At 48.3% G+C, this 70,991-nt stretch overlaps 2 protein-coding genes across 6 annotated transcripts; one reads left to right on the top strand and one right to left on the bottom strand.

The window, feature by feature from the left end:
• The first annotated feature begins 15,964 nt into the window (after positions 1-15,964).
• On the top strand, positions 15,965-43,226 carry PKNOX2 (PBX/knotted 1 homeobox 2). Of its 5 annotated transcripts, XM_086626968.1 has the most exons (11): positions 15,983-16,048; positions 21,946-22,085; positions 26,340-26,511; positions 29,722-29,910; positions 35,505-35,506; positions 36,762-36,880; positions 36,974-37,071; positions 39,623-39,742; positions 41,553-41,629; positions 41,981-42,159; positions 42,979-43,226. In XM_086626968.1, exons 1-11 carry the CDS (start codon positions 15,998-16,000, stop codon positions 43,224-43,226), a joined length of 1,395 nt encoding a protein of 464 aa, XP_086483094.1. In that variant the 5' UTR covers positions 15,983-15,997. The 5 variants fall into 5 exon arrangements, with proteins under 5 accessions (XP_086483093.1, XP_009981132.2, XP_086483094.1 ...); XM_086626967.1 differs by lacking the exon at positions 35,505-35,506 and having other exon boundaries at positions 15,965-16,054; positions 36,748-36,880; XM_009982830.2 differs by lacking the exon at positions 35,505-35,506 and having other exon boundaries at positions 15,965-16,048; positions 36,748-36,880.
• Positions 43,227-47,514: 4,288 nt separating this feature from the next.
• Positions 47,515-59,450, bottom strand: FEZ1 (fasciculation and elongation protein zeta 1). Its single transcript, XM_086626800.1, is given in 10 exon segments — positions 47,515-47,525; positions 47,569-47,634; positions 48,072-48,147; positions 48,581-48,661; positions 48,975-49,246; positions 51,927-52,094; positions 52,097-52,139; positions 53,282-53,377; positions 54,498-54,594; positions 59,176-59,450. Coding segments are annotated over 10 exon segments (1,185 nt in total).
• Between the last annotated feature and the right edge of the window lie 11,541 nt (positions 59,451-70,991).

A 70,991-nucleotide genomic window follows, 5' to 3' on the forward strand; every position in this document is an offset into this window, starting at 1 on the left:
ACCCCCCTGCAAGGAACAGGGCTATCTCCAACTAGTTCAGGTTGCTCAGGGCCTCATCCAACCTGGCCTTGAACGTCTCTAGGGATGGAGCATCCACCACCTCTCTGGGCAACCTGTTCCAGTGTTCTACAACTCTCATGGTAAAAAATTTTTTCCTAATATCCAACCTGAATCTACCTCCCTCTATTTTAAAACCATTACCCCTTGTCCTATCACAACTGGCCCTCCTGAACAGCCTCTCCCCATCTTTCTTGTAGGCCCCGAACAAAAGCTTAAATCTGGAAATAAACCCCCAGCAGTGGGTATTTAATGTTCTTAAAATATTTCTGGGCCACAGAGCCAAGAGGTGAGCTCCTTGCTTTTGCACCAGGATGTAAAGCACTCCATTAGACTTTTATGGGATGTGGTGTATAATACTGCAACAGTGGAAGATGTTGCATTTTTGCAGCCCAGTGGTGGCTTTCAGGATGGCCCATCCTTCCTTCTGTTGCTGCGTCCGTGCATCCCTGCATCTGTTCATGCTTGCATCCCTTCATCCCTCATCCATCGTTTTTGATCATGTACCTCTGACTGTAATCCCACACAAATTTTATTAGCAGAACCCGAGAATTTGTTTGTCGCGTGAAAAAAAAACACACCCAAATCCAAATTTTTTCCCTCAAGCCTTGATAGGAATCAGCATGGCACAACACACAGCAGTTTTTTGCATCCTCCCTCAGCTGATGGAAAAATGGGCTTTTCTGCCCCAAAACTGGCACTAGGATTTCGGTTTTGGGGATCCCTGCAGCACAAGCCCCTCTCTGAAACCTGCAAAAGCCAAGCAGGTTGTCTTTAAGAGCTTTTTCTGCAAACCCTTTCCCGTTATTCCTCCATCCGAGGATGGATGGAGGCAGCATCAGCAAATCTGAATAACTAATCAGAGTCCTCATTAACCCCCCGCCGAGATGCTCAAACATTCACTTTGCTGTTTGTGGAGCAGGAAAAAAAAAAAAAAAAAAAGGAAAAGGGGAAAAAAAACTCCACCCAACCCCACAACCCACCCTGCATCAAAATGGATGTGTTATTAATCCCACCGTTCCACATCTCGTGGGTACCCAATTCTGGCTGCTCTTGCAGCCCAGAAGGCCAACCGCGTCCTGGGCTGCATCAAGAGGAGCGTGGCCAGCAGGTCGAGGGAGGTGATTCTCCCCCTCTACTCTGCCCTTGTGAGACCTCACTTGGAGTACTGCGTCCAGTTCTGGAGTCCCCAACATAAGAAGGACATGGACCAGTTGGAGAGGGTCCAGAGGAGGGCCACGAAGATGATCAGAGGGCTGGAGCACCTTTCCTATGAGGACAGGCTGAAAGAGTTGGGGCTGTTCAGCCTGGAGAAGAGGAGGCTCCGGGGTGACCTTATAGCGGTCTTCCAGTACCTCAAGGGGGCCTACAAGAAAGATGGGGAGAGGCTGTTCAGGAGGGCCAGTTGTGATAGGACAAGGGGTAATGGTTTTAAAATAGAGGGAGGTAGATTCAGGTTGGATATTACGAAAAAATTTTTTACCTTAAGAGTTGTAGAACACTGGAACAGGTTGCCCAGAGAGGTGGTGGATGCTCCATCCCTGGAAACGTTCAAGGCCAGGTTGGATGAGGCCCTGAGCAACCTGATCTAGTTGGAGATATCCCTGTTCCTTGCAGAGGGGTTGGACTAGATGACCTTTGAAGGTCCCTTCCAGCCCTAACGATTCTATGATTCTATGATTCCTCCGTCGTGCCCGAGGCCGAGCAGTGTGGTGCTGCTTCTGCCGGGGCACTTTGACGCTCCATTATTTATCGGCGCGGTGCAGCGCGGCCGCTTTTGTTCCCTGGGTCCAGGGGTGTGCACATGTGCGCGTCCGCGGGCGAGGGTGTCCCATATTCCCATACGTGCCCCTTTTGGATAATGCAAATCGCCTATAGTGGGGTCCCACTGATGGACTCGTCTCTCCTGGACTGTGTTTTGTGGCAAAACGGCTTCGCTTTTGCAGAAATGTAGAAATATTGCGTGTGTATGGGCACGTCTTACCTATTTTTGCTCTCTTTGAGCAAGGATGGGGTTAGTGGAAGGATGAAAATATCCATATTGCTCTTTGCACCTTTGAGCGTCCCCACCTTGCAGCCCCAGCCCTTGCTCAGAGGCTAGAGGTGCTCCAGAAATTGCACCGTGGGACAAAAAACCCCGACAAATCATAGAACCATGGAATGGTTTGGGTTGGAAGGGGCCTTCAAGATCATCCAGTTCCAACCTCCCTGCCATGGGCCGGGACACCTTCCACTAGATCAGGTTGCCTAAAGCCTCATCCTTGAACACTGCCAGGGATGGGGCAGCCACAGCTTCTCTGGGCAACCTGTGCCAGTGCCTCAGCACCCTCAGAGGGAAGCATTTCTTCCTTAGATCCCATGGAAATCTCCTCTATTTCAGTTCAAAGCCATTGCCCCGTGTCCTGTCACTCCACACCCGTGTCCAAAGCCCTTCTCCAGATTTCCTGTAGCCCCTTTAGGTACTGGAACGTGCTGGAAGGTCTCCCCAGAGCCTTCTCTTCTCCAGGCTCAACAGCCCCAACTCTCCCAACCTGTCTCCATAGCAGAGGTGCTCCAGCCCTCACATCATCTCTGTGGCCTCCTCTGGCCCCGCTCCAACAGCTCCATGTCCTTCTGATGTTGGGGACCCCAGAGCTGAAGGCAGCACTGCGGGGGGGTCTCAGGAGAGCCGAGCAGAGGGGCAGAACCCCCTCCCTCGCCCTGCTGCCCACACTTCCAAATGAAAGGGCTTTTTGCAGCGATCCTCCTTGCAGATGGCAGTAGGTATTGCCAACGCAGCTGGAGAGTTGTGATTGCACCTTGCAGCTCCTTAAAGAGTTAATCTGAATTTTGAGCTTTGATTTCTGCATTTATACTATTTTTCACGCGTACAGGGTCTCTTTGGTTGTCCCTGTGGGTGTAGAGTTTGAGTCCAGTACTGCTTGCTCCTGGGCGTAGTGTGGGGTGGAAAAATAATTTGCCAAAACCCAGCAATGTTTTTTGGGATTTCACCATTCATTTTCCACGGAAGTCGGAGGAGCTGGCGTTCAACTTATTAAAATACCGTAGTCACAATTAACAGCATTGATGGGATGAGGTTGGCAGCGTCACGGTCTGCTCACGTCGGAAACAAGATGACGTGCTGGGAAAAAGCCTTCTTGCTTTAAAACCCTAGACTTCTTGCAAAAATCCTGGATTTTCTTTTGCTAAATGTCAGCTTTATTAGCATTCCCTTACACTTAATTAAATCTTTATTAACAGCGATGCCCTTGGCTTTTTGCAGCCGGGGCAAAGGCTGAGGTCCCAGGGTGCTGAGTTCCCGTCTCTGCCGTTGGATGTTATTAAGGTCAAGTAGATCAGGATTTAGGGCAGTTTTGGGGATTGATTAGGGCATTTGGGGGGATTGATGGCTTGTCATTAATAGTATCTCATTTTATGACCCTCCAGCAGCTCCTCCATGCAACCTTGAGTGCCTGGGACACCATGTATCTTGCTAACTTGCGTCGCCCGCGGTGGAACATCTTGAAGGAGGCATCTCCTCCGTTCCTCTTTGCAATGGGAGGACTTCAAAGGCCTCCACTAGACTTCAAAGGATGCCTTTTGAAGTTGCTAAAAGTGTGTGCTGGCTGAAAAACACTTATCTCCTCTGCAAGGGTGTTCAGGGAGATGTCCCTGGTGGGCCTGGCTCTTGGTGCTCTTTGTGACGGGGACAAAAATGGCATCTTTTGTGCAGAAGCTGCACAAACCTGTATTTTTGTCCTACACGCATCCAAGACCTTAGCCCTGATCACCTCAGAGGATGAAAATCAGTCTACCAGAGCTCTTTTAGCACTGACAGAGCCTCATTTATCTGCTCCTTTTCCAACAGTCCTCGTGTTTTGTTCACATGGCGAGCCTGGATGACAAAAGTCTCTCCCACAGGATGGAAAAAAGTCTTTACAGGGACAAAGGATTGCTGCAAATCGTGACCTTTTTCATCACGTTGTCAGGACAAATCTAATGCAAACCAAGTCCCGGGTCCTCAGTGTGTGTTTGGCGTCAGCCCATGTGTGCTCCTCCAAGGCATGAGCCTGTACGTTCTTCTTCATTCTTGATCATCAATATCCTTGATATTTCAGCTGCTGTGGTGGTGGAAGAGTTCTGGACTCAAGCTCTTTCTGAGCATTTAGCGTAACCCAGATTAGGTCTCTCAGCCTCTTGGCTGGACCTGCGCTTGCCTGAGAAGTCAAAAGGCATCTTGACCTTTCACTCCTTTCACCAAGTTTTCCATGTTTCTTCCCTGAAATCACCCACTTGCTTCCATATCTCTCCTTGGCCGATGGCCTTGGTGGCGTCCAGGTGTCCAGAAATGGCACTTCGTATGCCAACTTCCCCGTATACCTCTGGCTTTTGGACCCGTACGCTTGGCTGCGATGATGGATGCAGTCTCTGAGGGCACAGAAACGGGAGCGTTGTTATTGCAAGGGGGTTGGGATGGAACTAAACCCAGGGGATATGGTTCTCCTGGGTCTCCCGTATGGCCTCACCACTCGAGGCATAGCTTTCTGCGGGTGATGTAGAGCAGAGATGCGTCCCTCAGGTGTGCCTTGGAGATCTGAGGAGCTCTCTGGAGGTGGTGCACATCCCGGTGGATATCTCAGATGTATATTTGAGATCTGAGGAGCTCTTAGGGGTGATGTGTTCCCAGGTGCATGTATCAGATATACATTGGAAGCCGAGCAGCTCTGCAGATCAAGGTATATTATATATATGTACCTGACATATATCAGCAACTTGAGGAGCTCCTTACCAGGTTGTATATATCCAGGTAGATATATTGAATGTATATTGAAGATCTGAGGAGCTCTCTAGAGGTGATGTATATCATGATGTCAGGTGTATAAGGGAAATTTGGGGAGCTCCAGTCAGGTCACATATATCAGAGGTGTGTATGTCAGATGTATATTGGTGAGGAGCTGTCTAGAGGGGATTTATATCAAGGCAGGTAGGTCAGATGTATATTGAAGATCTGAGGAGCTCGAGAGAGATTATGTGTATCGAGGGACATATATCAGACACATCCTGGAGATCTGAGGAGCTCTCTACCAGGTGATATATACCAAGGTAGATATATCAGACATACATCGGAGATCTTGGGTGATGTTTATCACCTAACATAGAGCTAATATCTGCAGGTGATGGACATCGAGTGACATTTATCAGGTGTCTATTGGAGATCTGAGGGGCTTGCTAGAGGTGATGTATATTGGGAGATCTGGGGAATTTTATCTCTTTTATTCCTTTTTTTGCAGTCAAACACAAAACACCTCCATGGCTGTGCTGAACCTTGCTCAGCCCGTCTCCAGTTTTCCAATGGATCTCCTTAGATGGGTCTAAAATCCCAACCTTGGCCTCCGTAAAGGCCGGATCCTTGGTAGATGCAGCAGATGTGTGGACTTTTCCTTATTAAACAACGGCTGGGACCTCCCCTGTTTTTCAGTTAGTGGCTCTTCCCTCGTTGGTGCCGTCTGAGCCCGAGTGTAAGCGCACGTTTACGCTCAAACGAAGATTATAATTAACCAGGGGGATGGCGACAGCCGGCGAGCAATGGGGGCACGGCCAACAGCCATGCCACTGCTTCAGTGCTTGTTCCCTTTTCTCTCCTTTTCAGACCCGGATTGTATCAGTAACCCTCAGTGAGATCCCGTGCCGGGGATTTGCCACTCCCCAGGAGCCACAAAGGAGGGGACGGGACCACGTCGCCCTTCATCCTTCGCGGATAGACCAACAACGAGGACGCCTTCATTTTCTGGACACATCTCGGTTCGACCTTTAAAAATCTGATTTATTTTTTGTCCTTTCTTGGAGATATTGCCTAGAGAAGCTGTGGCTGCCCCATCCCTGGCAGTGTTCAAGGCCAGGTTGGATGAAGCTTTGGGCAACCTGGTGCAGTGGAGGGTGTCCCTGCCCGTGGCAGGGGGGTTGGAACTGGATGGTCTTTGTGGTCCCTTCCAACCCAAACCATTCCATGGTTCTATGTTAAGACCTTCCTGGACAAAACCCTGGGGGTCTGATCTAGCTCAGCCATCAGCCCTGCTTTGACCCCGAAGGGGATATTCCCACCTAAGTTTGCCTTGATTCCTCCAATTTTCCCCACTCTCCTGAAAAAAAAAGTGCATTAAGAGCAGACTTGCCCATCGTGGCTTTGCCAAACGCCACCGAAAGACCTTTCCCAGCTCAGAAAGCTTCATCCTCTGCTTAATATTTCTCGTTCTCGTTTCGTTGTTCTCTTTCAATATTCAAATAGTTCATCCTTTGCTTTCCCAGGTCGTGATCCCTACCCAGAAAATCCTGTTTTCGGGGCGGCGGGAGGACGCTCGCAGGGCAGCGGCTCCCGGAGCACCCCCAAAACGGTAAGTTTGATATTGCTTGATATCAATCAGGCAATTAGATATATTCAGTGGGCAATTCCAGTTATTAGTCGAGCAGGACGTGGTGAGTCATGACCTTGGTGGGGCTTTATTTGGGGGAATTTCTGCTTTTTCCCCCTACACCCAAATTATATCACCCCTTCCCTGATCGCAGCGAGCATTTAGGGGGAAATTACAGGTTTTTTACTGTGTTTTCCTTTGGTTTTTAGAAATCAGACTGTGCAGGGAATCTTGCTTTAGAGCTCAAGTATTGAAAACATGTTGTTATGAGCCCTACAAGCCATGGCCAGCTTGGAGGAAAACACAGATAATATTTTTATAAAAATACCCTGAAATATGGGCTGCTATCGCTGCAGAATTTTGGCGTAGCATGAGGATGCGGAGAAATGGTCACCAGCTAAAAATAGCTGGAACGTGGAGCTGGAAATAAAATGTACATGAAACCAAGGGTCTCGCAGTCCTTTAGTCAACCCTGATGGCTAAAATTAGGGCGTGACAAGAGTGACAAATGTGCTTGATCTGTGCCAAAACTGTAGGCACCGGCAGGTGACAGAGAAAATAAAACCCCGTTGGCTGCAACTTTCCTCCTAAAGGAGCAAAGAGAAATCTTTGGTCGCTGAAAATGGAAGTGCTGCCTTCGGTTTGTGCAAATATCCTGAAGAAGTGCCTGATTCCTTTCTGAACCCAGGATGTTTAGGGTGGAGATGTCTCAGGGGAAAACCCAAAAGCTTCATTTGGTCCACAGCTCAGCAGAGCAGCTTTTCTTTGAGTCTTGCCTCCTCTGAAAGTCTTTTTTAATAAACAGCAGCCAATAACAACAGGATTACTTCCCCCAGGCTGCCCTTTCAGCCCTGATTCTTGCTGGTGACCTTCCCTCGACCAAAAAAACGCCGGGATTAAGGATGTGATGAAGCGGCTGAATTTCTCATTAGTTTGGTTTTGCCCTGTTTCTGATGAAGGTGCAGGTTGGGCTCACCTTGAAATCACTTCTCTGGTGGGTTTGTGGGAACTTAAGGTCACCATGAGGACCTTTTTTGGGGGAGATCCTCCCTGCCATGATGCCCTGTTTCCAATCAGTATTTTGATGTTTGAGATACTTGATGATGTTTTGATATTTGAGAGGTGAAGTTCAACCAGGCCAAGTGCAAGATCGTGCACGTGGGTCGGGGCAATCCCAAGCACAAGTACAGGCTGGGCGGAGAATGGATTGAGAGCAGCATGGAGGAAAAGAACTTGGGGGTGTTGGGTGATGAGAAGCTCAACATGAGCCGGCACTGTGCGCTGGCAGCCCAGAAAGCCAACCGTGTCCTGGGCTGCATCCAGAGCAGCGTGGGCAGCAGGGCGAGGGAGGGGATTCTGCCCCTCTGCTCTGCTCTCCTGAGACTCCCCCGCAGTGCTGCGTCCAGCTCTGGAGTCCCCAACATCAGAAGGACATGGAGCTGCTGGAGCGGGGCCAGAGGAGGCCACAAAGATGATGTGAGGGCTGGAGCACCTCTGCTCTGGAGACAGGCTGAGAGAGTTGGGGCTGTTCAGCCTGGAGAAGAGAAGGCTCCACGGAGACCTTCCAGCACCTTCCAGTACCTAAAGGGGCTACAGGAAAGCTGGAGAGGGGCTTTGAACATGGGCATGTAGTGACAGGACACGGGGCAATGGCTTTAAACTGAAAGAGGGGAGATTTCGATGAGATCTAAGGAAGAAATTCTTCCCTCTAGGGGTGGTGAAACACTGGAAGAAGTTGCCCAGATGTGACTGCCCCATCCCTGGAGGTGTTCAAGGCCAGGTTGGATGAGGCTTTGAGCAACCTGGTGTAGTGGAAGGTGTCCCTGTCCATGGCAGGGGGGTTGGAACTGGATGATCTTGAAGGTCCCTTCCAACCCAAACCATTCCATGAATCTATGACTCTTTGTGAGTTGCCCGACACTAGCATGGAGTGGCTCGTTGCCCTGCAACGTACTTTGGGCATGTTGTGTTGTCCCCCTTGAAGGAAACTGAGCCCATGGAGGTCACAAGCACTTATCTGTGGAGGACACAGGGCAACCTGGCCTGGGAAGCATCTCCAGCGAGAAGACCAAACCCAAGCCATTCAGCAGACTATGCTAATGTGTCCCACTAAAGGCACGGGAAGACGTGATGGACGTTCACCAAATTACCTTCTGGAACAGAAGGCTGGCATTGCTCTAAGCGAGTAATGATAGAAATTACTTATCCTGAAGATGTCTTCTGAGAAATCACTTGGTTCCCCTTGGCGTTTTCCACCTTGTACCTGAGTCCCCCTATTTTCCAGGCACAGAACCATTTCAGCCTCCCACCTCCTGAAGCCTGTACGTCCACAGAGATGCACCTCCGAGCCCAGGTCATACCTCTTGTCACTGTGCAAAAAAACTTGCAAAAACCATTTGGCACATCTGTCTCACACCATAAACACTTCCCAAACCCTTTTTGTCCCCAGTTTCCTTGTGGGGTTGAGTTCAGACCAGGCTGAACATATCTTAGGGTCTACCATGGAGAAGACAGGGTAATTATCGTTAAAGGAGTTCAAAACTCATTGTAACTCCCTAGCTGGCTGGAGCTTGTATAAATCACTGCATCACATCTCAAGTGTGATGTCATTGAGGCTGGAAATATGACAAAAAAATTGCTTTCAAATGGTCAAATGAAAGATGTTGAAATTGGGGCGATTAATCCAACGGCTCACGTCGCGATCTTTGGTGTCTTCACTCGGGGCTCGGATGGGGACAACTCTGCTGATACCGGGAAGCCTGGCGTGCCTTGAGGAAAATGTTGGGTTTGTCTTCTGGTTCGTAGAGTCATTTCTCATTGGGAATTTTACTTTTTAAAAAGGGAATTCAGAAGGGAGGGAAGACCGGGAGGAGCCACAGAGCTGCGAGAGCGATGCGAAGCAGAACCTCATCGAGTCGGGAGCTCTGATTTATCGGCCATATGGGAAAGAGGCAAACAGCCGGCTCCAGAGGGATTTCTTTCCTTCTCCCAAAGGGAAAATTTGCCAGCCCGTTAGCAGGATCTGGCGAGAAACGAGGCAGATTTAAGGGAGGAGAGGGTTTTATTAGGTGCGCTGCGGCATTACTCTGTTTTCGGGGCTTGCCGTGGGTGGAGAAGTCTTCGCACACCCCCATGCACGTCTCGCCCGTGTTTCTGCAGCTGGGTTAGGTCTACTGGTTTCAGTCTGGTTTCTGCAAGGCCGCCAGAAAGCAGGTTTCTATTTGTGCTTTTACCCGGCGTGATTACTCGTGCAGGCGTCGGGAGATCTGCATGGAGCTTCAATTCGCGAAGTCAACGCCCCAAGAAGGTGTTATCAAAAACTGCCGTGGTGCTCCTGGGGTGTTCGTGGGCTGCAGTGACAGTTGCAGAAAGTCGTTGCATAGTTTGCGGTGGGATCTTTCCTGCAATTGTTGGCACGCATCTATGTCGAGGTTATGGATGGGTTTTGCACTTGGGAATTCTTGGTGCTGGCTGAGAAATTGGTGAAGGAACTGCAGTTGTCAGTTTGGGATGGGAAGATGTGGCCGATGGTTCAGTTTTTACTGAGTAAGACTTTTTGAGCGTGTTCCTTCTCAGCTGCCCATCCTTGAAGCAACAGCCTGATGTCACGTTTGCTGGTGGCACAGAAGATGTGCAAAACCCACAAATCTCCCATTTTCCCAGCACCTCGTTCATCTTGGATCCATATTTAAGCCTCTTCTTCCAGCCCGTCTCTCCAAAACTCATCGCGTTTAATCGTCATCATCTTCTTCGTGCTCCAAGAAGCTCTTCTGAACCTGGCTGGGGCCTCAAGGATGGGACCTTCCTGTGGTGGGACTGGCATGGGATTGAGATTTGGTGTTTGCGGGATGGAAATGTGGATGTGCAGTGATTCCTCTCGCGTGGGATCAGCAAGTTGCGATGGAAAACGAAGAGCACAAGGCAAAGTCTGAAAGTGTCGGGCAAGGTTTGGATCATAAATTATTCACAGTTAATTGCTCGCAGCGGAGAACTGTTGGAAGATTAATCCGCTCCCTGTTTTTTGTAAGCACTCTGAAGGCAATTGGAAACTTTTCCTGGATAATTCGTGGCCGGCAAGGGGAAGTTTGTGCATTTTTGGGGATCCTTAGCTACATTTCACATCAAAGCTTTTTCATTTGCCCTCCGAAAAAATTCACAATTTGCTCTTTTGGGAACTTTCGTTGGGCCGGGGGCTCCGTTGCCCAAAACACAAGGATTTTCAGGTTACTTTGAAGAAGCTTCTTTGATGTTTTCCTTCGCCGGTTTGTTTTGGAAGGTGCTTTAATGGTCTCCTTCTATAAAAATAACAGTTTTAAAATGTATGTAGGTATCTCAGCCCTCCACTTAAAAAAAAAGAACAAAGTTGTTTAATGCTGCCGTTCAAGGTACATTAACCTAAAGCTCCGACTGGCTCTCGCAGGTTTTATTCTCGTGTTTATGTTGCAGAGATATCCCTGGAGCCTTTTAGGGATGGGTATCTTCGGGAAGGAGAGAAATATTTAGCAGTAATTGTTGTTCTCCTCGGAAATTCGCTGTGGCAGCTCCCCCCTTTCTCTGGAGCTGGCGTTGGGAGGAAGATTTGCCAATATTCAATCAATAAATGCAAATGTTAATTAAGTAAATGCTGGCTTCCCCCGCACCCAGGGGAGATGTCCCATCCGATGATGAACCAAACCGTGCTTGGCAAGAGCTTTTTGGCATCATCTGATGTGGTGTTTCCTTCTCCCTTTTACCCCAGTGCTTATGCATCGGCCAAGAGCTTTTTTAGGAGAAAAAAATAGAGAAGGGGTTTGCTCTGGTCCAGAGTTTATCCTGCAGAAATATCAAATCTCCATCTGCTTTAGCCCCTGGTTTTAGAAGAAGCACAGACTTGATTTGTCCTTTTTTATTGGGAAGTAACTGGATGCTGGGAAGGGTATGAAGGTCAGCATTTAGGGAACCAGCATCTTGACGGAGAGCAAAGGATGCTCTCAGTGCAAAAACTCTCCCGGATTTGGTTAGAGGATATTTAGCTACCAAATACTCCTAAAAAAATTAAAAATATTTGGTGGCCCAGTGGTATTTCTTCCACAAACGCTCCTGATACCCTCAGATGAGGCATCACTCAAGCCCTCTTGGAAGCAACTTTGAATGTGAGGAATGACCAAGAATGGATGAAGTGTTGAAAAATGGGATTATTCCCCATCTTTGACCATTTAAAAGCATTTGGTTTCTTTTTAAGGAGCTCAGGATGCTACAAGGGGTTTCCTTTAACAGCTTGTGCAAACCTGGTGTTCATCTTTGGGGGCATTTTGGTCAAAACAAGCGAAGAGGATGAAGGTTGATGGATAGAAATGAGACATTCAAGAGTGAGAGGGTCGCTCTCGATTTGCTTTATGGCCAAGGAAGAGTTGGCGTCACCCGCCGAGGGTGAACTTGTCCTCGCTGGCGGTTCGGAGCGAGATGGATCGTCCTCTGGAGGTGCCTCTCCCTTCCCCCTCAGCTATATTTCTTCATTTTAACCTAGATATATGCATATAATGAATGCATATATCATAAACTCCAGCATGCACAAGCCCTCCGTGAAGACAGTGGCATAAAAAACTTGCAGCCTGCTGCGGAGGGAGCGTGACTAACACGGCGTCATTGCAAATCCCAAAGCATCCCCTCTTGGAAAAGGAAAAAAATACCCTTTAGAGAAAGCAATCTTCCCTTCATACAGAAAAATACCTTCCCGTGGCCGGAAAAACATCCTCAGGTATCTCTAATAATTTTGAAACTTTGGGTAGAGAAGAGGAAATGCCTGAAAAGCTGATTTTTTGATTTCTCACGTTGAATCCTCCGTTATCAATTGCCTGTTTTGCTGCAGGGGAGAAGCTGTGGAGTGAGCTAGAAAAAACAATCCCCATTTTCCCATTGATTTGGAAGCAAGAGTTGCACCTGGCAAAGCTAATATTAACATTACCCGCTGAAAATGCTAACGTGGAGTCCAACAGTGTCATTTTTTTTTTTTTTTTTATTCAGCTCTACTTCTAATATGGTTTTACGGCTGTTTTATTAAACGAGGAGGTCATATTCACCTGAGGGGTGGTAGACGACTGTCTGCAATACTTGGATTTTTTAAAATGTTTTAAGGCATCAGTGACCACGCTGACAAAAAAACCCACAACTTCTCAACTTAGTCTTTAATTATTTTTATTTGAGAGAGGAGGTAATATATTGCTGGCAAAAAAAAGCAGCCTATAAATCCGCGCCTCTTTGAGGGGGACGCAGGCTCTTTGGGAAATACATTTCCAACTTAATGGCAATATCGCAGCGATAGCTGAAATAATTTTATTTCATAAGGAAATTTAGGGTACTTTGATCTCAGGTCGCTGCCAAAACCTAAAGTGCTGCCGCTTCCGGAAATGAAAGAGCCTTGATGGGTTTTATTGCTCACCATTTCTCTCCTCCGTGCAAACGCCCCGGGAGCCGGCCGCGATTCCTGCCCTGCTCGACCCCAAGCCCCTCAAAATTCACTCTTCGCCCAAAATTTCGTCATTGCCTTGAGCTGATCTGCAAGGGGTTGGCAGGGCTTTGGCGACGCTCTGCGCCTTCCGAAATCTGGATGCCTACGGACAAGAGCTCACGCGGCTAAATTGATTTAAGAGGTGGGGAAAAGAAAAATACGAGAGGATTAACGCATAAAATCCAAAAATATAAAAAAGAAGAAAGGATTAATGCATAAAACAGCAGCTTTCGACCCTTCCCTGCGTTTGGCTGCCGATAAATCCGCCGGGCTGACAGCTTTGCACCGTTATCCCAAGATTCATGGCCGGGGGCTCCGGCGTGAAACACCCATCCGGCTTTTCCCGTGGGCGCCAGGCGCTTCCCCGGATATTTACAGCGCCCGAGTGCATTTGTTTCCCCCAAGATAAATATTCCGCTATCGGCAACAGCTGTCTCTCATTTTTATCCCTTTTTTTTTTTTTTTTTTTAAACATTTGGCTGTATGTCCTCTTCTCCAAACAAACCGAGGCCCATTTTAGCAGGTTAGATGGCATTTGGCAATTAAATCGGGCTCCGGACTGCCACCTTCTGGGAATTTATTTGGCCAAAAAGCCGGCACCCCTCAATAAATCACCGCGCGCTAGAGGTAGGTTCGCTCCTGGCATGAACAATAGATGCCAAGCAGGGTTTTTTTTTTCCCAAAATAGCAATCTCTGATTTTTTTTTTTTAGCTTCCCACCGAGATGTCTAGACCGTGACGGTGCTGAATTCTGCTTTTCTCCAGCTGCAGCTATTTCTGGTAGGGAGATTTCCCCGTGGTGTTACCCCTCGGGGACGTGCCTGCAGCTGCGAGCTGAGTTTGGACGTCGGACACCGAGGATTTTAAGCCGCGATTTCACTCGGGAGCAGATAATTTTGCCTCCTGCTATTTTGCTGCTGGGGAAAAAAAGATGAAAAGCATCGCTTTTAATCCCATAAATGCAACGTCCTTGTGGCTGCAAGAGGTCTGTGTCATGCAAAGACCCTTGTCTGCCTTCCCAATGCGCAAAATTTGGAGTGTGCTCTCTTAATATTCGACTCACGGGGCATCCATACTAATGCAAAGTGTGAGAAAAGCAATTATGCATTGGGGTTTTTTTTAATTTATTCATGGAAAATAATGAGTGGCTGACGCTCATCCCATGCAGACAACACTCACTTTCCACGTGGGCACAGGCCGTTTGTGCACTTGGTGCCTGGTGGTTCCTGTAAAGCCTGGAGCTTCATGGAGAAGACCAGAATATTGCACATCTTCCCCCAAACAACTGTGGACCTCATGGAGAAGATGAGAATATTACGAATCTTCCCCAAAAAACTGTGCAGACTGATCTGAAGACCCCAAATGTGCATCAGTTTTTACTGAGCTCGTCAGTGTCCCCGTTCCTTTCCCTGTGTGAGAGTGTTTCTTCCTGCATGTCATCGTTTCAGGGCAAAACTGATGCTGACACTATTTTTTGGTAGATCCCCTGGCAATATCAGAAGACTTTACATAAATTTTTGCATTTCTTCATGGGATGATGCTGTGGCTCTTCTCCAGATGAGAAGCCAGGGGGTAACCCAGTGCAACAATGGGCATTGCAATAGGGTGAACCCTTTGGGAGATGTCATCTTTTACAAAAATGAGTCATTGCAGAGAGGAATGCATTTTTGGAGGCTCTGGGGAAATTTGGCCAGGTGGCTTTGTGAGCTGGCTCGATACAGAGCTTGGAGCAACAGAGAGGACTCAAGACAGGGTTTTTTTTTGAGGATTTAAACAAGATTATTGGCTTTTCTTCTGAAGCAACCACACAGCTGCAGTGAAATAATAGGAGAGGAGGCATTTTGGGGCCAAGAGTTACTTTTTGGTTACATCTGCCACCAGGTCTATCCTTGGGGACAGCATCTAGCCAAGAACGCCTTTACATATTTGTCCATTCCTGGTGCCCCTCTTTTCTCCTCGTCTCCTTGGGACCTCAAGATACCAATAAAAAGAGTCTGTTTTCCCCTGAAATAACTACACAGTTACAGAAAGCAGAGCAGCTTCAAGAGCGCTTGAGGGCAACGTGTCTCAGACTGCCTCCTGGGTTCAGGGATGTCCATATGGGATGTGCAAAATCAGGGTTTGCTCCTCAGTTCAAATAAGGCAAGAGTTTGAACCCTCTTCCCTCATTTCTGTGCATTTGATTGCCGTGGAGTCAGTCAACTCAACGTAGGAGTCAACTGGGTTGGTCAACTCAAAGTAGGAGTCAACTATGTCGATCGACTCAATATTAGATATTCAATGTCCCTCCTTCTGGATTGAGCATGGAGTGCTTGAGGATGTTACTCCATGGTCACAAAGAGGCAAAGAGACACATCGTTTGGGTGGGTTTTTTTAGTGTATAGTTTCAGAAAATTGAAAATTTCGCATTTATGACTTGTCTTCCTGCTTCCAAAAAGGAGGACTAACTGGAAAGGGGATGGAAATCCCCATTTAGGCAGTGCAGTTATAGGCATAAGAGGTGGAAAGAAAATGCCCTGGGTGCACCAGGTTTCACATGGGGATAAATATAATGAGGTTCACAAATGGCAGCCATCATCTCCAAGAGCTCCGCCTTTGCCTGGCTGCTCTCCAGGAAAGATCTCCTTGCCAATGACCCTCTTCATTTTGCTCCTGATGCATTCCATATAGAATCATAGAATGGTTTGGGTTGGAAGGGACCTCAAAGATCATCTAGTTCCAACCCCCCTGCCATGGGCAGGGAAACCCTCCACTACACCAGGTTGCCCAAAGCCTCATCCAACCTGGCCTTATCCAAAATCACAAATCTCAAATAATCATCAAATTATGAGAAGAGTCATGAAATCATCTTGGATTTCTTCCAGGGGCTGGGTGGTGGAGCGCTGTGCCTGGGTGCTCATGCAAGGAACATCACCTCTCCTTTCTGTCCCTTTTTTTTTTCCCTTTCCCTAGGATTTTTTGGGAGGGAGATCTCCCTTAATTCAGCGACATTTCTCCCGCCCACAGGTTCTCGATGTGACTCCCACTCAGGATGCACCATGTCTCCCCGGCACCGGCTCTGACGATGATGGCCACCCAGACAGTGCCCCCTCCTCCCTACCAAGACACCCCACAGGTGAGTGTCTCCCAGCACCCCTGGGCTCCTCCCAATTCCTCGTGACCCCCAACTCCTGCGTTAATTACCCTCCCTTGCTGAATAACAACAAAGCATTTCACCCAAATTCAGTAATTTCAGAGACTGACAAAAATGAAAACCCTTCTTGACGCAATCTCTAGGTTTTGGGACAAACCCTTTTTGGCTTTTTCCCCTTTCTGGCTTATTTTGGGGTCATGGGGTCTTCTTGGAAAGCCAACGCGATGGTGTGTTTGCAGCGAGCGGGTTAACGAGCTGGAGAGACGCAACATCTGGGTACACTGGGATGGGTTTAGCCAGAGGAAGACTGGAATGGCATTTTAATTTATTTTACGGTGGTTTTTGGCAACTAGTCGTGCTGGGGGGAGAAAAAAGACTTCATCTATGGTGTTAATCTAAGAGGTCGGATAACTTTCCCGAATATTGTTACGACGTTGTTGTAAGAGGAAGAGTTTGTCCAAGAGAAACTCTACTGGAGCACCCCAGTGAGCTGGACGGTGGGGTTTGAGGCTGGATTTCGGAGACAGTCCTGTGCCTTGCAGCCCATCCTGAGATATTTTTTGGGGGCGGGGGGCGGGCAATCCACATCACATTTCCACTTTCCCAGCTGCAGTGACGACCCGGATCGAGCACTGAACCTGCTCCGTGTTCAAAGCAGCATTTTTTTGGGGGGTTCATATGGGAAATCATGAGGTTTTCCCCCATTTGCTGCAAATCTTGGCTGCAAAACCAGAAAAATCTCCCCTCCCAGGAAAAAAAAAAAAAAAAAGAAATCAAGCCTGGTATCTGCAAGCTAAAATAAATAAATGGACTTTTACGCCGCCCCCCCACACCGTGAAGCCACCCGGGTCTCCTTTCCGCTCATCTCCTTTGGTGGGAAAAGGTCACTTCTTGCAAACGACACCTCGGTGGGGTTTTTATGGCTCCTCCAACTTCTGCGGCATCATTTACTCGCTTCGCTGCTCTGCTCCGAGAGGATTTTTTTTCCCAATTTTTTCTTTTTTTTTTTCTCCCCCCGCCTCGAAACGCGCCGCCTTTCTCGCTTACGCAGCAGGGAGCCGCGACGCCGTTTTAGTCCTAATGGGCAATTTAAGGGACTTTTAAAATAGCTGAGATTTGCCGCAGCATCCTACGGAGATGTCCCCCCTTACCTTCCCCATCTCTGTCCCTTATCTGCCCCCTGGCTTAGTACATTGAATTTTAGGGACCTTGGGGAGCATCGTTGCCCAAAATCCTCCTCTTTTTCCCCTATCGAGGGAGTTGCTCAAGCGTTTTTCCTTCAGTTTAGTGGGTTTGGAGGAAAAGCCACAGCCAAGAGTTGCTTTTTTTGACGCGACGCTGGGACCGTTCTGAGCTTTTCACCTGAAAATTTGGGATTTCTAAGGTTTGGAAAAGCAAATTGCACAAATTTGATGGGGCTGAGATGGGGAGAGTCAGCCCTAAATTAAAAAAAAAAATCAATTAGGAGAGATCCAACCAGCTCTTCATCATCAAGGGCACCTGTTTTGGGGAGAAAAGTGCTAAAAAAGGGCTTTGGGGGAGCTTTGCATTTGTGTTTTACTGCAGAGGCTGTGCAAGCGCTCGCCGTCACTGTCAAAAAGTGGGCAAAAATTGAGCGGAAATGTTGGGAAAAGCTGCTTTTTGGAGGGAAAAAAAAAAGGTTTTAATACTCACTTGGTTCTGCTAAAGGAGTTTAATACGGAGCATCGTTTATACTGAGCGCGCTCGCTGAGCAGCTCTACCTGTTGGAAATTCAGGAGTCTGCCTAAAAATCCACGTATTTGCATGAGAAATTAAAAGCAAAAGCCAAGGGAAAGTCTTCTGCCGTTTCGTTGGCAGAGTCAGCAGAAAGGTTGGTGGAAAAACAGGCATTTGGAGCACCAAAAGTGATGAGAGCAGCTTCGTCTCCTCAAAAAAGTACTTTTTAGGTGGTGCTATCAGGGGCAAAAGTGGCAAATTAAAAAAACACGTAAAATTTTCCGTATTTATTTACTTATTAGATAAATATATATTTTAAAAAATTGTTAAAAATCAGGTGGAGATGGTGATTTCGCAGCATTTTCAGCACAGAAAGTGATGAAAGCAGCTTTGCCCCCACCAAAAGTGCTTTTTAGGGACAAAAATGGAAAATGATAAAAATATATTTTTTCAAAAAATGATATTTTTTGGGGTTCTTTTAAAGTCGCAGATTAAAAATGGGATGGAGAGTCTGGTTTTTCAGTAGGATCAATGAAACCCCCCAACTCCTGGTGTCCTCAGCACATTTTTGGGATGAGAACCCGGGTTTTCAGCACTGTGTTTCAGCACAGTGAGAAATTTCACGGTGAAACGCAAAATAGGGTCAATTTTGTTGATTTAGGACATTTTTCCTTGCCCTGAAGACTTTTGGTGGGGTCGCTCCGTAGAGTTGACGCGTTGGCCATGGTCTTCGGAAAACCACCAAAGCAAGAGGGATAAACCCGCGGGAAGCCCCCGCCGTCGCCCGCTGAGCGACCACTGACTCCAGCAAAGGATTTTTTTCATAAAGAAGTGAAAAAAAAGGGAATATAATATAAAAAAGAATATAACTGGGAGATGATGCACATTGTTGAGCGTCGCCAAGCAAGCGGCGCCGCAAAAATCTTGGCTGTAACAAGGAGTCTTACAAAAAACCCAGGATTTTTTACATAATTTTTAAAACGTTTTTTAAAAGCATTTTATTTTAACCTTTATTTTACAAATTTTTGTGCTTTTTTACAGTTCTAACGTATTTTTAACCATATTTTTAACATAATCTTAAACTTTTTTGCATTTGTACAAATTGTTGATGCATTTTTACGTATTAATTTAACATAATATAAACATATTTGCATATCAATAATTTTATATATTTGTAAAATTTTTTGACTTTTAAACAGTTTTTTACTTTTTTTAACATAATTATTTTACATATATTTAACCTTTTTGGACTTTTAAAACATTTTTTTTGCTTTTTGTTTTACATAAGTTTTTGTACACTTTTTTACATAATGATTTTACATATTTTTAACCGTTTTTGACTTTTTTTTTAGAATGTATTTTTTTACGTTTTGTTTTAAATAATTTTTTGTACCTTTTTTTAAAACTTCTTTTTAAACTCTTTTTTCTCCACTTTTCCCCACTTTTTCCCCACTTCTTTTTCCTCCCTTTTCCCCACTTTTTTCCTTTTGTTACATAATTATTTTACATGTTTTTAACCTTTTCTGACTTTTTTAAACATACTTTTTAACTTTTTGTTTTACATATTTTTTTTTGTATATTTAAAAAAAAAATCTGTTTTTAACTTTTTCTTTCCCCACTTCATTTTTTTTTTCCCTTCCTGCAACTATTTTGGACCATTTTCTGAAAAAAAAAAAAAAAAAAATCAATTCCTGCCTACTTTTTTGTCAACACCTGCAACTTTCATACCCAAACCCAGCCCCTTTTCCCTCATATTTCTCCGTTTTCCCACTGCTGATCCGCTCCCGCTCCCGAGCCAGAAACCTGCTGCCTTTTTTCCTCCTTTCCCATCCCCACCTGCTCCCCATAAACTCATTTTTGGCTCAATTTTTTGCCTTCCTCCCTGCCCAGCATCCCTGTTGGGCTGCAAATACTCACATCCAACCATCCTCTCGCCTCTTTTTCCACCGACTTGAGATTATTTTTATTTATTTTTTATTATTTTCTTTAGTCCAAGGTGAGGTAATGGCTTCGAAACAGCCACAGAAGAGGCTTTTTTGGGGGTAAAATAGCCCAATTAGTTGCAGACTTGGCTGGAAAGAGGCGACTTGGCAGGATTTTGGGGCTCCAGTTGCTGGAGAGGATAAGAAAAAGGCATAAATGTATGTGAGGAGGGGAAAAAAAAAAAAGAAAAAAGGGGGAAAAGGGGAAAAAAAGCACCGTTTTCCCCAAAAAAAAGGAATTTTCAATGGAGAAAAAAGAAAGAAAAGAGTAGGAGGATGGGGAGATATTTAATGGTAGGCCTGGAGCATCCCAAAATCCACTTGAATTTTGGTTTTAGATAGAAAATGGGGGGGGGAAAAGAGAAATTCCCGTTGTCACTAATTGATTTAGCAGCGGGGAAGGGAAGAGGGCTGGAAATCACCCCCAGTTCTAGGGTGGGAGAGGTGGGAATTCCAGTAGCGCCGGGTGAATTTCCAGGTGCCGGAGCCAAACTTCGGCGTTACAAACAATAAAGGAGATTAAAAAAAAAAAAAACCCAGCGCATAAAAACGTGCTGTACCGGCAGCAAAAGGTCAGGCGACAGATATTAAAGTCAAATATTTTAAAAGCCAAAGGGGCCACAGTTTTGGCCCGGCTTGGCTTTACGCAGCATTTAAAAGAGGGGAAAAATCTGCTTTTTTTTCCATGCTGAGAATCCTGAGCATGAGGATGAGTCTGGCTGGAGAAGGCTGTGGGCATATCCGTGTATACACATGTGTATTTTTATATATATTTATATATCTGTGTGTATATAGATATATAAACCAATTTTATTTAGATATGAATAATCACAGAAATAATTCTAGGCATATACCAGACAAATAAATAAATAATGCATATTGAAATATTATATTTCTATGTAAAGAAACACAGGAATATATGAGGATATTAGACAAGTAAATGAATAATATAGAGAGATATTTTATTTAGCTACAACTAAACAGAGAAAAGAATATATATCGGACAAATAAATAAATTTTACCATTTAGCAAGAGGCAGAGGCCTCGTTTTGCTGCTCAGCTCAAGGGGGGGATTGAAGATTTACCAAGGAAAACTGGCAAATGCTGATTTTTTTTTACATTTCCACACCAGAGCAGGTGAAGCATCCACTTCCCGTTGATTTTTCCACGGAAACTTGGAGCTGAAACCACAGGATTTGGGGGGGACGTTGCTGATGCGTTTGAACCCAAACTGATAGAAATTCTCCCTGATTTTGTATTTATATTTTATATATTATGTATTTATGCTTTTATTTTTATTTTTATTTGTTTACCGCCTTGCACAGTACGCCGGACCCATCTGCAAGCCGGCAGCAAATAATTCACATTTCTGTAAAGGAAATTGTTAATTTTCGGTGGGAATTGCCCAAAAATAGGTGCAATCCTGTACGCGTGGGGGTGGAAATTTTGGGGGTGATGCTGGAAAGGAGCGCAGTGATTTGCACCCACACCTCTCGCATCCTACACGCTTATATGTAACGAAAAGAATTGCAATTTTTTTTTAAAAAAAGCAAAATGTTAGTTAGCAGAAGGATTTATTACGTAGCAAAAGTAATTTTTGCCTGGAGATTTCCAGCCCTGGCACGTTGTGATTCCCGTCACGTTTGGGGCAGCGTCGGGGCTAAAGGTGGGTGAACTGGGCAAAAAGAAAAAAAAAAATTGATTTTTCTTTTTTTTAATTTTATTTTTTGGCTGGCTCCTCGAAGCGACTCGTTCCTGGGCTCGGTGAGTTGGAAGAGGCTCCCACAATTTTGGAAGCGAGTCGAAAATGCCTGTATGTCTAGACAATATTACCTGCAGCTGATTTAATCTGGGACTTGGGCAAAACCAGCCCATAATAAATGACCTCCCCCCGCCATCGCGTTGCTGGCAGCGCGAAAAGGACGTCGGGATTTTCTTCCTGAATTTTCCCGAAGGAAAAAGTGGGAAAAGTGGGGGAAAAGCAGAGAGAACCTAATCTGGCTGTTTCAAATGTAAATATCTTTTCACCCAGCCTGCCCAGACCCCCATCGCGGGGCTGCCTCCTCCGAAATTTTTAAATATTTTGAAACTGTTGAAATTTCCAAAATTTTAAAATTGCAGAAATTTTAAAAATTCGGGGCCATTTCTAAAAATTCATTTTTCCTTTTTCCCTTCTCTTTTATATTTTCCACCCCCCAGATGACGGCCACAGCCCAGCAGCCCACCAAGGCGCAGCCCGTGCATCTCGCCACGCCGGCGGCGACCGCCAACGCCCCGGTACCCGCCGCGGCCGGCGACCCCCAGGCGCAACTGGAGGCCGACAAGCGAGCTGTCTACAGGTGATGCAAGCTAATACCAGCGTGCCTTGATTAATTAATTAATTAGTGCGCTCATTAAGGCATTGTTTCGTGACCACACCCCTTCTTCTAGTGCGTTATTAATGCGCCGACTCAGCGATGCATCGATTAATGCATCGAGTCGTTGGTGCATTAATGGATTAATTATTATAATGCATTATTAATCTGCTGTTATTCTAATGCATTAATTAATACGCAGGAAGTGGGGGGGGGGGGTAGTAATTAGCTCCTTTGTAACAATAATAGCGACTGCTAATAATTACGGCTGGTGGTGGAGCTCGTTTGCGGACCTGGTTTTGCACAATGTCCCCTCCCTGCAATATATTCATCCTCCAAGAAAACTAATTAGTTTTTTGGGGTTTTTTTTTGCAAAACCAGGCAGTTTTTTTGCAAAAAGCACCCAGGAGAAGTAAAAAGTCATGTATTAACCTGAAATATGTGGTTCACGCATCCCAACGGGATACGAGCAGCAACGGGAGCGGGATGGATGAGCCCCTCCGGTCCCCTTTTTTTGGGTCACTGTGGAGATAATAATATATAATATTGTAATATATGCAGTAATATTATTGCCTAATTGTAACAATATTATAATTATGTAAATAGTATGATTATAGAAGTAATATGTAATTATATAAGTGATATATAATTATATGTGATATATAATTATTTACAGTGTGAGAATGCATACAGTAATGATGTAACAGTGATGTATAATATTATGAAATAATTAGGATTAAGGTTTAATTTTAAGGATTAACCCCCCCCCATTAATGGCCAAGGCCACAGGAGCTGGTGAACCAAAAAACCGCAGCTCGGAAGTGAAGGAATTCAAATATTTTGACTCCAAATATTCAAATATTACGAGGCCAATAGGCCTGGAAAGGAGGAGGAGGGCATGGAATAAACCCCCCGCTTTCCCAGGAAAACACAAAGGATTATTTGAAACGGATCTCAGGATGGGCAACGGGATTTTTTCTCGAGGTGAAAAAAAGAGGTGGTTCGAGGAAAAAAAAACCACAACAAAAGCACCTCTGCACTGCTCCTGCACGGATTTTTTGCAGCGTTCGTGGGATAAGGAAAACCCCAAACCCCTTTTGGAGTTTTAACGGCCTTAAAGTAGATAAATAAAATAAAATCTACCAGAAATACCATTTTTTTTGAGGTATTTCCCACCCAGAAAAGCAGGGAAAAAATTGTTAATGGGACTTGATTGCCCTAAACCTGGCTGTTTATTTTTGGGTACCAGTCAGAACTAGCCCCAAAATATATTTTTATCCATAAAAACGCACTTGATGAGCTTTTTTTTTGCTGGATGCAAAATCCAAATATTTACCTATACAGTGTTTCATATGGATTGTGCATATGTCATTAGCTATCGATTGCACGTAGGGGATTTTTTTAGCCCTCTAAGGGCTGTACTTTCCACCCAAAACGATGGATTTTTGTTAATTTTTGATAATTGCACCAAGGCTGCAAGCGTCGGTCGATCGACCTGGAGGGAAATCGCCGGGAAAATGTGATGGGAAATAGGAAAAAAAAAAAAAAAAGCGCTCAACAAATCGCTCCGCTGGGTTTTGTGCTCTAACGGGAGGTTCAGCACCCATGAAAAAAAGAGGAAAAAAAGGAAAAAAAATTAATCCTCCTTCTCCCTGCTTGAGGTGAGAGCTGCTCCAGCAATTTTTTCCCAGTTAAAATATTTTGTTCACTTCCCACAAGAGCTAGGCTGGGATTTTCCCACCGGGTTTTAGACCAGGAAAGATGATGCTCCCTGAGGATCCACCCCGGCACCCGCAAACTGGATTTTTCCAAGTGGATTTTTTCACGTTAAGTGTATTTTTTGGATTTTTTTTTTGAGAGAGGGAAGGTTTCTATTGGAGCTGGGTGGAAAAAAAAGCAGATTTTGATGTGCCCACGGCCGAGCCCTGCCGAAGGGACGGCACGAGGCCATTAGAGGAATTCATTGCATTTTATTAGCCCGTGTCGAATCCTTTTTATTAGCGGCTGCGAACGACCTCTCTCCCGCAGGAAAATGTCAGGGCCAGTTCAACCCTTTCATTTGGAGGATTCCTTGGAAAAGAAAAAAAAAAAAAGAAAGAAAAAAAGTGGTTTTTATGTTTTGGGGTGGTTTTTTTTCCAAATTGTTTTCAGCAAAAGCAGATTTTTCCCACCCCAAAACTCTTCCTTGTGCCCTGGGAGTGATTTTTCCGCCTCCATGACACTCGTGGATGGGGAAAATCCTCCTGCTTCCCCGGGCGTCCTCCTCCCTCCCAAATTTCGTAGCGAGGAGGGGATCTGGCTCTCAATTCCCATGCCATGGCCTGTGCCTCCAAACCGGTCCCTTCCCCTGCCCGTCGTGGCCACAGGAAGGCTGGGGAAAAAAAAAAAAAAGTGTATTTTTTTTTTTGCATGGAAAAGGGAGAAAAAAATTGCAAAATTTGGCATGGAGCGTGTGGCAGAACCCCAAATTTCGCCGCCCCGCGACACCGCACACGGCTGCAGGTCTCGGGGCTCTCCCTTAACCCCTCCCTGGGGCTGCTGCACCTCCCCTTTTTGTTTTTATTTTATTTCTTTTATTTTAATTATTTTGTTTTATGTTGCCTGATTTTATTTGATGTTGCTTTATTTTGAGTTGGTTTGGGTGGGGTTTTAATTCTTTTAATTTTAATGTATTTTTCGTTTTGATCTTAGTTTCTTTTTTTATTTATTCATTCTATTTGATGTGATTGGATTTTATTTAATTTTATTTTACGTTATTTTGTTATTTGATGTTATTTTATGTTATGTTATTTGATGTTATTTGATGTTATGTTATTTGATGTTATTTTATGTTGTTATTTTACTTTGACATTATTTGATGTTATTTTCTTTTATTTTGGTTTATTTTGATTTATTTTGATTTATTTTGGTTTGTTTTGATTTAATTTGATTTATTTTGGTTTATTTTGATTGATTTCAGTTTATTTTGATTTTTTTTTGTTTATTTTTCTTTATTTTTCTTTATTTTTCTTTATTTCCAACCGAAAAGCAAACCATCCTCCCCTCAGCCACCTTCCTTCCCCCTGCCAGCACTCCAAGACATTCCCAGGGGGGTCAACAGCAGCACCATCCCAGTTAGTAATGCGGAAGACCGTGGGACGATGCCAGCAAGGATGTTAATTCCCTCTTGGTCGACGCAACCCCTCAAAGCAAAGGGGCTACAAATTACGTGGGGGCTGCAATCCGTGTGTCCCCCCCAAAAAAACCCCAAACCCCACCCCATCCTTGGGGGAATTCCGTGCCTTTGCTCCTGATCGATGGAGCGGCGCCGGGAACGGCAGCGGGCAGCGCCTGCCGCTGAGCCGCCGGTTCCCAAGTCCCAATAATTCCGGCCGCCGCTTGGAATTTGCCTTTCATATCCCTCGCCTAAGCCCCGGCGGGGCCGCTGAAATTATGAAATTATTTCCTCCTCCCCCAACTCCGTTCTCGGCTCCAGCCTGGGCGCATCTCGCATTAAAGCGGGATCAGGGCAGATTAAACTCTAATATGGTGCGGCGTTAGCGGCGGCGGATGAAGACTTAGCTGAGGGGTTTAACCCCTTCGCCTGACTCCGGCTCGGAAAAGACCATCAGGGAAGGGATTCGGAGTCATCTTGGATTCGCAAGAAGAATTGCAAATCTTTGTTTTCTGAGAGTCACCTCCTGGTAAGAAAGAAGTGGGCTTTGGCTCGTCTTCATGGATGGACATGCAGGTGCCTGACAGAGGCCTCTTCATGGAGGAGCAACCCATAGCAAGGTGGGTCCGTAGGATGCAGCGGGCACGTGGAAGTACCACCTCATCCCATCTGAGGTCTCCAACTGTGAGACGTCTTCAGCTGAAATATTAGCATCGATGAGTGGGAGCTGATGGCGATCCCCAAAATGCAAAGACACCAGGATAGCAGATGGCTCCAAGACAACCACCTCAAAGTCAAGCTTTTTTGCCCATGACAAAACATTTGGGAAACGCTGGCTGTGGTGCAATGATGGAAAGCACCAAGACGTTGGCAAGAGTCATTGCCTGGTGGAGAAAGTGGTGAATTTTGCAATTTTTAAGCTTTTTTTCCTCGTTTTGTAGGTCTAGAGGGAGCGCTTCCAGCATTGGTTTGGGAGTGAAGTTTGCACCACCAGGCTCTTGGAAGCTGGGAGGGAATGGATGGATAATGTGGGGTAAAAATGGACAGGGAACCTAAACCAGGTCGTTCTTCTTTGTCCTCTGCAGGCACCCGCTGTTCCCGCTGCTGACTCTCCTCTTTGAGAAGTGCGAGCAGGCGACGCAGGGCTCTGAGTGCATCACCTCGGCCAGCTTCGACGTCGACATCGAGAACTTCGTTCACCAGCAGGAGCAGGAGCACAAGCCCTTCTTCAGCGATGACCCTGAGCTGGACAATCTGGTAGAGGCAGCTGGGGCTTGGCAGATGGTTTTCGGGGAGTGGGGAGAAGGCAGGGGGTGAGGAACAAATTATGGATATCTACCACCTTGGGCAACGTCATGGGACTCTGTTTGTAGGGTTAGCTGTCTTGGTAATGTTCTCCATAGACCTTGTGAGACCTTCTCCAGGACCTTCTCTGAGACCTTTTCCATAAGATCCCCTGTGAGAACAAACCCTTGCCCAATTTTTGGCTAGTTTTCCCATATGAACACCATGGGGTCAATACAGTTGACCTGGAAACAGTCAAGATCAATGGCTGATTTGTGCCCCAAAACTTGCAATCTCTGCAGGAAATACTGCTCTTCAGTGCCACATACAATACTGTCTGCCTTCTTGTCTGGCACCATCTCGTTTCAAGTGTGATGCCTGGAAACAAGACAAAAGAAGAGCTTTTTCCAAAAAGGGGTGATGCATATCAGTAGTTCTGGACATTTTGGACCGTTTTTGGTGGCTTTCTAGTCATAGCAACCCAAATTTCCTACTGTACCCATTGTTGCTGGAAGGCACCTCACAAGACTGCTTGGGATGGAGCTTTCCTCTTGCAGGGACCTCAGGAAACATGCCCAAATCCCACTATTTTGTCTAGGAAGCCTCTACATGTGGTTTTCATGGCAAGTGTGTGGGTGGATGAGTCCATGGCACCATCCTGGTGCATCCTCCCAGCACTCCACAAGCAGATTTTTAAGGTCAAAAGAGGCAATTTCACCCACTTGTGATGATGTGAAGAGCAAAAGAGCACCCAAGGGATGGTGTGCCCCATAGCATGTGTTGCAGAGGGATTTCCATCCCAGAAAAGGCGCAAAATTGGGCAATTCACCAGCGGCTTTATCCAAATACTGGAAATACCAAGCAGGGGAGGTTGTCCAACAACCTGTCATGAAGGGAAGAAGAACGAGCAATGCTCATCCAGTTGCAAATCTACCGCGTTCCTAAAGCCGCAAGAAACAGCTTCAAGATGGATTAAAATCCCACGTCTTTTGTGCCCGGTTTCAGCTCGTGGAGGAGAGTTTTGCGACATCCCTGAGACAAGGAGTCTGTGGAAAGCCTTCCAAAAAATTACGGGCTGTGCAAAGCCCCGTTTGCAGATTTCTGAGCCCATTTCTCAATCTCTTATAGCCAAGAAGAGAAGTTACTTTGGGATGAGTGACCAAAAAAAGCAACATTTTGGATTATTTCTGTTTTGGGACTGAATGCACATTGAGTGTTGGTTGAAGTGCACTGAAAAAAACCCCATCAGATAAAAATGGGTGCAATGACTTACCAAGAGGAGAGAGATGAAGCCAGCTGAAACAAAAAAAAGATCTAAAATTTTGGGGGAGGAAAATCCGTTCCTACATGTACCAAGGTGAAACATCTCCAGCAAATGGTTAGTGTGGGAGATGTGTCCGCAGAGGCGACTTTTACTGGTTTTTGATGGCTTCTTCAAAAAACCCAGACCAGTCATGTTTTTTTGGGCATATTGTAGAGCAACTCTTGATGCTGAGGAGAAATTTGAGTAGGGGAAGTTGCATTGATCCCATGTATGACCTTGTAGCACTGGATATATTCTCATTCATATATATATATATATACATATATGGATTTTTGCCCTATTTCTAGGACTGTTCTGTACGTATATATTCTATCCAATGCCCAGAACTTCTCCAAAAGCCACCCAAATTGCTCAGTGTGGTTGACCTGCATCAAGACAGAGGTGACGGTTAATGCGATGCTGAAGAAGGACCGTTCCTGTTGGTGGGAAGTGCCAACAGGAAGGAATTTTGGATAAAAAAGTCCCGCAGTGCTCAAAACTCAACATTTCAACCTGTTCCTAAGCTGACACTTCTTCCCTATTTGCATTGTCCTTTTTTTTTTTTTTATTTTTTTGGTTATTTCTTTTTTGAACGCCGCCGATTCCTCGGAAATCGGTGATGGCAAAGCAGGGATGAAAAGGCCAGCGGCATTAGCTATCATTAGAATAAGAGTCATGTATTCCTCACCGCTGAGATGCACATAATTAGAAATTAGAAAAAGGTCAGATCTCACCATTATCAACTCAATCAGCTGCCGAGTGCCACACAGTCAATTAATTCAGCATCTGTATTTTTTACAACCCCGCGCACGTACGCCGTCGGACTGTAACTCTTTATCCGGACAGATATACGGCGCAGCGGAGCAGGGACATAAAATGAGACCCTAAGCAAATGAGCTGAGATAATTGAGAGATTTATTTTTTATACATATATGTGTCAGGTCTTCTTGCCTTTGCCCTTGAATATTGACTTTCATGGCCGTTGAGCCCTGGGAAGATGCGGAGAGCCGGGGCGCGATGCCTCTACCTTGCGCTTTTGCCTACGCCAACTGCGGAGGAGGGAAAAAAAAAAGCCAAAAAAAGGCAAAAAAAGAGAGAAAAAAAAAGAATTTTTCCAGCTACAACCCATCATCCTTGTTGTTCACCAACTGAAAATTCACTTTCTCCGTCAAGGAGCCTCCACCTGAGTTTGGCCTGGGATTTTTGGGGATGTTGCCCAACCGTGGCGACTCGCAGTTTGTAAAGATGGCCACTAAAATTTGCAAGTTCCAAACACCCTTTGAAACGCAAAGACGCTTTGTTACATAAAACCAGATTTATTGCCCCGGAGTGAATAGCTGAAATTTTATATATTACGCAAGATTTCAAACAGCGGCTGTAAAACTGACGGTTTCGGCGCGGCGAGAGGAATGTTTTATGTGTAAATTTTGTAACGTTTATGGGATCCGTTTTAACGAGGCCCAGGCTTTGCACCGGCACCGGCTTACGGCGGAGCTGCAGCCCCGTAATCTCGTTAGAAGAAGTGGCCTCCAGAGAATAACCAAACGCTTTTCGACGGCCAGAGCTTGGCCTTGGACTTTTTTGGGGCACGGGGAGCGATTGCTGGGAAGGCAGCGGTAATTTCGGGGAATTGTGGCTTCTTGGGATTTCAGAGATATGATTGATGGGGAGGGAAAAGAAACGTGGAGGGGCAGAGGGATGAGCTCTGGGATGGGTTTTGAGATTGATTTTTTTGGCCTTTTTTGGGGTGTTGAGAAATTCGACTGTAGGGATCAGTTCCAGTTTAGATTTGGGGGGAGAATATTGATTTTTTGGGGGTATTTTTTCCAATGCATTGAGGAAAAGAATGATTTCAACTCTGCCATTGTGTCCCCATGTAGATGGTGAAGGCAATCCAGGTGCTGCGCATCCACCTCCTGGAGCTGGAGAAGGTCAATGAGTTGTGCAAAGACTTTTGCAACCGCTACATCACCTGCCTCAAAACCAAGATGCACAGCGATAATCTACTCAGGAACGACCTGGGGGGGCCCTACTCCCCCAACCCCTCCTCCATCAGCCTCCACCCGCAGGTAACACCTTAAAATCACCTGTAGTCACCATCATTGCCCAGTGGCCAACGGGTGAGTTGGGCCAACGAGGTTTGAGGCTTGCTCTACAACTCTTGGGGCCTCCTGGAAATTCATCGAAACCCACCTCCAGTTGGGGAAAAGAATTAAAAATAACCCATGTCTTGCTCGCGTGGTGCAATATATGATGCTGCAGTGATTTTTTTGAAACGCAGGGGGAAGGAGTTGCTGAATCCGTGCAAGCACATGGGAAAATGGACAAGAAATTTGCTTTTTTTTTCATGAAAAAATACTATTTGTTGGCAGCAGGGACAGAAACACCATGATTTTCTCCACCACTTCCTCTCCCCCTGGTCTTGTCTTTGTTTCAAGGCAGCTTAACAGATTTTTGAGCCTCATATAACCCTTTCTGGCTTCACTGCTCCTTTGTTGCCCCAGCACATCTTGCAGTTCTCCCCCAGCATGATCATCATTCCCAACTTGACTTTTTTGGTTTTGCGTAATTTGGGTTTTAGCTGGGAAAAGGAAACATTTGGTGCCTCCAGCACGGGGAGAATGTACAAGGAGATGCCCAAGAATTGCAGAAAGATCAACTGAACTGGCCAAACCAAGCTGCACCTTGGTGGCTTTTGGGGCAAAATAAAGGATTTTACCATAGTATTTGGAAAAAAAGTTGTCCATGGGTTGGGGTTTTCATGTACAGGGAATAAACGTTGGCTGGTTGCATCCCAGAAAACTTCCTCAATGCAACTTTTCGTGTCCCTTATGGATTTCTCTCTCAGATACTGGATTTTTTTTGGGGAAAGTGAAATTTGGGGTGGCACGATCCCACCAGAAATAATTGCAGCCAACTCAAAATAAGCCAGGGTGTCCCCAGGCAGCTCTTGGAGCTATTGCCCAAAAGGAGGTGGGTGGTGGGGACTTCTTTAGGGCTTTTCAGAGCATTTGTAAGGTGGTGGAAAGGAAAAAAAAGTGATTTTAGCAGCTCAGCTCTAGGTGCTGCAGAGTTCAAAGCCCCCAACATGACACTTGTGGCCACTTTCTTCCCCCCAGCACGGGGAGGGAAAAGCCCCTCAAAAAGTTTTAGTTCTTATTTGGGTTTCCTGAAAGCACCAAACCACTAAATCATTGATCTAAAAAATCCCAGCCCCTCTCTATTTTCTAATAATCCCTAGAAATGGACTTCTTATCCCTTCGCTGCTTTATGGGAGCATTCCTTATGATCAAAATTAGCAAGACACTTGCATAAAAGAGAACAATAATTGCTCAACGAGCATCTCGTTTGTAATTTATTAGTTTCTATTATTGTGCGTTGCCACGGCAACCGCTCGCATCCTGGGTGATGAGAGAGATGTTAGATATGAGCCGACGAAGCTCCCGGTCCCAGCAAATGGAGATGCACGTTTTTTATCAGTAATTTTCATGAAAATAATAAGTGAGGGAGTTAATGAGATGGAAAGCCGTCCTGTGGCTATTGTGATTTTTTTTTTCCCTCTTTTTTTTTTTTTTTTTTTTTAAAGTGTTGATCTAATTAGAATGCATCGGTCAGGAAAAGTAATGAGGATTTAGTGCTTCACAAAGAGGTGGGGATCGTATCAGAAAATTAGCACAAGTCTTTGGAAAATAATCAGGCCCATGGAGAGGTACCAAGCGCCTCTGATTCCTGCAAACCCGGAGCTGCCGGTTTCCCTTCCAGGCAAGACTCGAAAGTTGAGAAATTCAAGGGAGGATTTGGAAACAGTTGCTAAATAAATGAGAACACATCTAGGAAAGACCCAACTGGAGGGGAAACGCTGGCTCAGTGACAAAGGGATTTTCAGCAGGCAACGGGAGCCAAAATATTCATAGTGATAGACCAGAAGGAGCCACCATCTCATCTGGTCGTTGGATGAGGATGACGATACAACGGCAAATTTTTTCTAGTTATCCAACTAAGCAATGTCAAGTGCCTGAGTGCTTCGACTCATTGAGTGTACTGGAGTTTGCATGGATAAGGCTTAAAAAAAAAAAAAAAAAGGTGGAAAAACTCTCTATCCATCAGTTGAGTTTGAAGGGCTGGGAATGCTCCAGAGAAATGAAGAATCACGGGATCCGTGTTTAAAACATGGCAACTGGTACGATTTCGCTAATTCTCGTCTAATTCTCATGCTGAGGGCAGGTAAAATGGTTAAGGGGCCCCTAATTCAGAACTTTTTTTTGTAAAAACAAATAAATAACGGAAATGTGATTAATATCAATGAACGATGTTTTTCAGAAAATAGATTTTCTCAGAGTATTGGAGGGGCATCAGTCATTTTGTGCAGAGATACACCAGGTTGGTCATGAAAGCGAAATATTTCTCATTTTGGGGAAGTTTTTTACTGTGGGACAGCCTGTTTAAAAAATTATGGAGCTGGAATAACAAGAATGACAACTGAAACTGAGGAAACAATGGCCAGAGCTGTCAAAATGTCATCACGAGAGAATCGTGGGTGGATTTCCCTAGTGTATCCAAAAAGGATGGCCCTTGGCTTGGTGTTAGTTGCACTAAGATGAAAACCACAAGAATTTCTGGAAATGCAAGAATGCCTGGAGGTGCTGGAAAGATGAGAGAGCCCCAAACAGGTGTTTCAACTGTTGCTGAAATCTTCTCCTGTCGCCAAGTCTGGAGATGACTCCTGGCATTGGCCAAGTTTGGGTTTTTTCCTACGTGGTGAGCCTTCTGTGAACCTTCATTACCTTATAGATGTTTTTCTACTGTGTTTTCTCCATCGCTTTCTTGTTTCGTGCTCCACTTTCTTTTGCAGAAGAGTTTTAGCCTCTTTGGCCTGCAAACCCACCAAGAAATTCTCCTTCTTCTATTTTTCTTGGTTGTTTTTCACTTGGCTTCATTCCTCTCCCTTGAGTCCTCATCGGACCCTTTTTAACTCCCTCCCTTCATTTAATGGATATTTTTGGAGTTTTTCAGGCGGACATGGGAGAGTGGATGTGCTTCTTGCATGGGGGAAGAAAAAAGCAATTGAACCCAAAGCTTAAAGTACATCAGTTCAACATTCCTTCGACATTAAAGTGGTCCTCAGTGCTCTCCAGTTGACTTCACTTGCAAGAAAAAAACCCACCACAAAGCCAATCACATTGGGAACCACAGCACTGCCAGGGACGTTTACATTGGATTAAACCTTGCATTTTTCAACTCTTGTTTTGAGTGGGAATTGCAGTAGGTTGACAGGGTTTAAATGGGCATTTTCAGGATGGCATTTCTTCTTCTGAATGTCCTTCTCTGTCTTGCTGGTGATTGGAGGCTAGCGGTTGAGTTGACCGCTATGGTTTGGGTTGGAAGGGACCTTCCAGATCACCCAGTTCCAACCCGCTGCCATGGGCAGGGACACCTTCCACTACACCAGGTTGCCCAAAGCCCCATCCAACCTGGCCTTGAACACTGCCAGGGATGGGGCAGCCACAGCTTCTCTGGGCAGCCTGTGCCAGTGCCTCACCACTCTCAATGTAAAAACTTTCTTCCTTAGATCCCATCAAAATCTCCCCTCTTTCAGTTTAAAACCATCACCCCGTGTCCTATCACTCCACACCCTTGTCCAAAGCCCCTCTCCAGCTTTCCCATAGCCCCTTTAGGCACTGGAAGGTGCTGGAAGGTCACCCCGGAGCCTTCTCTTCTCCAGGCTGAACAGCCCCAACTCTCTCAGCCTGTCTTCATAGCAGAGGTGCTCCAGCCCTCGCATCATCTTTGTGGCCTCCTCTGGACACGTTCCAGCAGCTCCATGTCCTTCTGATGTTGGGGACCCCAGAGCTGAACGCAGTATTCCAGGAGGGTCTTAGGAGAGCAGAGCAGAGGGGCAGAATCCCCTCCCTCGCCCTGCTGCCCACGCTGCTCTGGGTGCAGCCCAGGACACGGTTGGCTTTCTGGGCTGCCAGCGCACGGTACTGGCTCATGGTGAGCTTCTCCTCAGCCAACACCCCCAAGTCCTTCTCCTCAGGGCTGCTCTTGATCCATTCTCCACCCACCATGTACTTGTGCTTGGGATACTGTTCTGTTCTGTACAGACCTTAATTCATCCAAGTTTGCCCTGTGGACAAGCCTGAATTTCTCTGCTATTTAAAGCCACCTTTTCATCTCCATCCCTCCACCCATCCACCTGCAAAAGGAGCCCTACGAATCTTACATGAGTTTGACCAACTCTTTCTCAGCAAACCCGTAGGTTTTCTTTTTTTTTCTCCAGCCAACCCAACTTTTCCCCAGCTTTACTTGAGCACAATTAAATTCTGCAAAGTTAGGATGAGACAGAAATTTTTACGCATGTGAGCCACCCAAAAAGAAATTGCTGTAGCATAAAGCACAAGGGGAAGGACATCGGCTCGAGTAGCGCTGAATTTCAGCACTTGGGCACTTGGTCTTTGCCACTTGCCTTAAGAAAAGATATTTTGTGTGCAAAGCAGTATGTACCAGGTCTTTTTCTTCATTAAAGGGACTTTTAATTGGGAGAAACTGCCGAAGGCCAGTGCTGAGATGTGGATCTGCAGAGACACCTACTGATACATTTTTTTTTTACACTCAAGTTTCCAAATTGCCAGAAACATTTCAACAACTTCCAGTCTTAAAATATCAAACATTTTCCATTGCAACAAAATCGCGAGCATAATATGATTTGGCTGGCATTTGGGATCCAAGGCAATTAGTATGCAAAATATATTTTTTAAATCCTCTTAGAGATATCTGTATTTATTTTAAGGCAGAGCCTCCACTTCCAGTGGGTACCCTTGGTTTCACCGTGCCGTTGCAGAAACACCATGAATTTCTTTCATTTCCTTTTCTAATAATTATTAATATTCTGCCTGAGCTGGTGTTTTGGGACAGTTTTCCTCTACACCAGCAAAAAAATGGCAGTTTTGGTCATCATAAAATGCTGTTGAAAATGGCTTTGACCGCTATATCTGGAAACTACAGTTTCTTCTTCCCATTTGCTGATATCCCAAATTATTTCTTCCAAAAACTGTCATCTTGATACTTTTCTCTGGAGGAGTCATGGAAAAAACAAGGCAGCAGAGGAAAACTGGAGGTCTTCAGGCTGGCCCAAATCTCTGGTTGCTCCTGGCCATATCTGACTGCTTTTTGAGGTTCTCCAAGGACCATGTTGGGTTTTATATGGATATTTCCACCATGTTTGTTACCTGGATGCTTGGCAAAAGCCAAGACCAAAGGCATGCAAACCTGATGGATTTTTGCTTTTGGTTTGCTAAGAAATCCACGTTTTTCAAACCAAAAACCATTTCCACCAAAAGGCTGGAGATGGAGAAGGGATATTAAACAAAAATACAAGTATTTTATGGACATATTTGCATTTTTCAAATTAATTGAGCTACAGAAAGGAGTTTCTGGGAGGTGAAGCAAAAATTTGCACCAATTGCAGCAAAATTTCCAGCTAAATAATGTTCAGGTCATCATTGGAGAGGACAAAAATAATCCGTGGCAGAGGCAGCAGTTTTGGGCTCAGCATCATGGGAGGGGAAAATGCAGCATGGGATTTTAATAGGACAAGCAGGAAGGGATATCAGAGTTTGTTCAGCACCACTGCGCAGGCAAATCGTGGGGAAAAAGCTGGTAGAAGTGTGAATGTAATGACAAAAAGCCCCAAAAATGGACTAAAAATGACGTTTTTTCCCCAGCAATGGAATTAGGTACCCTAATTCCCCACTGAACGACGCCCCTGCATCATCTCGTGATGTAAAATTTGTTGATTTGTGTGTTCAAATGACCATCTTTATCGTTTTCTGAAGTCAAGAAATGCATCAAAATTAAGGGAAATTAATGGAGTGGGGGAAGGTGTCCCTGCCCATGGCAGGGGGGTTGGAACTGGATGATCCTTGAGGTCCCTTCCAACCCAAACCACTCTGTGATTCCATGATTCTATGAAATTGAATAAAAAGGTGAAAAAAATCCCCTTTGTTGGCATTTTGTTCAGCAGTCGAGGAGCAGCCAGACGCCAAGTGAAGCAGAATGGGAAAATGGGTAGAAAAGAGGGAAAAAATTATGTTTATGGCAAGAAATGACTGTGGTTTTGTTTCCATTACAGCTGGGCGAATTGGAGATAAATAGTTATCTTGGGCTTATTTTGAAATGAGAATTTTCTGAGTATTATCAGCATAAAGCACAAAAATCCTGCCCATCATGGCACCCTTCCCTTCCCAAAATTGTTGCATTGAGCACACAAATCCTCATTCCATTTGCACTCTTTCCAATCACTGCTCGCATGCAAAAGCTACTCCAGATCTGGAGCTGATTCTAAAAATTCAGCTTCTGGCTAAAAAAAAAAAATGTCTATTTTTGCAAGAAGTTAGTTTAAAACTGCAAGGAATGATATAAAATGGGGGTTTATTAGGATTATTGTCATTATTTTATGATTACTCCGGCAAGGGGAAAGCATTTAGCAAATGCCGCATCGTCCGGTTCCAAAGCACCGAAAAACTAGAAATTTCTAGGAATGAGAAGATTGAAGAAATTCCTACTTTTTAATGCTGGGGTTTTTTTTCTTCCTTTTTCCTTATGGGAAATAATGGCTGCACAAAGAGGCTGAGTTTGGGGAAGACACTGAGTGAGAGTTTTGCAAAGCGTAAATTCTTATTTTTCCACTTTTTTTTGCCAGTTGCAGCAAACTGAAAAATCCCTTTTTTCTGCCAGTTTGCCTGTTGAACCACCTAGAAAAAAAAAAAAAACACAAAACAACAAACAAACCAAAAAGGCAACGGGACGAATTTATTGGAGGAGGAAAATGAAAACCTCGCGTGCTCCTGCCATGTGTTAAAATGAATAGTTTTAATATTTTATTTTATTTTATTTTTTCCCCCCAGGAGATGCTACAAAGCTCACCAGCAGCGTTGCCGCCCACCTCCAACCCACCGCCGGGCATCGTGGTGCCAGCGGCTGCGCTACCGCCGGGCAACTTGACCATGAGTGCCGGCAGCGGCTCACCCACCGTGCCGGGTAGGGACCACGAGGGAGCTTGATGGATCGAGGGGTGGAAATTTGGGGGTTCAATACCCCCGTGAGCCTTTTTTTTTTTTTGGTTCTCCATAGGTGGAGCCTTGTACCAGCCCGTGACGATGGTGACGTCGCAGGGCCAGGTCCTCGCCCAAGCCATCGCCCCCGGTGCCCTGCAGATCCCCAACGCCCAGGTACGACTGTCCCACCTCGAAATTCCATTTTAGGCAGTTTTGCACCGCGGCAGCAAGGAGAAAACCTCAGTTTCACCATCAATGCAACCCTTGGAGTATCCTGAATTTTTAATTAGCAAGAAACCTTGATTAAATCCATCTGCTGGGTGCCTTTGGGGTACCTAAGGCATCATAATGACCTAATAAATTATAGTAATCCTTATATTCTTGTTGAATTCTATAATATAACAACGTATATATTATATTACATTATGTTATATCATGTTATCTTATATTACACCATATATATCATCGATATTATATTCTGGATCTGGGGTCATAGAATCATAGAATCATAGAATGGTTAGGGCTGGAAGGGACCTTCAAAGGTCATCTAGTCCAACCCCCCTGCAAGGAACAGGGATATCTCCAACTAGATCAGGTTGCTCAGGGCCTTGTCCAACCTGGCCTTGAACATCTCCAGGGATGGAGCATCCACCACCTCTCTGGGCAACCTGTTCCAGTGTTCTACCACTCTCATAGTAAAAAATTTTTTCCTAATATCCAACCTGAACCTACCTCCCTCTATTTTAAAACCATTACCCCTTGTCCTATCATAACTGGCCCTCCTGAACAGCCTCTCCCCATCTTTCTTGTAGGCCCCTTGAGGTCCTGGAAGACCGCTATAAGGTCACCCCGGAGCCTCCTCTTCTCCAGGCTGAACAGCCCCAACTCTTTCAGCCTGTCCTCATAGGAAAGGTGCTCCAGCCCTCTTATCATCTTCGTGGCCCTCCTCTGGACCCTCTCCAACTGGTCCATGTCCTTCTTATGTTGGGGACTCCAGAACTGGACGCAGTACTCCAAGTGAGGTCTCACGAGGGCAGAGTAGAGGGGGAGAATCACCTCCCTCGACCTGCTGGCCACGCTCCTCTTGATGCAGCCCAGGACGCGGTTGGCCTTCTGGGCCGCAAGAGCACATTGCCGGCTCATATCGAGCTTCTCGTCCATCAGTACTCCCAAGTCCTTCTCCTCAGGGCTGCTCTCGATCCAATCACCACCCAGTCTGTATTTATGCCTGGGATTGCCACGACCCAGATGTAGGACCTTGCATTTGGCCTGGTTAAACTTCATGAGGTTGGTACGGGCCCACCTCTCCAGCCTGTCAAGGTCCCTCTGGATGGCATCCCTCCCTTCCAGGGTCACTGGCATTGCCTGTCCAGTACACCAATCACAGCTCTCATGGGAAAAGCTATTTTTTTTTTCCCCTTGCTTTATGGATTTTTGAGGGACTTTTCTAGCCATTTGCTCTGGTTTTACATATTTTTTTTCTAATTGTGGTTAACTACGTGGAGTTTCCCCGCTTGCAAAAAGCTGACAGTTTGGGGTGGGAATGGGTTTATAAGGATAACTTGCTATCCCCGTCGGCTGTGTTGCCCGTCATCTCTTCCAAACCCTCATTCCCCAGGAATTTGGGTAAAAAATTACTCATTTTTGCTACCCTACTTCCCAGGGGCAAATCAGCAAAAATTTTGAAAATTAAGTCATGCAATTTTTTTTTTTTTTTTGCAAATTTTGCAATTTTTTTCTGAAATGCTTCAAATCAATTGCAGGAGCCTCTTTTAAAAAAAAAAAAATGGCATTTGCAGATGGGTGGCACCTCCCTGGCAGGATTTATTGCCTGTGCAGTGCTTTGTAAAATTTCTTCCTTGAGTATTGCACCGTCGTGGGCTTAAATCTTGCAGCAAACCCCTCCGTGGTGTGAAAAACAGGCACGCAGGGAATACCAGGGCAGGGAGAGAGCCCTGGACAAGCACCTCCAGATGCTCTTCCTGCGCCGCCGGCACGATTTATTCCGCCGGAGCCCAGGGGACTCGCAGGGACCTGCTGGCCTGATGTTTAATTCATCCAGGAGAAGCGTTTTGATGAAGAGCTGGGGGAAAAAAATCATAAAAAAAAAATTCCCTTTTAACTCAAGCGCTGAGATTTCAGTTCGGTTCCTGCGACCTCATTAAAACTTCTCTTGCAGCAAGATGTTTATTTTTTATTTTTCAGGGGTTTTAGCTTTTTTTTTTTTTTTGCGCAAATTTTCACTCCACAGACACGTTTCTCCTCGTGGTGGGAACTGGGTGGCTTGCAAGGGTTTGCAAGGGGTTAATGAGTGGCAGGGTTTTAACCTCAGGTTTAGAAAGTCATCTTTTTGGGGAGTTTTAAGGATTTTTTTTCCAGGTAAAAGTGGTTTCCCCCTTAATCGCACATCGAAACGGTCATGACATCGGCACCGCAGTCGCCAACTGTGCTGGTGCCACTGCAGGGAGAGAACATCAGCCAAAAATAGACACCTTAAGGAGAAAATGGGGATTTAAAGCAATTTTTTTTTAAAAAAAGTGGATTTTGGATGCTCCCTACAAGGTCCGTATTTTTCCACTCGCCCCACTCCCGTTTTGGGTTGGTTTGGCTCATTTTTTGGATTGGTTTTGCTCGTTTTTTGGGTTGGCCATCGTCGTTGCTTATTTTTTGGGTGGTCCATCACCGTTTTCAGCCAATTCTCTCCCCATACCTCTCCCCCTGGCAGGTGAACCTGGATCTCACCTCCCTTCTCGACGGCGAGGACAAGAAATCCAAGAACAAGCGGGGCGTCCTGCCCAAACACGCCACCAACATCATGCGCTCATGGCTCTTCCAGCATCTCATGGTGAGCACTGCAGCCTCCAAAACACAAAGCTGGGGAAAAAAGGCAAAAAAAAATCCCCCAAACCAAACAAATCGAGGTGGTGGTTGGTCTGAATTTATCTTCAGAGGCATAGAGTGGCTTTGGTTTTATTTTGGAAGTATTTTAGGGATGAATGTTCCTACTGCAGGTGGCAAAAATACTCCCTTAACGCACGAAGCAGCGAACAAAACCAGGGGGGAACCTCCACAAATTATTGCAGATGGGTGATGGAGCATTTTTTTTTCCAGTTAACAGCTCCAAAATACCGTTTCCCAGCAAGTCAGGGTGGGAAAGTTGCCCCACAGCTACAGTTGTGGGCCATCAGCAATCAGTTGAAATACGGAATTACAAACTCACCCCATTTTTGGGGTTGATGATGTAGGTAGACAGAGGAAGCTCAGAGGATGCAACTTCTGATATTTTCACGCAAGGACATTGCTCACCTGTCAACAAGACTGGAAGAAGGGGAAAAAAAACACTAAAAAACCCAACGTTTTCCTCAAAATTTGGCCAAGAAATTGCTCGGAAGCTGGTTGCAAAGAGTCATGTTAAGGGTCTCCAGGAAGGTGGGAGACCCTCAGATAACAGCAAACAGAAAAGAGCAGCTCCAAGGAGCAACTTGGGGTAAAACATGACCCAGGACATGGAGCAGCAGCTGGTTGGAAACTTTCCAGCCTTATTTTTTACGGGAAATTAGGGATTTATTGCATTGAGGATAAGAGCATCGCTGTGTTGGGCCATCCCAAGCTGTGTCGTGCATCTCCCATGCTTTTGGAGGGTTGAACTGCAGATTCACAAGCAGAAAAAGGATTTAGAAGACCAGAAACTGAGAAGTAATTTTCTGCCAGGTGACGGGAGAAACCCGTGGTTTGAGATTTCCAAAACTGGATCGAAAAACCAAAAGAAATTGTTCTACTGGATGGTTGGACCTTTTCTCTCAGCCTGGTCCTCGTGGTCAGAACATGTTTGGGCTTCCCCATGGGATTTCTCCATCTGGCATCAAAGATGATGTGGTTTTTACATTAATAGCATTGAGGCTCATCATTTTATTGGGTTTGGAAGTTCTGTAGCACCATCAGGAGGAAGGAATGCTGGAAATAGCATGCCAAAAAATAGGGATACTTTTGCCAAAAACAGAGCCATTTTTAACCACTTTGGCATCCCTGAGGTCCTGGTGGGACGGGAGTCTCCCGCATGCCATGACTTTAGGTGGTTTTGTCAAGGAAGTCACAGTATTTTGGGGACAAACAGCTGGAGAACGTGTCACGTGAATCAACACTGGTGCTGGTTTGGGGCTCTGAAAAATGCCACGTGGGGCTGGTTTGATAAGTGTCATTTTTGGGGTTCGAAAGGAGGATTTTAGCACGGTTGGGAAGATGTTGAAGCTTTGAGTGCTGGTAGTCTCCCATTGCAGATGTTTCAGGGTGTTTTAGTGGTGCAGTTGACAAGGAGCATTGTGGGTGACAGTGGGTTTTGAAGCCCAAATCCCACTTTTATCAACAACTGTTATTAGAAAATCACTGAAACTAAAAAAAAAATATTAAATAATTATTCTTTTCCTAAACCTTTGGTGGAAAGCCTTGGAAAAACCCTGTGGACACCAAGGCAACCAAGATGCTCTTGGATGCCACCCTGAAGCCTTCCACTTTGTGAATGCAAGAAGCCACAAAATTTGGGTTGGAAAATGAAAAAAATGGGGAGGGATTTTGATTTTTTTTTCCACTCAGGGCTGCGGTTTTGCACACAGGGATGGCATTTTGCTGCCCCCATCTCTCTTTTTTCTTTTCTCTAGCACCCCTACCCTACGGAGGACGAGAAGAGGCAAATCGCCGCCCAAACCAACCTGACCCTCTTGCAAGTCAACAACTGGTGAGCCCATGCAGATATCTTGCTGGCTTTGGAGATTTTTTTCCACTATAAAATATTTTTTGGGGGTAACGTGGGTGGTTAGGGATGACTTCGGGAGACGGGCTCCGGCGATGGTGTGATGTCTCAGTGCCCTCTCCTGGCAAACCCGGTGTTCATCAGCCTCCAACTCAGCTGGAAAAATTAATGCAATGGTGTAACATGCCACGGACCCATAAAATAGGGTTAAAAAACCAGCTTTTTGTACCATGCAGCCACTTTCAAAAGGGTTTTATATTGGAACTCATAAAATGGTTACGTCTGTGGTTTTGACTCGAAATTGGTGTAACGACTGTCTCTGTTTTCCCTGGAAAGGTTCATAAATGCCCGGCGGCGCATCCTGCAGCCAATGCTCGATGCCAGCAACCCGGACCCAGCCCCCAAAGCCAAGAAAATCAAATCTCAGCACCGGCCCACCCAGCGGTTCTGGCCCAACTCCATCGCGGCCGGGGTCCTGCAGCAGCAGGGTGGCAATTCGGGGACAAATCCTGACGGTAAGGACAAACCCTGATGGCTCCTGCCCCTCCTGGGTGGTGTGGCCACTCATTAAATTATGCCCTTAATTGGTAATTAAGGATTTCTAGAGCTCTTTATCCCACTCTGGGGAAAAACATGTTGCAGAGGTGGCCTGTGCAAGAAGGTCCTTCCAGTTGACCATCACAAGGGCGCTGGCAATGGAGCACTGCCATCTGCTCCGCATAGGAACAGCCCTCAAGGATCATCCACTTTGGGGCATCACTTGGGGTTATCCTGAGCTGCTGGGAAGGGGAGTAGAGGAGGAGATAGGGAAAGGAGAGGAGACAAAATGAAAAAAAAGATGAAAAGATGAAGATGACACAAGAAGACAGATCAGACAAGCTGGAGAGAGAGAAGATGAAGAGATGATCAAAATGGAGAGCAGATGAAGATAAGAAGACAAATGAGACAAGATGGGAAGCGAGAAGATGAACAGAAAACAATGAAAATGAGGAGCAGAGAAGATGAATAGAGCAGAGACGAGCATGGACCAGACAAGATGAGAAGAGAGAAGATGAGGAGAAAGGAAGGTGGAAATTAAGGGAGGATGAAGAGAAGATCTGCCCAAGCAATTTGGGCATCTACTTGCTCAAAAATGAAGGTTTCTTGTTATTTAATGAAGATAAAATTAGCTAAAAAAATTAAAGGTTGGACCTTGGGGAGCAGCTGGGGCAGGTGGGATACCTGCCAGGTGTCCAGGTACAGCTTTTTGCTTGGGTTATTCATGGTTTCTGTGGTTTTTTGTCCTTTTTGTCTTAGCTGGGGAGTCCTTATTTACTGTATTTTATTAATTTCAGGCTCCCTCAGCATGGACAACCTGCAGCCCCTCTCATCAGCCACGGCCACCATGGCCATGCAGCAGGCCATGCTGGTGGCCCACGACGACTCCCTCGACGGCACTGAGGAAGAGGAGGAGGACGAAGAAGATGAGGACGAGATGGAGGAGGAGGAAGAAGAGGAGGAAGAGCTGGAGGAAGAGCCTGGTGGCCTCCCAGCGGCACCCGGCGCCGACCTTGGCTTGGACCACAGTGACTCGCTGGAATAGCTCCTCCTGCGCCCTCCTCAAATCAGTGACAGCACCGGAAACAGAGTTCCCCCAAAAAATGCCAAAAAAAACCGGCAAGAACAAAAACAAATTGATAAAAAAAAAGAAAACGGAGGCGCTGGCGGATGCCCCGGCTGCCCACAGGAGCGCGGGGACCACCACGTCGGCGCGTGGATGTGAAGGACACATGTTTACAAGGCACATATTGTGGCCAGATGAATTTTTTTTTTTTTTCAGGTTTTATTCTTTTTTTTTCCCTATTTCCCTTCATTTTGGTAAGAAAAAGCATTTTCAGGGGAAGCTGTTTTCCCCACGCGACGCTCGGAGGCTGTTGGGCGACAGCGGGTTTTCACCGTGGGCCAACCGCTTCCATCTCTTGGATTTCTTGGTGCAAAAAAAAATAAAATCCAACCAATCAACCCCAGGACTGACGCTTTTTGGGTGTTTCCCCCAAAAAGATGATTCAGAGGCATAAATATGGGCACGTGGTGGGGAAAAACCTATCGGCGAGTGCAAATTCTGCTTCAGGACGGATCTGAGGAGGGTTTCATGCTCCTGACCCACTAGATTGCCCAAACCTCCCCGTTTTGACACCGATGCTACGGCCATTTGGTGACTCTGGACACAACTTTCTGGAAAAGGAGGAAATTCCCCAAATCCTTTAATTTATGGGCTGAAACCCCCATGGAATCTGGAAGGAGAAAAACCCAACCCCATCCTCGTCCTTAAGGGCTGAGACTGGACGCAGAGTTGGGGCGAAGGCTGCCGGGAGTGAGACTTTCCCAGGGTGTTTTGGCACCGAGTCAGGAAAAAATGGGGGAAAAAGAAGAGCTTTTTTTTTAAAAAAATGCAGATTTTGACCCAAAATTAAAGCGACCCCCCCAAGGTTCGCCCGGGTGGAAGGAAATTCAATATTGTTGCTGGAAAAGATGGTTTCTCCCTGATATTGTCCACCCATGTGGGAAAATGGGGGTTTTACCCCAAAAAAGCCATGGGAGGGAGGGCGATTCTGAAAAAAACAACGTATTTTGGGTTGTTTTTTTAAAAAATGCTAGCAAAAGGGTGAAAAAATGGGGGGGGGGGGGGGGGGAATGCAAAAGCAAACCCGAGGGATGCGGGGCAAAAAAAATAATAAAGGAATTTTCTTCTGCAGGTTCCTCCTGTAAATGCAGGTTTCTGTAAGAAGGATAATTTATTTTTCTTTTTTTTGCTAGTTTTGTCCTGAAATTTTTTTGGCTCTTGAGGAGTTGGGGAAAAAAAAAAATCCACAAAGGGGGTAGGGGGGGAAAACCAACCCAGGAGTGATGCAATGGGCAGAAAAGCCTATTTTTCGATACTGATCTGGCGTGAATGTAATCTGTAATTTCATAAAGAATTCGTTGTAATTTAGGATTAATTCATGGCCATTTATTATAAAGTGCTACGAGATGAGGTTTGCAGCTCTGTTTTATTGGCAGCTTCTTCCTGCTCACCCTAAAATGAGTTACATTGTCCAAAAACGAGAGAATTTTCCCCCAAAATGCGTGATGCTCAACCTAAAATGAGTTATATTGTCCAAAAATGAGGGATTCTGCCCTAAAATGAGTGATACTCACCCCAAAATGTTATATCCTCCAAAAATAATTTCCCCCAAAATGTGTGATGTTCACCCCAAAATGAGTTGTATCATCCCAAAATGACTGATTCTCCCCCAAAATGTGTGATGTCCACCCTGAGTTCCATTCTCCAAAAATGAGTGATTCCCCCCAAAAATGAATGATGCTCACCCCAAAATGAGTTATAGTCTCCAAAAATGAGTGATTCTCCCCCAAAACGTGGGATGCACACCCCAACATGAGTTTATCCTCCAAAAATGAGCAAATCTTCCCCAAAATGAGCAATTCTTCCCAAAATGGGAAATTCTCTCCCAAAATGGGCAATACTCCCCAAAACGGGGGATGTTCCCCCAAAATGATGCTCTCCTGAAAATGAGTGACTCTTCCCCAAAAGTGATGCTCGCAAAAATGGATAAATCTCCCCCAAAATGACAGAATTTGCCCCCGAAACGGATGACACTCTCCAAAAATGAGCAATGAGCCCCAAATTCATGACTGATCCCCCAAATGAGTACATAACCCCAAAACTGAGTCATTCTCCCCAAAATGGAAGCTCCCCCATTCCCTAATTGCTAATGAATGGGCTGATTTTCGGGGGGCAAAAGGTGATTTTTGCTCAACTTTTAGCAGAAAATGAGGCTACGGAACAGCTGAAAATGAGAAAAATCCCCCAAAATGGAATTTATGGCCAAATTTTACCCCCTGGGTCGCGGCAGCTGCCGCCGGCTCCGAGCGCCCGGCACCCACAGACCCCCACACCTGCATGTTTTATAAGCTGCTGAATATTCGCCCTCGTTGGTCTTTTCCACCCCCAAAAAGTGCATTTTTTCCATCAAAAAGCTGCAAAACGACGACGATGAAGACGCCGGAGGCCGGTTGCTTAATTAATGAAACGAATTATTTATTTCCCAGCTGTGCAAAGGTGGGGGGGGGGGGGGTGGAGGGGGTGCAGGGGGGAACGGGGCGGGTGGGCGCCGCGGGCGACCCATTTTCTTCGGGTTTGGCCCCGTTTTCGGGGGGCGCCGGGGTGGGGGTGGGGCGCAAGGGCAGCGCCACATCAGGTTGGGCAGAGCACTGCAAAGAGAGAGGTTGGGGGTGTGCACCGGCGCGCACGAGCGTGCACCAGGATGCACGTGGATGTGCAGTGATGCACGAGGATGCATGAGGATGCACAAGCGTGCACGAGGATGCCCGAGTGTGCAAGGGGATGCACAATGATGCACAAGCGTGCACAGGGAAGCACAAGGATGCGTTACAATGCACGAGGATGGATGATGATGCATGAGCGCGCACGAGCGTGCACAGGGATGCATGATGATGCACAAGGATGGACAATGATGCATGAGCATGCATGGGGATGCACGAGGATGTACAAGCGTGCACAAGGATGGATGAGGATGCATTATGATGCACAAGGATGGACAATGATGCATGAGCATGCCCAGGGATGCACAATGATGCACAAGCGTGCACAGGGATGCACGAGGATGCATTATGATGCACGAGGATGGATAATGATGCATAAGCATGCACAGGGATGCAGGTTTATGCACAAGGATGGACAATGATGCGTGAGCATGCCCGGGGATGCACAATGATGCACAAGTGTGCACGGGGATGCACAAGCGTGCACAGGGATGCACGAGGCTGGATGATGATGCACGAGCATACACGAGGCTGCACAATGATGCATGAGCACACACAATGATGCACGAGGGTGCACAACACTGCACAGGCTTGCACTGGGAGAGTGTGCAGGCATTCACTGGGATACACAAGACTGTGCAAAATGATGCATGAGGGTGCACGATGAGGCACGAGGGTGTAAGGGGGATGGATGAGGGTACATGAGTATGCACAGGGAGGCACGAGTGTGCACGCGTGCACAAGGGTTCATGAGCATGCAGAAAGGATGCATGAGCATGCACGAGGGCACACGGGTGCACAAGGATGCACAGGATGCATGAGTGCTGCCCACTGGCTGCAAATGCAGAGAGGATGCCGGAGGAACGCGGAAGGGATGCACGAGGAAGGCAGGAGGCATGCATGACGGTGCATGAGAAATGCCCAAGGATGCAGGAGGCTGCACAAGAGATGTACAAGGATGCCCAGGTGATGCACGAGGGGTGCCCAGGAGACTCAGGGAGGATGCATGAGGGATGCACAGCAGGGATGCACGACGGTGCATGAGGAGGAGCATGAGGCTGCACGAAGGAAGCAGATGTGCCATGTAACGGTGCAAGGGAGGTGGAGGGAGGATGCACAGCGATCTACAAAGGCGTGTGAGGAGGCACGAGGCCTGCACAAAGGATGCACAAGGGATGTGCTGGAGATATACCCGGGATTCAGAGAGGATGCACGGAGGATGCACCGGAGATGCATAGGGGATGCATGGAGGTGCACAAGGGATCGGCAAGGGATGCACGAAGGATACAAGGGATGGATGTGCACAAGGATGCTCAGGGGATGCATGAAGGATGCACAGGAGATGCATGGAGGATGCACAGGAGATGCATGGAGGATGCACAGAGAATGCATGAGAGATGCACACAAGATGCACACGGGAGATGCTCAAGGATGCACAGGAGATGCATGAAGGATGCACAGGAGATGCTCAAGGGATGCTCAAGGATGCACAGGAGATGCATGAAGGATGCAGAGGGATCCATGGTGGATGCTTGGAGGCACAAGGGCTATGCAGGAGCTGCACAAAGGATGCACGAGGGATGCACGGGGGGTGCGGATACCTTTGAGGATGTAGTCCGTGAGCAGCGTGGGCACCTTCTCGTTCCCCTCCTTCATGGCAAACAGGACTGCAAGGGGCAACAGAGCCAGTAAGCCCAGCCCCACAGCCCCCAAAATGTCCTTTTTCCCCCAAAAACCCGCCTCATGGTCACCGGAGAGACGCTGCCAGAGTTTCCCACAATGCACCAGGCCTGACAGCATCCAAACCAAGCACCTTCACTCCCTAGCCAGCTGGTCCGTGGGGTGTTTGATCCCCAAATTGGCGCTGGTGTAGGGTGCAAATGAGGGGGGGGGGAGGGGGGGCGTGAGGTGGTTTGCTGCAAACCAGCGGTGCCGCCGTGATGCAAAACAGGGGTTCCCCCCCAAAAAAGAAAGGGGCTTCGTTGAAATGAGGCGATTCCATCTCCGATTGCAACAGGAAAAAAAGCAGGAAAAAGGGGGATTGCAGCCCAAACTGGCTGCGTTGCAACGAGCCCCCCCATCCCAGCACCCGACGAACACTCACTGTTGGTGAGCATCTGCAGGTCCTCCACGGAGGGTGGCGACCCTTTCTTCTCGTAGGGAATCACCGTGTTCAGGTACTGAAAAAAAAAAAACAAAAAAAAAAAAACCAAAACACCCATGTGGCACAAAAAGCCACTTTTTTCTAGGTTTTTTTTTCCCCCCATCCTGCCCCAAATCGCCCCAAGCCGCAATTTCCCTGCGCCCGCCTTTAATTTGCAGGTATTTTGATGGAGGGAACTGAATTAAATTAATTAATTTAAACGAGTTGCAGGCGGCCAAACCCACCCAAACTCAAACTGCTGCTCAGTTTTCTTTTTTGGGGTGAAAAGCGGGGTTTTTTGCAAAGTGGCTTAGCACGACACGGGCAATGGAGTGCGGGTTGTAAAACAGTTTGAAAAGATCTGAAGAAATAATTTTAAAAGGGGGTTTTGGGGGGATGCAGGGGAAGGGGAGGGAGGTGAAAGGGGATGAGTTTGGGCAATTTTGGGGGGAAAAAGGAGAAAAGGGCACCTGCTTCTCGGTGGCGGCGGGGCCGAAGGTCTGGCGCAGGCCGGAGTGCAGGATGCTGGAGATGCCCTCCATGCTGAAGCGCTGGGGACACACGTGTCGCCCCGTCACCTCCCGGGGACACGGACACCGCCCCTGGCACCTCCCTTGGCACCAGCACCCCCCCCGGCTCCGTGTGCCCCCCATGACCCCCTCCCTCTGACCCCAGGTCCCCCCATCCCTCAGCCCTCAATCCCACATCCCTCTGCCCCATCCCACCACCCATCCCTGAACCCCCGTCCCCCCACCCCGCATCCCCCGTCCCACGTCCCCCTGCCCCCCCACATCCCTCCCTCTCCCCTCCCCGCACCCCAAGTCCCCCCCACCCCCAAGTCTCCGTGGCCGCGGTGGCCCCCACCTTCCGGGGCATGTGGTTCCCACGCTCGGGACGCCCCCCCTGCAGGCTCAGCCCCCTGTCGCGACGGCGCCGCCGGGCGGCCTCCCGCTGCTCCCGCTGCTCGCCCTGCACGGCCAGCAGCGCCCCGATGAACGCCGTCTTCACCTCCTTCTCGAACGCCAGCTCGTCCCGCCGCGCCAGCTGCGCCACCAGCTCCGCCGACAGCGCCCGGCTCGCCGCCTCCGCGCGCCCCGCCGCCGCCGCCAGCTCCCGCGCCGACAGCCGCCCCAGCCCTGCCGCCGGGCACCGCGGTCAGAGACGGGCGAGCGCCCACGGGGGCATGGCGAGGTGCAATTATTAGGATGCACGGGGCGATTAGTGGGCCACCCGGTGCAACTGGTGAAACGCTGGGTGCAGTAAGTGCAATGCCCGGTGCAGCAATTGCAATGCCCAGTGCAATCAGTGCAAGGCCCGGTGCAGCAAGTGCAATGCCCAGTGCAATAAATTAAACACCTGGTGCAATAAGTGTAATGCACAGTGCAGCAAGTGCAATGCCTGCTGCAGTAAGTGCAATGCACAGTGCAATAAACTAAACACCCAGTGCAGTAAATGCAATGCACAGTGCAATGCCCGGTGCAGCAAGTGCAATGCACAGTGCAATGCCTGCTGCAGTAAGTGCAATGCACAGTGCAATAAATTAAACACCCAATGCAATAAGTGTAATGCACAGTGCAGCAAGTGCAATGCCTGCTGCAGTAAGTGCAATGCACAGTGCAATAAATTAAACACCCAGTGCAGTAAATGCAATGCACAGTGCAATGCCCGGTGCAGCAAGTGCAATGCCCAGTGCAATCAGTGCAATGCCTGGTGCAGTAAGTGCAATGCACAGTGCAATAAATTAAACACCCAATGCAATAAGTGCAATGCACAGTGCAATAAATTAAACACCTGGTGCAATAAGTGTAATGCACAGTGCAGCAAGTGCAATGCCCAGTGCAATCAGTGCAATGCCTGGTGCAGCAAGTGCAATGCCCAGTGCAATCAGTGCAATGCCTGGTGCAGTAAGTGCAATGCACAGTGCAATAAATTAAACACCTGGTGCAACAAGTGCAATGCCCAGTGCAGCAAGTGCAATGCCCGGTGCAGTAAATGCATTGCACAGTGCAGTAAATAAACTGCCTGGTGTGGTTAAGTACAATGCAGAGAGCAATCAATTAAATGTCCAGTGCAATACATGCAATGCACAATGGAATAAATAAATGCCTGGTGCAGTAAGTGCAATGCCCAGTGCAATAAGTGCAATGCACAGTGCAATAAATTAAACACCCAGTGCAGTAAGTGCAATGCACAGTGCAATGCCCGGTGCAGCAAGTGCAATGCTCAGTGCAATAAATGAAATGTCTAGTGCAACCAGTGACATGCCTGGAGCAATTACTCAAAAGCCCGGTGCAATCCCTGATGTGCATGGTGCAATTAGGAAAATGCACACACTAAAGTCTGCAAAACGCTTCGTGCAATTAGTGCAAAGCAGGCTGCAATTATTAAGATGCACAAGGCAATCAGCAGGCTGCCCAGTGCAACCAGTGAGGCACTTAAGTGCAATGCAGACTGCAACTAGGGAAACACCTGGTGCAATCAGCTAACACATGCTGAAGTTTGCAAAATGCATCATGCAAATAGGAAGACACCCAGCACAATGATTAAGGTGCAGGGGTGATTAGCGGGGTCCAATTAGTGAAATGCACAGTGTGATAAATGAAATTCCTGGTGCAACTAGTGACATACACCGTGCAACTAGTGGCAATGAAGGAAACACACCCTGAGGTTTGCAAAATGGCGTGACGTAATTAGTGAGATGCACACTGCAATTATTAAGATACAGGGGGCAATTAGCAGGCTGATGCCCGGTGCAACTGGTGAAACGCCCAGTGCAGTAAGTGCAATGCACGGTGCAACGGGGGAACTGCCCAGGACAATTACCAGCACGCCCAGTGCAATTAGCAAGGTCTGGTGCAGTCAGTGTCATTCCTGGTGCAATTAGTAACACGCCTGACACAACCAGTGACGTGCCTGGAGCAATCAGCAAAATGCACAGTGCAGGAGTGAAACACCTGGTGCAATTAGCACCAGGCCTGGCGCAATTAGTGATATGCACAATGCAATTACTGGCACGGCTGGGGGAATTTGTGACACGTCTGTGCAACTGGTGACATGCACGGTGCAAGCGAACACGCGGGCTGCATTTAGTGAAATTCCCAGGGCAATTAGTGAAATGCACAGTGCAATCAATGAAACGCACGGTGCAATTAGTGACATGCACACTGCAACTGTTAAAATGCACCAGGTGATCAAAGAGACGCACGGGGAACACCAAAAAACAAACACAGTGTGCAATTACTGGAATGCCCAGCAACTGCAGAGTTGCCCGGTGCGATTAGCGACATGCACGGTGCAACAAATGAAATGCCCGGTGCAATTAGGGGAGTGCACAGAGCAATTAGCAAAATGCCTGGGGCGATTAGCGGCATGCACCGTGCCATTGGTGGGAAGCCTGGTGCACGCTGCAATCAGTTAAATGCGCGCTGCGTGGGGCGCTCAGCAGCACGGTGCTCTTGTAACGTGGCAAGTGAAAACCACCACCAGATTTTCCACGGATTTAGGAAAATGCACGGTGCCCAGCACAGATAGTGGCAACTGGTGCAATCAGGGGAGCAAAATGCTCCGCAAAATGCATGCTGCAGTTAGCAACATGCACCGTGCAGGGCACTTCCCAAAGCACAGGGTGCAAACAGTGAAACGCAACGTGTGCACGGGCTTTCTGCAAAAAGCTGGGCGAGCGTTGCAGAAAGCTCGGTGCGCACGGAGAACGGACGGTGCGCGACACCACGGTGCGTCCTGCAAAACGCCGAGCGCTCCGCAGCGTCGTGCAACGCGTCCCGAAAAGTGACTGGCCCAGGTTTTGCTGGCCGTTACCTTCATGGGAGCAGTTGTTGTTGAAGGCAGGGGAGAACGCACGCAGCTCACGCAGCAGGATGGGCTCCGTGCCCCCGCCACCGCCTTCACCATCAGCCTCATTTTCCTCCTCCTCCTCTTCCTCCTCCTCCTCCTCCTCTTCCTCCTCATCACCGTCAGGGTCAGCCTCGGGTCGGGCGAACTCTGCATCAGCTCCTCCAGCTCCTCGATGACCTGCCAGGCGTCGGTGTCCTCCACCTGCACCCGCATCCCACCTCCCTCTCCCATCTGCACCCTGCAGCCCACGGCTACGTCCTGCACCTGCACCCTGCGGCCATCTCCGGCACCCACATCTGCCACCTGCTCCCTTCATCTTCAACCTGTGTCCTGGATCGTGCACCTGCACCTGCACCCTCTATCCAGCAGCCGCACCCTGCATCTGGCACCTGCACCCTGCACCTGCCACTGGAACATGCACCTGGAACCTGCATCCTGCATCTGGCACCCTGCATCTGGCACCTGCGCCCTGCAGCTCAAACTGGCACCCTGCACCTGGAACATGCACCCTGCATCTGGAACCAGCACCCCGCATCTGGAATCTGCATCTGCATCACACACCCTGCACATGGAACCTGCACCTGGAACCTGCACCCCGCATCTAGAACCAGCAACTGGAACCCACTCCCTGCAGCTGGCACCCTGCATCTGAAACCTGTGCCCTGCAGCTGGAACCAGCACCTAGAACCCATCCCCTGCACCTGGCACCTGCACCCTCCATCCCACATCTTATCCCACCTCCGCACCTGCATCCTCCAGCCGCATCCCACCTCTCTGCTGCCCCTCCATGTTTCCATCCTTCACCCCGTGCCACCCATTTGCCTCCAGCACCCACACCCCACGTTCCCACCTGCACCCATATCATAGATTCATAGATTTCTAGGTTGGAAAAGACCTCAGAGATCATCGAGTCCAACCGTCCCTAATGCCCATTAAACCATATCCTCAAGTAGCTCATCCACCCTATTCTTAAACACATCCAGGGATGGGGACTCAGCCACCTCCCTGGGCAGCCTATTCCAGTGGCTGACAACCCTTTCAGAGAAGAAATACTTCCTAACATCCAACCTGAATCTCCCCTGACTAAGCTTGTACCCATTATTATTATATCCCACCAGGGCACCCACAACCTGCCCCTCCATCTGCATCCAAACCTGCATCCTGCATCCCAAGACAATGGGGGTTGGCCATTTTTTTTAGGCAACTTTCCCGCACGTGGCCACAGGGCTGGGGTGGGCTGAGGCCACGTTGGGAGGGGGGTGGCCGACGCCTGGCTTGGGGGACACGCAGGTGCCCAGATGCCCATGGGGCAGGGGTACCTGCTCAGCTGTCAGCAGCGGCTCCTCGTTAATGCCCGAGTCTTGCTCGCTCCTCTCAGTGAGCTCCTCCTCCTCCTCCTCCTCCTTCTCGCAGAGCTGCAGGAGACACAGGCTGGGCGGCCTTGGTGGCACCGCGGGCCTGGCCCGGCACAGGCGTGGCCCCAGCATGGCCCCAGGCATGGCCCTGGCCCTGGCACGGGGAGAGCCACCACAGAACCACAGCTCAGGGGGACACACTGCATGGAGGGGTTCACACAGGGACACATGGATGGGGACGTTGGACAGGGAGACGTTGGATGGGGAGATACTGGATGAGGGCACTAGGTGGAGATGTTGGATGGTGACATTGGATGGAACATTGGACAGGAACACTGGATGAGAAGAAGTTGGACAGGGACACCGGACAGAGATGGATAGAGATATTGCATGGGGAGATATTGGATGAGGGCATTGCATGGAGACGTTGGATGGGAACATTGGATGGAAAGAAGTTGGACAGGGACTCTGGACAGAGATGGATGGAGATGTTGGACAGGAAAATGCTGGACAGGGATGTTGGCTGGGACTTCGCATATGGACTATGCACAGGGACACTGGATGGGGATGCTGGAGACACTGGAGAGGGAGATGATGAACAGGGAAGTGTTGGGTGGGGAAGTATTGCAAGGAGATGGATGGAGATGTTGGATGGGGGGTGGCTGGATGGAGACACAGGACTTGGAATTTGGACAAGGAGAAGTACAGGTATGTTGGATGGAGAAGTGAGATGGAGAGATGTTTTCATTAATATATTGGGCAGTGACATTGGATGGGGAGATGTTGGAGATGCTGGATGGAGACGATGGGGATGCTGGATGCTGGATGGTGACACTGTATGGGGAAGAGGTCAGATGGAGACATTGGACGGGACATTAGACAGGGAGATGTCAGAGGGGAATGCTGGATGGGAAGATGATGGATAGAGATGTTGGATGGAGATTTTGGACAGGGAGGCACCTTTTTTACCACCTTTCACAGGTTATTTCACCTTTTTAGCAGAAAATAACCCCACCTGCTACACCGGGGCTGTGGCACCCCAAAAATACCATTCTTGGGCACTTTGAAGTGCTTTGATGGGTGCTGAGCCCTGGGGCTGATTGACAGCTGTCAAGTGTCACCAGGGAGTCATGCAGGGACAGGGAGGTTTTGGGGAGCCAAGGAGGGGCCACAGCTGTACCTGGGGGTCGGTGCCATTGGGGGCCTCAGTCTCGGGGAGCAGCCAGGGCCGGGGGGAGCCCCGAGGGGCGAAGCCATCGGTGAGAGCATCCCAGACCCTGCAGAGAGGTGGGTGGTGAGCTCACGGCAATCCCAAAACGTTGCCTCCCAGAAAGCCATTCCAAAACAGTACGCCAAAATGCCTCAAAACACCCCAAAATACAGCCCCGAACACCTGGCAGTGCCCCCTAACATTCCAAAACACCACCACGATGCCCAAAACATCCCAAACCACCCCAAATGATGTCCTAAAAGACTCCAAATGCTGCCCTAGAAGACCCCAAATGATGGCCTAGAAGACTCCAAAGCTTCTGAAAATACCATCGTGAAACACTGCCCTGAAATACCCCAAAGTACCCCAAAACACTGCCCCAGCACTTCAGATGCCCCTCAACGTCATTTTGTACCCGTGCCATCAAAATACCCCCCAAAAGGCCACTGCAATGTCCCAAGAGGTCCCCAGATGCCCCCAAACACCACCCTGAAATGCCCCAAAGTGCCACTCCAAAACATCACCACGACGCCCTGAAATGCCCCAAAACATCCTGAAATGCCCCCAAAGCCTCAGAAGCACCCCAAAGTGCCACCCTAAAACTCTGCCCCAAAGTCTCGAGACCCTCTGAAGGCCCCCAAACACCTCAAAATGTCCCCAAACGTTCTTCTGAAACACCCAAAAATGCCCCTCAAGGTCTCAAAGCTCCAAGATGCCCTGAAATGCCCCCAAATGCCATCCTGAAACATCACCCCGAAACACCCCCAAAAGCCACAATGCTCTGAAATGTCACCCTGAAATGTCCCAAAATGCCACCCCAAACAAAAACTGAAATACTTTGAAGTGCTCCAAAACATCCCAGAATGCCACCTTTGAACACTCAGAAACACCCTAAAATGCTGTCCTGAAACACTGCCCCAAAATGCTCCAAAATGCCCCCAAACACTGCCCCAGAACACCTCAAAGCACCTCAAAATGCTCAAAACCACCCCAAAAAGCTCTCAAATGCTCAAAAATACTGCCCTGACACCCCAAAATGCCATGGGGAAAGACCCCAAAAGGCTGTTCTGAAACATTGCCCAGAAACACCCTAAAATGCCTCAAAAAGCTGCCCTGACACCCCAAAAGAAACACCCCAAAACACTGCTGTCATGCAGAACATCCCCCAAACGCCCAGACTCCAAACGCTTCTGCAATGACAAAAATGCCCCAAAACTCCCCAAAATGCTGCCCTGGAATATGCTGAAATGCCCCAAAATGCAGTCACAGCACCCCAAAAATGCCACCCTGAAACACCCCAAATGGTCACCTTGAAACAGCCCTGAAACACCCCAAAACTGCCCTGAAACATCCCCAAACTGCCCTGAAACATCCCAAAATTGTCCCGAAATACCCCAAAACTGCCCTGAAACACCCCAAAACTGCCCTGAAACACCCCAAAATTGTCCCGAAATACCCCAAAATTGCCCTGAAACATCCCCAAACTGCCCTGAAACATTCCAAAATTGTCCCAAAATACCCCAAAACTGCCCTGAGACACCCCAAAACTCGCCTAAATCATCCCAAAATATGGCCCCAGAACACCCAAAAATGCTGCTCTGAAATACACCCCAAAACACCCAGAAACACCCCAAAAAAACAGCTGTGATGCCCTGAACCCCCCTAAAACCTCCAAAAATAAAAACCACCAGGAAACGACCCCAAACCTGCCCCAGAACACCCCAAAACTGCCCCAAACCAGCCCGAAACAGAGCCCTGATACCCCAAAATGCAGCAAAACACCCCAAAACTGCCCTGGACCCCCCGCCCCCCCCTCCTCCGCGTATGGCTGATTCTCCCCTGCGGGGTTGGACCAATTTTGCCCAATTTCCCCTCAAAAAAAGGTGCGCAGGGGAGGAGAGGTGGAACAAAAGGATAAAAAGGGGGAAATGGGGGAGAAAATGAGGTAAAAATGGGGAAAAAAAGGTGAAAAATGTGAAAAAAGTGAGAAAAAGAGGAAAAAAGGAGAGAAAGGGGGGAAGGTAAAAATTGAGGGGGAAGGGGGAAAGGGAGAAAATGAGGAACAGGGAGGGAAAAGAGGAAAAAAGAGGAAAAAGAGGGAAAAGAGGAAAGAAGAAAAAAGGGAAAAAAGGAGGGAAAAGAGGAAAAGGGGGGGGAAGGCGGAAAAAGAGGGGAAGGGGAGGAAAAGAGAAAAAGGGGGAAAAGGAGGAACGGAGGGAAAAGAGGGGAAAAAGGAAAAAAGAAAAAAGATGGGAAAAGGGGATAAAAGGGGGAAAGAGGAAAAAGTGAAAAAAGAGGGAAAATGGGAGGAAAGGGGAGAAAAGGGGGAAAAAAAGGAGGAAGGCAAAAATGGGGGAAAAGGAGGTAAAAAAGTGAAAAAAGGAAATGGAGAAAAGAGGGAAAAAGGGAAAACAGAAGAGGAGAAAAAAGAAGTAAAGAACGAAAAGATGAGAAAAAAAGGGCAAAAAAGGGGGAAAATTGGGAATAGGATGAGCAGGAAAAGGGATAAAAGGAAAAAGAGGAAATGGGCAAAATGAGAAAATGTAAGGAAAAAAGGGGAAATGGGGAAATAAAAGGGGGAAAAGGTGGAAAAGTGGAGAAAAAGGTTGAAAAGAGGGAGAAAGACTAAAAATGGGGAACGGGAGAAAAGAGCTGAAAAGTGGCGACATTGGGAAAAAGGCCAAAAAACGGAGAAAAGGGTCAAAACCAAGAAAAAGGTCAAAAATGGGGAAAAGGGTCATAAATGGGGAAAAAGGTCAAAAATGGGGAAAAAGGCACAAAAAGCAATTAGAAAATTTCCCCCTAATTAAGGCAAATCCACCCATTTTCCCCCCGAAACGGCGGTTTCAGTCCGACACGGTGCCACATCCAGGCGCATCCCGATTCCCCCTAAATCACCCCAAAACCACCTGCCCCCCCCTCAATCCCCAAACTGCTCATTTTGGGTATTTCCCTCGTGGTTCCCACCTCACCTGCTCCTATTTCCCCCAAAATCCCCAAATTAAGGCATACAACCACGCACATCCAAAAAAAAAAAACCTCTACATTCCTGGTTTTAAAAAAAACGCAGCAAATAAGGAAAAAAAATTATTATTCCCCCTCAAATTTTGCTTTTTTGGCGCTCTTAAAGGGCCAGCACCCTGCAGGCTCAGGCGCGCAGCAGATTCCTGGGTTAATTATGGCAAGAATTGGTTAATAATTCGGGAAATCCAGCGCCTTTAAGATCCCAGCCCATCCCCCACCCATGGACACAGGGCTCATTGAAAAGGGAGAAAAAAAGGGAAAAAAAAAAGCCCTGTTTTGCCCAAACTGACCCAAAAAAGACACAATAAGCGGCACAAAGCGGCGCCGCGAGCCGGCTGCCGGCGACAGCGCGGCGCTCCCGGCACCGGGCCAAAATGTGAGGGTTTTTTTTCCCTGAAAACCCCTCGATTTGGGCAATTACGGAAAACAATTTGGCCCTGAAAAGAACACCACCAAAAATCAAACCCCAAATCAACAGATTTCGGGGGCTTTTGGGTTGAAAAACACCGTTTTGCATGGTGAAAAATGAATATTGGGAATTGCAATTTAATTGGGAATAATCCCAATTAAACGCCGCAAAAAAATCCACTAGGAAGGCGTTAACGTATAAACACCATCGGAAAAAATACTCGAATTTGGCCAAAAAAGGGCGTTTTGCACCAAAAAAAAATTAGTTTTTAATGACAATTTCAGTTTTAAGGGAAATGATGCCGGTTTGTGGGGGGGTTGGGGGATTTGCCCCTTGGTGCAGAGCTTGCGTGTTGTAAGCAGGAGGCGACGCCCTACTCACACCTTACTCAAGGTTTACACTCACCAGTGCCCGGGGGCCCTCCTCACGTACACTGCCATGTGACATGAGGCACCTCACTGGACCTCCTCATTGGATGCTACACAGCTACTCCATGGATGCTCCAAGGCTACTCCAAGGATGCTCCAAGGCTACTCCAAGGATCCCACACAGCTACTCCGAGGTGCTACATGATGACGCCACAAGGCAGGGGGATGGTTTGCATGTGGTGGAGATCTTGCAAGCACGCAAGGAGGTGAAACAGGCTCCAGAGAGACGTTACTCGTAGGATACTACACTGCTACTCTGATGTGCTACACAACCACGCTGCAAGGGAGCAGGCTGGTCTGCATGCTGTGGGAGGGGGGTGTATCTCATGACCATGCAAGGAGGCATACGGGCCCAAGAGTGGCCTACTCATAGGATCCTACACAGCTACTCATAGGATCCTACACAGCTACTCATAGGATACTACACAGCCACTCCACACTGCTGCATGACTACCCCACGATGAGTTGCACGTGGTGTGTACCCTACTAGTGTGCAAGGTGGCATGCAGACCCTGAGAAAGTCTTTACTCACAGGATACTACAGCGCTACTCCTGGTACGGTGCATGACCGTGCTGCAATGCAGGGAGCTGGTCATGGAAGTCTCGTGAGGGTGCAAGGAGACACACAGGCTGTAAGGGGGCTTACTCATAGTTTACTACACCACTGCCTTGATGTGTTGCGTGACCACGCTTCCGTGCAGGAAGCCATTTTGCATTGAGGAGGGGGGTGGATTTTGCAGGTGTGCAAGGAAGCACGTGTCCCCAGGAGTAGAGGGGCCTTACTCACTCCTCGTCCTGGAGGCGCTCCTCCTCCTCCTGTGCCTGGAGACGCCCCCGCACAGGGGCCAGACCCTCGGTGGCAGCATCGTAGTTGCGGAAGCAGACGGTGAGCTTCTCGTCGAACTCCTGCACCAGGTCCTCCATCGACTTGAAGCTCATCATCTCAGCTGAGAAGCTCTCCAGCTCGGCCAGCGCCGAGTCCGCAGTGCGTTGCGGGGTCCCCTCATCGTCCCCGGGCCCCTCCTCAAACTCTTCCTCCAGGCTCACCAGGGGCGCCTCCATCCTCCTCAACACCGACACCTCGCCTTACCTGCAGGGAGAGGGTACTTGTGAGGCACCAGGCTACTCACAGGTTACAACACCAGGACTCCCAATTCTCTTAGCTGCTGCCGTGCTGGCTGAAGCCCTACTGCATGAGCAGTCTCTCTGTAGTATCCTAGTAGTAGCCCAACAGCAGCTTAGTACTCTCTTCACAGAAGTATGCTAATAATGTGACACTATACTAGCAACATTTCAGTAATAGCAACGAAGTGTTGACAGTGGTCCAAAAGTGTATTAGTGCCACCCTGATAGTACGTCAGAAGCATCCTAACACTACCTTTTTTACTAAACTGGTAGTATGTTAGTAGTGTCCTTACACTAGACCGCTATCTTAGCAGTGGCCTGAAAGTATCAGACTAGTATGAGTAATACACTGACAGTATCCCAGAAGTTTGAGTGTTGCCTTGATAGTATCCCAGAAGTATCCTACCACTATGTTTTCTAGTGCACTTGTAGTATCTCAGAAGTATCCCACTGATATCCTGGCATCCTGACAGCATCTTAATGAGTACTGTCCTGATAGCACCGCAGTAGTGTTGTAATAATATCCTGATAGCATCATAGTAGTATCCTGATACTATCTTAGTAGTATCCTAGTAATCTCCCTGTGGTATCTTTGTAGTGCCTCCATAATATTGTGAAAGTATCTCAGTGGTATCTTTTGGAGCATCCAAGCGGCACCCTGGCAACATCTTAGCAGCATCCTGATAGTACCTTTGTGCTACACTGTGAGTATCCTAGTAGCAGCTACTGAATAGCTCAGCATTGCTCCGATGTTGTACTAGCATGGGTAGTGGTATCCTGGTACTATGTTAGGAGCATCTCAATAGCATCCTAGTTACATCCTAACAGTACCCTCATAGTAACACAGTAGTATATGAGCAGTGCCCTGATAGGATACTAACAGCGGTGTAATAGGATATAGCTATTATCTTAGTAGTGTCCTGATAGTATCTTGGTAGTGCAATGTAATATCCAGATACTATCTGAGTGCCATGTGACTACGCTGAAAGCAACTTAACCGTATCTGTTGTAGTATCCTGAGAGTATCCTGATGGTGTGTTAGCCCCGCCCCAGCGGTACCTTCCTACTTTCTCCGTTTCAACATCAGAAAGATGCTGGAAATATCTTAGTAGTATCCTGATAGCATCCTGGTAGTGCCCTGATAGTACCTTAGTAGGGTTCTTGCAGTATCCCAGTAGCATCCACAAAGCATCCTGATAGTATCTCAGTGCCACCCTGAGAGGGCCTTACACTGTCTGCAGAGAATCCTGACAGCATTTCAGTAAACTCCTGAGAGCATCTTAGTAGCATCCCAGTAGTATCCTGTGTATCTCAGCTGTGTCTGAGAGTATCCCAGTAGTATCTTAGCACTAACCTCACAGGAAGCAAACAGTAACCTAGTAGTAAGCCAGAGCAGAAACACGCCACAGCTTTTGGAGTACTGCCTGAGCACACGTGCACCCGCCCCCATGTGCAGCACATCTGCACACCCGCTGTCCACACGTGCACCCTCGCACGCGTGCAGCACTGGGTGTGCACGAACCTGCCCAGATCTGCAGCACGCACCCCGTGCACGCACGCACCGCCGCGCACGCATGCACCCCCCAAAGCGTGCAGGGCGCATGTACACCCCCGTGCGTGTGCACTTGAGCGTGAGGGCATGCACAGTGCACACGTATGCTGCACGCATGTCATGGTGCATATGTGCAAGGGGTGCATGCGCACAAAGGGTGCACACGTGCAAGGGATGCATGCGTGCGAGAGGTGCATGTGTGTGAGGGGTGCACGCGTGCAAGGGGTGCACACATGCAAGGGGTGCATGCGTGCGAGGGGTGCACACATGCGAGGGATGCATGTGCGCATGTGTGCAAGGGATGCACGTGTGCAAGGGGCGCAAGCACACAGAGGGCTGTGCACGTACATACACCACACGCAATGCTCCCCACGCAGATGCACTCTGCACGTATGCGCCCCGTGCCTGCCTGCACCTCTGCAGATGCGCAGCCCCATGCACGCACGCAGCGCACACGCGGGTGCACACACGTGGGGGGTGCACGTCTGCACGGGGTGCGTGCAGACGAAGGTGCACACACGCTGCACGCGTGCTTGGGTGGTGCAGGGTGCATGTACCCCCCCGTGTGTGTGCACTTGAGGGTGAAGGCATGCATGGTGCACACGTGTGCTGCACGCGCGTCACGGCGCATGCATGCAAGGGGTGCACGCGTGTGAGGGGTGCACACATGCACGTGTCGGGTGGGTGCGTGCACAGGGGTGCAAGCACGTGCATGCGTGCAAAGGGTGCACACGTGCGAGGGGTGCACGCGTGCGAGGGGTGCGTGCGCGCGCACCCCCCCCCCCCGCACCGTGCAAGGACGCACCTGGTGCACGGCGCACCGCTGCGCGTGCACGCACCCCGACACACGCGCCCCGCGCGCGCACCTCGGACCCCAACCTGCCTGCACCGTCCTCGGGCACCCCCAAACGCCAGCTCCGGAACCCCGCGCACCCGCCGTGCATGCCCCCGCCCCCCAAACACCCCGAAATGCCCCCAAAGCACCCCCCTCTACCCCTGCCCCCCCCCCCGGAGCGCCTGCGCATCCCACAATGCACCACCCTTGCACGGCTGCCGATGCGCAGCGTGGCACCCCCGGGGCAGGCAGCGCCCCGCTGCCCCCCGACACCCCCCCCCCAAAAAAAAAAACACAACAAAACACGGGAATCCCCCACAACGCACCGAGGCGCCCGCACCCCTCCGTGCTGCACCCCCAAAATTCCACCCCCAACCCCCACCCCGTGCACGTCAGCGCAACGCCCGACGCACCCCTCAATGCGGGCACCCCCCACAATGCACCGCTGCGGCGCGAGCAACTCCCCCCAACACCCCCCCCCGCCCCCCCAAGACCTACCCCGCAGCTCGCACCGCGATGCACCCCCAAAACCCCTCCCCCGCACCCCGCAATGCACGCGTTGCCCACAATGCACCACGGCGCCGCGCCCCCGATGCGCGCCCCCCCCCCCCCCCGTGCACGCGCCCCCGGGGCGCCCCCCCTTTCCCCCCTCCCCGCACATCCCCGCGCTGCGCCCCAATGTGTGTGTGTCCCCCCCCCGCCCCCGCGCCTGCACGCGACAGCAACGCCCCTTGCACCCCCCCCCCCCCTCGGCTGCACCCCAAATCCTCCCTCGCGCGCGTGCACGCCCATGCCCCCCCCCCCCCCCCCCCCAGCCCCGCACCCACCTGCAGCCCCGCATCCTCCGCGCGGGGCAGCGCCGCCGCACTGCGCGCGCGCGGGGGGAGGGGGGTGACGTCACGGGGAAGGTGGGTGCAGAGCTTGGTCGGAGGCGCCCTGACGTCATTCTCCTCCCCCCCCACCCCCCCAGGGTGGTCTCCAGCCTTTTTCGACCCCTGAAACACCGCGGCGCTCCGCGCGTGCACGCCTGTCCCGATATATCGCGCGCGTTAGAAACAGAAATTACAAAAAATGAGAGAAAAATAAAATTTTATATATATAAAAAAAATAATCAAAGGTGCAAAAAATCCCTTTCAAAAAGGAAACTAAATGAGTGGGGGTTTTATTATTTTAAGGAAATATGGTTTAGAGCAACGGGGTGACGTGAGCTGCTTTTTTGTTGTTGTGTTTTTTAATTTTTTTTAAGAAATTTTTGTTAATAACCGATAAACTGCTCCTGCTGTACAACCTGTGCCGGAATTACCGGAACAACCGGAGCAACGATTTGGGTATTACAGGGGCAAATGAAACCACATCCCAGCCCCATGCGGGCTGTTCGAAATCCAGCTGGGACACGGGCTGTGGCTCCAGGGATTTAGAGAAAGTCCACAGGCTGGGGGGAGCGTGGCCCGGCCAGGGGGGCCGCGACTCTTGGGATTTGAGTTTAGGTTTAGGACTGAGGGGCGAACTGGCCAATGAAGTATTCTGTGTCACAGAATCATGGAATCATGGAACGGTTTGGGTTGGAAGGGACCTCAGAGATCACCCAGTTCCAACCCCCCTGCCATGGGCAGGGACACCCTCCACTACACCAGGTTGCTCAAAGCCCCATCCAACCTGGCCTGGAACACTTCCAGGGATGGGGCAGCCACAGCTTCTCTGGGCAACCTGTGCCAGTGCCTCAGCACCCTCTGAGTGAAAAACTTCTTCCTTAGATCCCATCAAAATCTCCCCTTTTTCAGTTCAAATCCCTTGCCCCATGTCCTGTCACTGCATACCCGTGTCCAAAGCCCCTCTCCAGCTTTCCTGTAGCCCCTTTAGGTACTGGGAGGTGCTGGAAGGTCTCCCTGGAACCTTCTCTTCTCCAGGCTGAACAGCCCCAACTCTCCCAGCCTGTCTCCATAGCAGAGGTGCTCCAGCCCTCACATCATCTCCGTGGCCTCCTCTGGCCCCGCTCCAGCAGCTCCATGTCCTTCTGATGTTGGGGACCCCAGAGCTGAACGAGGCACTGCAGGGGGGTCTCACGGGAGCAGAGCAGAGGGGCAGAACCCCCTCCCTATCGTGCGACGCCATGCTCGGGACATAGATGAGGGTTGACTGGGAAGAAGCCCTTGCTCGTCCGAGGGCTCTCTCGGGTTATCTGTCGCTGGGAGTGCGCTCTCTCTCTCCCATTCTCTTTTTGGGCCTCTCACTCATTCAGGATTGCAGAATCGGGATTTATCCAATTTCGGGATCGGGCGAGACAGGTGCTGGTCACCAAGTGGTGAGACATTATACTGTGCATCAATTGTTCGTATATATCATATTGTAATATATTCATTTATTATTATTATTATTATTATTATTATTATTTCTGATTTTATCATTATTATTAAATTGTTCTTATCTCAACTCACAAGTATCCTTTCCTTTTCCCCTTTAATTCCCTTCCCCATTCCCCAGGGATGGGGAGGGGTGAGTGAGCAGCTGTGTGGCATTCAGTTACTGACTGGGTTAAACCACAACAAAGAAGAAATGAAAGAAGAAGAAGAAAAAGAAGAAAACAAAAGAGAAGACAAACACAGTGTGGAACTGAGATCAGAAAAATAATGAAGCATCAACTGCTTTGAAAGATGAAACTTTTATTTACTGCTCTGTGGGACTCAACCACCCAACACTCTATGAAACTCAACCACCCTACACTTGGTGGGATCCATCCACCCTACACCCTATGGGACCCAACCACCCTCATGCTGTGGGATCCATCCACCCTACACTCTGTGGGACCCAGCCACCCTACACTGTATGGGATCCATCCACCCTACACACCCGTTCACACTACACATAGGCATAGGTGATAAGGGACACCAAAGGAGATGGCACTGCGATGTGCAAGGTAGAAAGGAGTCCTGGCAGGGCTCCCAGAGGAACTACGCTCCATTTTAGGAAGTGCTACTAGTGGCTTACAAAGGGCTGTCAACTCCCAAGCAATTAGGTCAAGAAAGGTAAGTTATGTGTGCCTACTCCTATTTTAAAACCAGTTGTAACCAGTCGCTACCTGTAGGTGTAGTGCAAAAGACGATGGTACAGTGATGGGCTTTGTCCATACATCGCTGAGTGACGAGTGATGGGGTGAGCATGGGAAACAAGCTACAGGAGAGCGTAGAGTGAATCGGGATGCCTGTGGAGTGCTCCCAGCTGCCCTCCTCCCTGATAACTGGTAGAGCCCAGGGGAAGCTTTCACAACCTGGTGTCTGAGGCTTTGAACAACCTGGTGTAGTGGAAGGTGTCCCTGCCTATGGCAGGGGGGTTGGAACTGGGTGATCTTGAAGGTCCCTTCCAACCCAAACCATTCCCTGATTCTGTGATTAAAAAGAGGGAAAAAAATATAAACCTCTCTTAACTAGGTCAAAGTGACAGTCCCTCTCACAAAGGTTGTTCCAGACTGAGCCAACGAGATCAGCTGAGCAAATAGCCCAGCTGCAGTTTTCTCAGCAGGGTCCTCCTGTTTCTGCAGCGTTTGCATCCGCTGGCGTTTGCAAGGTGCCCGCCAAGGCAATGCCGCATGACAAAATTCCGGCTCTTGCTGGTATGTCTTTGACCTGGATTTGGAAGAGCGACCGCAACGTGCCGCTCACCAATCCACATAAAATCAAGGACATCAGTATCTGCTTGACCCGGTCCTTCCAGTCTGTGTATGAAAAAAACCCAAAACAAACCACTTTCCAATGGCTCACAATCCACTGATAAGAGTAGCAAGACTCCCACGGATTAGGAGGAAACTTCTTCCTTGGCCTACCAGTCTTCTTTTTGGTAAGTCTGTAAGGCGAGTGTCTCATGACGGGCCAAAGGAATCCTCCCCTGTGCCTTCGCACACACTGGTCTAATGACACGTTGCTGCACCGGGCTCGCAGAGAAAGACGATGGTTAGCCTCGGGACAAGCTGAAGGTTGTCCAGAGTTTTTTGCACTTTTCAGCATTTCTGTTTTATATCCTGTCTGCTAGAAGTAAAGATTGAAAGAAGAAATGGATGAGGTTGAACTGTAAGTAGCTGTGAAAAGTTTAACGTGCTGACTTTACGTGATGGTAGCATGGGAGGGGCTGTGGAAATGGCCCCTGTAAGTAGCTGTGAAAACCTTCCCCCTCCCTGCTCCAAAACCTGTCGGACAACCTCTGGCCAGGTGACACCCTCCCCATCCCCTCAGGGATGGGGACAAAGAAGCATGAACTGAGGCTGGACCAACACTCACTCCTGGGCCGGCAGCTGCCCACGCTGGGCCACCGTTGCTGTGGTTCGTTGGGCCTGGCATGGCTGCAGCAGAGAGAGGACTGAGACCTGAAAGAAATGACCACACAGACACCAAGGACAGTGAAGATGGAACAGGAGGGGGTGCGCCAGAGCTGGGATTCCTCTGCCACCCGTGGAGAATAACAGTGGAGCAGAGACTCACCCACAGCTCTTGGAGAACCCCACGCTGGAGCAAATGCCTGTGCCTGAAGGAACTCGTAGAGAATGGTCTCCGTGAGCTGCTGGAGGCTGATGATGAGGTGGAGAGGCACCTGAAGCCCATGCAGAACCCCACGCTGGAGCAGGTGGCAGCTCCCCAAGAAGCCGTGACTCTGCAGTAAAAGCCCGCGCTGGAGCAATCCGATGGGTTGGGACTTCATCCTGCGGGAAGAACTCATGGTGGAGAAGGCTGTGCACTGTCCTGTGAGGAGGGGATCCACTGGAGCAGGGGAAAAGAGCATAAGGAGTCCTCCTCCTTTGAGAAAGGAGCTGCAGGAACAACATGGGATTAACTGACCTGCAACCCCCCCATTTCCCGTCCCCCTGCGCCGCTGGGGGAGGAGGTAGAGCCGGGAAGAAGGGAGGGGTGGGGGAGGTGTTTTTGAGATCTGGCTTTGTTTCTTGTTACCCTCTCTGAATGAGCTGCTAACGAATTAAATTGATTTGTCCCCAGACTGAGTGTTTTGCCCGGGGCCAGGTTGGTGGGTGATCCCTCCCTGTTCTTATCTGGACCCTCAACCCTTTGGGTACGTTTTTCTCCTCTCCATGGCACTGAGGGACAGGGGTGAGTGAGCGGCTGAGCGGTGGCTGAGCTTCTGGCTGGGCTGAACCACAGCAACAGTAATATTAGATATTATAATAATAATAAAGGTTGATGATTCTTATTATAATGGTGACAATTTTTTATTCTAAATGAAATTATATTATAGATTAATACCACTATAAAGAAGAAGCCTTGCCTTCTCCATTGACATCTGGCGTCCAGTTCTGGAGCCCCCAACATAAGAAGGACATGGACCAGTTGGAGAGGGTCCAGAGGAGGGCCACGAAGATGATCAGAGGGCTGGAGCACCTTTCCTATGAGGACAGGCTGAAAGAGTTGGGGCTGTTCAGCCTGGAGAAGAGGAGGCTCCGGGGGTGACCTTATAGTGGTCTTCCAGTACCTCAAGGGGGCCTACAGGAAAGATGGGGAGAGGCTGTTCAGGAGGGCCAGTTGTGATAGGACAAGGGGTAATGGTTTTAAAATAGAGGGAGGTAGATTCAGGTTGGATATTAGGAAAAAATTTTTTACCATGAGAGTTGTAGAACACTGGAACAGGTTGCCCAGAGAGGTGGTGGATGCTCCATCCCTGGAGACGTTCAAGGCCAGGTTGGACGAGGCCCTGAGCAACCTGATCTAGTTGGAGATATCCCTGTTCCTTGCAGGGGGGTTGGACTAGATGACCTTTGAAGGTCCCTTCCAGCCCTAACCATTCTATGATTCTATGATTGACCACTAATTGGGTATTGCTCTTACCATTCCCTGACTACTCGGAAATCATGAAGGCATGTGCACCACTACTCAGCTTTTTAGGTAGGAGGATGCCTTTTCGTATTTCACAGGGCCTTGCAAGTATTCGTTTCGGGTGTCACCATAACGAAAATCACCAGCTGAACTCCTTGATTTGTGACCCCACCAGGAACAGAAGGAAAATGCTGACAGGTTGGTCCTCTTGATCAGACATCTAACCATACAAGCTGACCGGAGTGTGACTGCTTCCATGAAAGATAACTGAGTTTTGCCGTCATTGCCCACAGACCCCTTCCCAACTCCTCTCCCCCTCCATTCTGCTTCTATAGGGCACAGAATTCCTAAACGTTGCCCAGAGGAGTTGTGGCTGCCCCATCCCTGGAGGTGTTCCAGGCCAGGCTGGATGGGGCTTTGGGCAACCTGGTGCAGTGGAAGGTGTCCCTGCCCATGGCAGGGGGGTTGGAACTGGATGATCTTTGAGGTCCCTTCCAGCCCTAAAGTTCTATGATTCCATGATTTTGAGCTGAAAAAGGCACGACCAATGCCCAAAGAGAAGCACTTTTGCTAATTTTGCAGTTAACATCACAGTAGAACGCAGAGCACTTCCTATGTGTCTACTCTGGTTTTCCATCAGAAAGTGATTCCGCACATCAGATGCCTTGCAAGAGGGTTTGTGAGCCTGGCTGTGCTTCGTACCTCTCCTTCTTCTGCTTGCTGGCTGTGGCTTCTCCTGGCTCTGCCAGGCTGGAGAGTCAAGTGAGGGTCTTTTAGGAGGCACGTCTGACACGCCACATTCACCTCTATTCCGCAGTCACTGAGCTCTTCTGAGTGCAGCTCTGGAAAGTTAAAAGCATGAGGAACGCCATGTGCTGGGGTTTACTGAGCTCATGACTCTTCCTGATGATTCAGTAGAGTAAACTGGATCCAAAGAACATGTGGGAACATGACTTCTGCAAGGTAAAAAAGGGAAAACCATAGCCCAACAGAAAATGGACATTGGTTGTCTCTGTCAGCCCTCTGATGCTGTGTGCTCCGCAACCTCTGCTGCCCACCTTGAGAAGGATTTCTAAAATGGTATGTCACTCAGAAGATGGCAGACTGCCAGGTCTCAACATGAAGACATAATGGTTCCTGGTTGAGTCAGTGATGACAAGGCAAATGCCACTGAAGGACACTGACAGCCTCTCTGCTAACCATCTGTGCTGAGAACACACCTCTTTCTTCAACACCTGGTCCTCCTCAGAGGAGAAGACAGAAGAAGGAACACACAATTTATTGGGTCAGGACAACCATGTTCTCTTTCTACCCCGCCAGAAGTATCCTTGAGGAAAGGGCACGTCTATAACATGTCTATGTGATTTGAATTGTCCCATCTCCTACATCAGAGCTAAGAAACATTCCTCAGAAAAATCACAGAACCACAAACTAAGGGCAATTGAGTACACCAGATGATCCACACTTGTCAGTGGGAAGGGCACAAAACTTCCACATCAGACGAGGTCAAGTGCTATGTCAGTGCAGAAGAGCCTCTGTGCAGCTGGGCAGCGTGCAGAAAGGTTCATGAACCTCAGGCCATGCCAGATGAGCATCTGGAAAGAGTAAAGAAGCCCTTCCTGGCTGGTCCCCTAGAATGTTTGCTGAAACTTGAGTAAAGCCCACTGACCCTTTGGGTAAAGGTCACCCTCCTTAGGTTGACACACTTATTAGTGTTAAAAGTGACCAATTATAGAGTGTTATAATGGCAAAGATTAGAGAACTTTAACCAGAAGTGATGCTCCCAACTGCATCAGAAATTCAATGTAGTAGGTGCAGCTGGATCCATGAGATTTTGGGTTTAGACGCAATGAACACCTCTTCAACATCCTACCTGTTTGCACCTCATAGAATGACAGAAGATCTCGAGTTGGAAGGGACCCACAAGGATCATCAAGTGCAACTCCCTGCTCCTCGCAGGACTGCCTAATGCTAAACCAAGCAGCACGTTCCCTGCTGTCCTCAGACTCAGGTTCTTTGGGCTACAGCTGCCAGTTTGTACTGGGACAGGGCGAGGGCTGCCAGTTTGTACTGGGATGGGAACCAGTCTGCACTGAGAAGAGGCCAGGAGATCCAGTTTGTACTGGGACATGGGCCAGTCTGTGCTGGGAGGGGTCCAAAACGGACCTCTGCAAGTCCAGAGCCCCAGTGTTGGTGGGGCCGTGAAGGGGCTGCCAAGGGAAGGGAGTGCCACCAACAACCCTCAGTCCTGGCCACCTGTGCATGGGAGCCCAAGGTGTTGAGCGTCTGTTTTGGACCTGAGCTCTGGTGAGGGTGAAGGGGGTAGGTGAGGGTGAGGATGAGGTGGTAGAGCAAGCACAGAGCCCCTTCCTCCTGTGCTGCTTCCCTACGACAGAGAAATGGTTTCCTGCATGCTACCGGTTAAGACATGGAAAAACTTCCCTCGTGATGATTCGGCTGTCTTGGAGAGGTCCAAAGGAGCTACATGGCATGGACCTACTTCTGACACTGTCACAACACTTCAGGTGTCTACCCTGGAGGAGACTGAGGCTGCTACCCAGGACTTCAGCTGTCTCCAGAAGATATCAACACACCCCTGCAGATGAACAGGAGAATTCCAGGAGAGCTAACGGGAATGGACCTGCCTCCAACATGGACAAAGCTCCTCAACTAGCTAACTTGGAGGAGTCTGGGGCTGCTACCTGAGTATTCATCTATGCCCTGAAAAGGCCAAGACGCTCCTGGAGATGCCTGGGAGGAACCTCACAGAGCTACCGGACATGAACCTGAACTCCTCAGGTGGATTCCTTGGAGGACTCTGGGGCTGCTACAAGTGAAATTGCATGGTCTCCAGGGGGGACCAAAACATTCCAGAGCTGCCTGGGAAGAGTTCGAAGGAGCTACAAGGCATGCACCTTGTCCAGACATACACAATTCTCTTGGGGTAGCAACGGGCAGAAGAGTCTAGGGCTGGACCTGAGACTTCAGGTTTCTCCAGAGGAGGCCAAGAAAATCCTGAACAAGCCTGGGATAATTCCCAGGCAGCTACCGAGCACAGACCTTGCCCAACATCCACAATGCTCTTTGTGTAGCTACCCTCAAAGAGTCTGGGATGCTCCCTGGGAATTCAGGTGTGTCCAGAGAAAGAAATATGTTACTGGAGATACCTGAAAGGAGTCTGGGGGAGCTACCAGGCATGGACATGCCTCCAACATGAAGAATATTCTGCAGGTAACTAACTACCTAGGAGTCATATTCATCTTCTAGCCGGGACTTCAGTT

This window comes from Tauraco erythrolophus, chromosome 26 (genome assembly GCF_009769465.1).
Source record: "Tauraco erythrolophus isolate bTauEry1 chromosome 26, bTauEry1.pri, whole genome shotgun sequence".
Taxonomy (NCBI): Eukaryota; Metazoa; Chordata; class Aves; order Musophagiformes; family Musophagidae; genus Tauraco; species Tauraco erythrolophus.

Excerpts from the sequence above, each read along its gene's own strand:
- PKNOX2 (XM_086626967.1), top strand. The coding sequence starts at position 15,965 with ATGCACCATGTCTCCCCGGCACCGGCTCTGACGATGATGGCCACCCAG. Across the intron at positions 16,055-21,945 it reads AAGACACCCCACAGGTGAGT|ATGACGGCCACAGCCCAGCA; the intron begins GTCTCCCAGCAC and ends TCCACCCCCCAG. Across the intron at positions 37,072-39,622 it reads TGCAGATCCCCAACGCCCAG|GTGAACCTGGATCTCACCTC; the intron begins GTACGACTGTCC and ends TCCCCCTGGCAG.